Genomic DNA, 72089 nt, shown 5'->3' with positions numbered 1-72089 from the left:
CCTGACACACACACACACACAAAAAGAAAAAAAAGGAAATGTGGAAAGAATCAAAATGGCATATTACCAAAAATCAAGCAAACACTAAAGAAGGTGTAAGTAGAAGAATTAGAAATAAAAGAGGTGAAAGACATAGAGAGCAAATAGGAAAATATTAAAATGCAGAGCTTGACAGAATGGAATTTTAAAACCACTGAACTATATGCTAACTGAACTCTAGGTCTTACCCAAGGGATACAATTTTGATTCAAAGACATAGCCATGGTTGGACTGTGTCTTCCAAAAATAACGTATGTCAGAAAATTCATCCAAAGTGCAATAGTGTTAAGAGGTAGGATTTTTGAGAGGTAATTAGGCCATAATGCTTCTGCCCTCATGAATGGATCAATACCAATTACAAAAGAGCTTGAGGTTGAAAGTTGTTTCTTAATCTCTCTTGTACTCTCTTGCCATTCTATCTTCAGCCATGGGATGACAATGGCAAGAAGGTCCTTATTAGATATCAGTCCCCTGTCTGGGACTTCCAGCCTCCATAACTATAAGAAATGAATCATTACAAATTACCCAATCTTGGTATTGTGTTATAGCAGTGCAAAAGAGACTATGACAGGAAATTGATAGTTAGACATTTGGCTATTATAATAATAAATACTTGAAAATGTAGAAAATAGTTTTGGAACTGGGTGATGGATATAGGCCAGAAGCATGTGGAGGAGCTGAGTGGAAAAAGTCTAGATTGCTCTGAATGTAGCATGAAAAGTAATTTTCATGAGGGTTAAGAGGAATAAAAGGAATGTAGAAAAAATTTAGAATTTCATGAGATTATTTGAATGGTCATGATCAAAATGTTAGTAGAAATGTGGATGGTAAAAGCCATTCTGAGGAACTCTCACGTGCAACTGAGGAATAAGGTGATGGAAATTTGAGTAAAGACCGATCCTTTTATACATTTGCAAAGAACTTGGCAGAATTATGTCTGTGTCCTAGGACTTGTTGAAGGCAGGTTTAAGAGTGTCGCACTAAGACATCTAGCAGAAAAAAATATCTAAGCAGACAGTGTTCGAGGTGCCACATGACTTCTTTTGACTTCTTACACTAAAGAAGAGAAGAAAGAAATGATTGAAATATGGAATATATCATTAAAAGGGAAGCAGAATTAAAAGATTTGAAAAGCTGTGAGCATGGTCACTTAAATAATAAAAGAAAGCAAGTTCAGGAAAGAATACAAAGAGTGTGGCCAAGTGACTACTTCCTAAAGAGATTAATATGGATAGAAGGAAATGAAACTCATCCATTAAGACAATGGGAGAATGACCCTAAAAGCATTCAAGAGATCTTTGATGTAAGACGTGACCTTGAAGGCAAAGTTTCTAGAAAGGCGCAGAGGGAACCTCAGCATTCACTTCCAGGGCTGCCTCAAAACTCTCTCTGTGCCCTGAATTCCAGTGCAGTACTCCTCTGACACCCCACCCTTGGCTCACATCATGTCAGATGTGGCTTGCGCTGCATCCCTGGAAAACATAAGGGGTAAGTTTTGGACAAAATAAGCTAGACATACATATGTTGAAAGTGAAAGGATGGAAAAATATATTACATGCAAATGGCAACAAAATGGCAGCTAGAGTGACTATGTTAATATAAGATGAAATAGACTTTAAGTAAAGTACTATTCCAAGGCCCTACCAAGGACATTATGTATTTCAAAAAGGATCAATTTATCAAGAATCCATAGCAGTAACAAAATACACATGCTAAATAATGTAATTTAAGTATATGTGAAGTAGACATTGGCAAAACTGGAGGGAGAAGTAGATGGCTCTGTAATAGTTGCTGACTTCAAAATGCCACTTTTAAGAGTGGGTGGAATATCCAGACTGAAGACAAATAAAGATAGGACTATGCAACCATTCTATAAGTCAATTAAATGTGACAGATCCATATGAAAAATGCAACTCAACAAAAGCAGAATATACATTCTCAAGTGCATGTGAATATTTTCCATGATAGTCTATAGGTCATGCCACAAAACAAGTTTCAGTGAATTTAAAAATTTTGAAGTCTTAAAATGTACTTTACCTACAATAACAGAATGAAGTTGGAATTCAGCAATAAAAATAAAATGTAAAAAAAAAATCACAAACATGGAAATTAAATAGCATTCTTAGACAAGCAGTGGGTCAAGAAAGGAATCATAATGGAAATTAGAAAATACATAAAAATAACTGCAAATGGAAAACACGACATCAAAACTAAAGAAAGGTGGCACAGCCAGTCCTAATAGGAAATGATATGCTTGTGAAAAGCTACAGCATGGTCTGGGAGTCTATCTCAGTGATGGAGTGCTTGCCTACCACGTGTGAGATCCACATTCCATACTCTATACTTCAAAACAACAACAGCAACAAAAACACTGCATTTAAAATTATTTTCAAATAACAACCTAAATTTATAGATTGTATATTGTCGCTGGCTCTTTGCGGTACCAAATCCGCGGATATTGTCACCACCTGCAGCAACAATTTGCATGGGTATTTATCGGAGGTGGACTGGAAACTGAGCTACTTCTATCTCTGAGCTGCTTCCTTACTTGCTTGTTCATTGAGGATAGAGGAAATGAGGCTTACTTGTTTTGAAAGGAGAGAAAGAGAGAGGCTTTGCATAAGAGAAAAAGAGACACTTTGCTTAAGAGAGAGAGACTACACTTTCAGAGATCGATATCTTCTTAGTCCTGCTGCTTCTTCTTAAAGGTGCATCCTGCATCCTGTGAACTAAGGGTGCGACTACCTAAGGTGCTTTAGTGATGTGTCTGTCCCGTGTACTGCGATCTGCCTATCTGTCATCTGCAACCTAAAGGTGTGTTCTCAGTTCTCCGCTCTGCGATCTTCCTTCCGCTGCTGCCCCTACTCGCTGCTTCTCTTTCTGCTTGCCGTTTCTTTCTGCTAGCTGCCCTGCTTCCTTTCTGCTAGTGGCTTCTCTCCACCTCTTGCTGCTAGCTGCTGCTCTCCTGCTGTCGCCTACTTCTTCTTTTCTGCTAGTGGTTTCTCTCCACTTCTTTCTTCTAGCTGCTGCTCTTGCTTTTGCTCTCTGCCTACGGCCCGCTTATATCACCTCCAGGAGGTGGAGAGTAGGGCCACGCCTTTTATGCAAAGATTAGGCAAGACGCTAGATGTTCGAGCAGGCACAATTAGGAGTGCTCGAGAACACATGCGCGTGCATTGTGTGCATGGACGATAAATCACCTGAGTGTGCTTATGTCAGTTAACCTCCTCACTGCCGAAAACCTCTGGCTGACTGCCAGGCGCCATCCTGGCACCGTCTGCATGGCACAACCCACAACAATTGTAGAACTAGAAAAGGAATAGAAAGGTAAATTTAAAATTAGCAAGAGGGATAGCTGTGTCAAATGGTGGTTCCATTCCAAGCTTTCTGAGGAATCTCCATACTGCTTTCCAGAGTGGCTGCACTAATTCGCACTAATTTGCAACCCCCACCAGCAATATATGAGTGTACCTCTTTCCCCACATCCTCGCCAACACCTATTGTTGCTTGTGTTCTTGATAATCGCCATTCTAATTGGCGTGAGATGGAATCTTAGGGTAGTTTTGATTTGCATTTCTCTTATTACTAGAGATGTTGAACATTTTTTCATATCTGTTGATTGCTTGTAGATCTTCTTCTGTGAAGTATCTGTTCATTTCCTTAGCCCATTTGTTGATTGGATTATTTGTATTCTTGGTGTAGAGTTTTTTGGGTTCTTTATAGATTCTGGAAATTAGCGCTCTATCTGAAGTATGAGTGGCAAAGATATCCTCCCACTCTCTAGGCTCTCTCTTCACATTATTGATAGTTTCCTTTGCTGAGAGAAAACTTTTTAGTTTGAATCTATCCCAGTTACTGATTCTTGCTTTTATTTCTTGTGCTATGGGAGTCCTGTTGAGGAAGTCTGATCCTAAGCCAACAAGTTGAAGGTTTGGACCTACTTTTTCTTCTATAAGATGCAGGGTCTCTGGTCTGATTCCGAGGTCCTTGATCCATTTTGAGTTGAGTTTTGTGCAGGGTGAGAGATAGGGATTTAGTTTCATTCTGTTGCATATGGTTTTCCAGTTTTCCCAGCACCATTTGTTGAAGAGGCTATCTTTTCTCCATTGCATATTTTTGGCCCCTTTGTCTAGTATGAGAAAATTGTATTTATTTGGGTTTGTGTCCATGTCCTCTATTCTGTACCATTGATCTACCTTTCTATTTTGGTACCAATACCATGCCGTTTTTGTTACTATTGCTTTGTAGTAGAGTTGAAGATCTGGTATTGCAATACCCCCTGCTTTGCTCTTTCTGCTAAAGATTGCTTTAGCTATTCTGGGTTTCTTATTCTTCCAGATGAATTTCATAATTGCTTGCTCTATTTCTGTAAGGTACATCATTGGGATTTTAATTGGAATTGCATTGAATCCACTCAAAAACACCTGAACAACAACAACAGAAAAAACTTAAATAATTTGATTTAAAAATAGGCAAACAATCTGAAAACACATTTCTTCAAAGAAGATATATGTGATCAAAAAGTCTATGAAAAATTACTCAGCATCACAAATGACCAGGTACTGCAGATCAAAACTACATGGGATATCATCTCACTACAGTTATAGTTATTAAAACAAAAAGTTGCAGGCACTGGCAAGGTTGCAGAGAAAGAGACATTCATATACTGTTGGTGGAAATGTAAATTAGTTCCTCTGTATGGAAAATAATTTTGAGATTACCCCAAAAACTAAAAATAAGACTTACCATATGACTCAGCTACCAAGCATCTCAACTTATATATCCAAAGAATATGAAATCAGAACAACAAAGAGATACCTGTCCTCCTGTGTTTGTTGTGGCACTAGTCACATTAACCAAGACATGGAGTCAAGGTGTCTATAATCAGATCAATGGAAAAAGAAAATATGACATATTCACAATGAAATATTATTTGGCTTTAAGAAAAGCATTAAATCCTTTCATTTGCAGCAAAGTGGATAGAACTGGAAAACCTTATGTTAAGTGAAATAAGATAGGTGCAGAAAAAAAAACTACCTCATTTTCTCACTAACGTGGACTCTAAGAAGGTGGAATTTATAGAAGAAGAAAGTGAAATGGTCATCACTAGAGACTAGCAAGGGAGATTGGACAATGGGTATCAGAATACAATAGAAATAAATTTTACTCTTCTACAACATGGCAGGGTGACTGTAATTTATAAATTGTTATGTATGTACTTTATAAAAAATTGAAAGAGAGGAATCCATAGCTTTCAAGAAGAAATTAATGATAAGATAAATGTTTAAGTACTTAGAAATAGTAATTCTGAATTGGTGATTACATATTAAATACATGTATTAAATTACCACACTGTACCCCATACACATACATAATTATTAAAGGTCATTTAAAATAAAAATTTTAAAAGGAAAAATAAAATAAAATAAAATTAGCAAGAGGAAGAAAATAAAGATTAAAGGTTAGATGAATGAAATAGCAAAAACAGTATGAAGAATTATAGAAACTAAAAACTGAGTATTTGATAATATCATAAAACATAACAAATCTGTAGCTCTACTAACAAAGAAAAGCGTGCAAAAGATAAAATTCAGAAATTAGAGACATCACTACAGATCTTATAGGAATAAAAAGAACTATAAGAGATTAATCTATACTCTTGCAGCTAACAAATTAAGTAACCTAGATTAAATTAACAAATTTCTAGATTTATAACATTACTGAAACATTGCAAAACATTACTGAAACTCAATCAAGAAAAATATAAGATTTAGAAAAAAACAAACCTATAACAATGATTCATGTTGAATCAATAATTTAAAATCTTCCTTAAAATATTCAGAAATAGATGGCCTCACTGTTGAATTATATCAAATATTTAGAGAGAGCACAAATTCTTTTCAAATTATTCCCAAAATATAAAGAAAAAAAAATCCTAACTCATTCAATTAACATGTTATACTTTGAATTTGGAATCCAAACATTTCAAATCCCTTAAACATTCATGTGTTGAAGACTTAAAACATGCTCAAAGAAGATTATATGCAGTGAGATTGGGTCAGAGATATAGAATGGAGAGTAGTCCATTTCTCTTTGAGTCAAACAGTTAGAACAACCGATTGAAGGGGGTCAGGAAACTGAAAGTAAAGTGTGATTGTATGTGGGAACGGGGCCTCAGAGGGCCATAGCTACAGGTGGTGGTGTGTATTGAAGCTGAAATACCTTCTTTACCAACAAAGTTGGTTGTGCTGCCCTACAGTGTATTTACTGGGAAACCTGCAGAGATAGAGTACAACAGAGGTCATCAGTGCCCCAGGCCTGGTGATACATTGAACTAATCTGTCAGGATTAGACTCCAATAAAATGGCATTTCCTATTCCATGCTACCATGTACCAGTGCTCAAGAAATTTGAGAGCCATTTTTACCAGCTTTCATCCAGACCACTCCAGTTGGTAGCCTGCTGAGCAGCATCAAAGGAGAAAGGCTTAAATAACCCCAGCTCTTGCTTTCTCCAAGGCTCATAGCCCAAAAAGACACAGAAAAGACTGCAGATTGACATAGCAGTGAATATCCACCTTGTCTGCAGTTTCAATCACCTCAGTCAATATAATTCTTTCATTTTTCATTAAGGATTCTTTTGTATATGCTTACTGGCCTATGTATATACATTTTTTTCTTTTATTAGCAGTTTTTTCTTTTTATTATCCTTTTTTGTCCTGTGTGTGTGTGTGTGTGTGTGTGTGTGTGTGTGTGTGTTTTGGGGGGGCGTTCTTTTCCCTTTTTTTAAAATTTCTCTTTCTTTTCTAACAGTAAATTATTTTGTTCTCCTTGTCTTATTTTTATCTTACATAATTTCATTTTATTTTTTTCAGCTGCTCATGGAACTTTCCCCAAAACAGATAATAAATTATGTGGCGGATGAGACCCGGGGCCCAGGGTTACGCCACACGCATCTAAAGATGGCGACTGGCAGAGAGCAAACGGTGTCCTGATTATGCCTGGAGAGAGGCAGGAAGAGTTTACAATTGGCTGTATGATAATCAGTTCTGCTGCCTAGCGCGTGGACAGATATACTTTACATGTATGCTTGAGCGAGTGATCGCTTGACATTTAACAGGATTGGATGGACATATCTGGTTACAATTGCTTATGCATGAGACTGCTTATATATTGAAGGTATTATTTGAATAAAGGGGAAGCTGATTAATGAACTTCTAAAGAGTACGTGTTTTTTGTCGCACTGGTCCAGCCGAAAGAGCAAGAAGCGGCACAAGCCGCTTGGAGCAACCCGGACTGGAAGCAGCGATTTTCTGAAATATTAGGCCACAAAACCAATCTTAGCAAGTACAAAAAATTAAGATAATTACTTGCATCTAATAAGATTATAATATAATGTAATTAGAAATCAACAGAAAAAATAAGTGCAGAAATTCTACAAATGCATTGAGATTGAACAATACACTTTTGAATGATGAATGGGATCATCACAAAAAAAACAAGGAGGGGGCAATCCAAGATGGCGGACAAGAGGGTGACTGCATGTTCACTCGCTCCAGAACCCAGGATTCAAGAAGGGGAGGCACTGAGAGACTTGGACTAAAATAGATCCACAGGGTGAGTCTCCCCACTGGGTGAAGCTCGGCCTGGGCCGCAGGCCCGGATAGGAACGGCTTATCAGAGCAGGGCACGGCAGATAGAGTCTTCCCCAGGTAGCCCTGCTCACTCCCATGGTGGGCTCCTCCCACACAGCCAGCTTCTTGGAGCAGTCCCCCCAGTGAGAGTCTTTCTGCACAGAACCAGCTCCAAGTCCCATCAGCGGCAAGCTCCGGCCCGCAGGCAGCTTCAGGGACCAGGACAGGGCAGCCAGGGACTTCCCCAAGCAGCCCGGCTCCCTCCGGCAGCAGGCTCCTGTCACGGCCAGCTTCTCAGAGCAGACCTCCCAGTGAGAACCTTTCCACATAGAGCCAGCTCCATGTCCTGGAACCAGTAGCGGGCTAGGGACAGCTTTCTTTGGAAGCACTGCATTATCAAGTTCTTCCAAGACTTCAGGCTACTGAAGGCTGGGAGATGATACACTGTAAATCTACAGGGACAATATAAGCCAATAGAGGAAATCTGCAATATCTCAGAGTCCCACTGACATCTGACCAATATGAGAAAACAAGGGAAGAAAATGTCCCAAATAAACCTAGATACTATATCAATAAAACCCAATGACAGCACAGCAGAAGAAATGTCAGAAAGGGAGTTCAGAATGTACATAATTAAAACAATCAGGGAAGCAAACAAGGAGATGAAAGAGCAAATGCAGGCATTAAATGATCACACCAATCAAAGTTAAAAGACCAAATATGGGAAGTAAGAGATCATTTCAATAAAGAGTTAGAGATACTGAAAAAAAAAAAAACAAACAAACAAACAGAAATCCTTGAAATGAAGGAAACAATAAACCAAGTTAAAAACTCCATAGAAAGCATAACCAATAGGATAGAACACCTGGAAGACAGAACCTCAGACATTCAGGACAAAATGTTTAATCTTGAAACAAAGTTGATCAAACAGAGAAGATGGTAAGAAATCATGAACAGAATCTACAAGAAATATAGAATGTCATGAAAAGGTCAAATTTGAGAATTATTTGGATTGAGGAAGGCTTAGAGAAACAAACCAAAGGAATGAACAATCTATTCAATGATATAATATCAGAAAATTTCCCAAAACAGAAAAATGAAATGGAAACCCAAGTAAAAGAGGCTTATGGGACTCCAAATATACAAAATTACAACAGACTCACACGAAGGGACATTATTATGAAAATATATAACATACAAAATAAAGACAAAATTTTAAAGGCGGCGAGAGAAAAGAATCAAATTACATTCAGGGGGAAAACAATAAGAATATCAGAAGATTTTTCAATCCAGACCCTAAAAGCTAGAAGGGCCTGGAACAACATTTAACAAGCCCTGAAAGAAAACGGGTGCCAACCAAGAATCTTATACCCAGCAAAACTTACTTTCAGATTTGATGACGAAATAAGATCCTTCCATGATAAACAAAAGCTAAAGGAATTTACAAAAAGAAAGCCAGCATTACAGAACATTCTCAGCCAAATATTCCTGAGGAAGAAATGAAAAACAACGATTTAAACCAGCAACGGGAGGAACTAGCCAAAAGGAATAGCCAAATAAAGGAGAAACCAAATCATGGCAAAAAACAAAAATGAGTCAAATGACTGGGAATACAAATCATATCACAATAATAACCCTGAATGTTAATGGCCTGAACTCATCAATCAAGACATAGACTGGCAGATTGGATTTAAAAGAAAAATCCAACAATATGCTGCCTGCAAGGGACTCACCTCATAGAAAGAGATACCCATAGACTAAAGGTGAAAGGGTGGGAAAAAACATACCATGCACACAGACACAGGAAAAAAGCTGGAGTATCCATCCTCATTTCAGATAATGTGGACTTCAAGCCAAAACTAATCAGAAGGGATAAAGAAAGACATTACATACTGCTTAAGGGAAGCATAAATCATCGAGACATAACAATCATAAATATCTATGCACCGAACATTGGTTCATCCATGTATGTCCAACAAATCCTTCTCAATTCCAGAAATCAAATAGACCACAACACAATAATACTAGGTGATTTTAACACACCTCTCTCACCACTGGATAGATCGTCCAATCAAAAATTGAATAAAGAAACCATAGCTATCAATAACACAATCAACAATTTAGACTTAACCGACATATATAGAATATACCATCCAACAAAGAACAAATACACTTTCTTCTCAGCAGCACATGGATCCTTCTCTAAAATAGACCATGTTTTATGCCACAAAGCTACTGTTAGCAAATACAAGAAGATAAAGATACTACCTTGTACTCTATCAGATCATAATGGATTGAAATTAGAAATAAATGACAGAATAAAAAACAGAAACTTCTCCAATACCTGGAGATTAAATAATACACTATTATATGATGAATGGATAACAGAAGACATCAGGAGGGAAATAAAAAAATTCTTAGAAGTAAACGAGAATAAAGACACATCATATCAAAATCTCTGGGACACTATGAAAGCAGTACTTAGAGGAAGATTTATTTCATGGGGCGCATTCAACAAAAGAAGTAGAAATCAACAAATAAACGACTTAACACTACAGCTCAAAGCACTAGAAAAAGAAGAGCAGACCAACACCAAAAGTAGTAGAAGACAGGAAGTAGTTAAAATCAGAGCTAAAATCAACGAAATTGAAACAAAAGAAACAATCGGAAAAATTAACAAAAAAAATAGTTGGTTCTTGAAAAAATAAACAAAATTGATAAACCCTTAGCCACACTAACAAAGAGACAAAGGGAGAAAACTCAACTTACTAAAATTCGGAATGGACAAGGAAATGTCACAACAGACACCAGTGAAATACAAAACACAATTAGAAGCCATTTTGAAAATCTATACTCCAACAAAACAGAAAACCTCGAATTCATCAACAAGTTTCTAGAGACATATGAATTACCTAAACTGAACAAGGAGGACATACACAACTTAAATAAATCAATTTCAAGCAATGAAATAGAAGAGGTCATCAAAAGCCTACCAACAAGAAAAGTCCGGGACCAGATGGGTTCTCAGCCTAGTTCTAAAAAACCTTTAAAGAAAAGCTCATTCCAATACTCCTCAAAGTATTCCATGAAATAGAAGAGGAGGGAACCCTCCCAAACTCATTCTATGAAGCCAATATCACCCTGATACCTAAACCAGACAGACACATCAAGGAAAGAAAATTTCAGACCAATATCCTTAATGAACATCAACGCAAAAATTCTCAACAAAATTTTAGCAAATCACATACAAAAATATATTAAAAAGATAGTGCACCACGATCAAGTGAGTTTTATCCCAGGGATGCAAGGTTGGTTCAACATCTGGAAATCAATAAATGTCATTCACCATATCAACAGACTTAAAGTTAAGAATCACATGATTATTTCAATAGATGCAGAAAAAGCTTTTGATAAAATACAGCATCCCTTCATGCTCAAAACACTAGAAAAAATAGGGATAGTGGGAACATTCCTTAACATTGTAAAGGCCATCTACGCTAAGCCCATGGCCAATATCATTCTAAATGGTGAAAAACTGAAAGCATTCCCCCTAAAAACTGGAACAAGGCAGGGATGCCCTCTTTCACCACTTCTATTCAATATCGTTCTTGAGACTCTAGCAACAGCAATTAGACAAACCAAGGAAATTAAAGGAATACGAATGGGAAAAGAAGAACTCAAACTATCCCTGTTCGCTGATGACATGATTATATATTTAGAGGAACCTGGAAAGAAAGAAATTAAAGAAAACGTTAGAAGATGGAAAGATCTTCCATGTTCTTGGATAGGCAGAATTAATATTGTCAAAATGGCCATACTACCGAAAGTGCTCTAGAGATTCAATGCAATTCCAATTAAAATCCCAATGATGTACCTTACAGAAATAGAGTAAGCAATTATGAAATTCATCTGGAAGAATAAGAAACCCAGAATAGCTAAAGCAATCCTCAGTAGAAAGAGCGAAGCAGGGGGTATCGCAGTACCAGATCTTCAACGCTACTACAAAGCAATAGTAACAAAAACGGCATGGTATTGGTACCAAAATAGAAAGGTAGATCAATGGTACAGAATAGAGGACATGGACACAAACCCAAATAAATACAATTTTCTCATAGTAGACAAAGGGGCCAAAAATATGCAATGGAGAAAAGATAGCCTCTTCAACAAATGGTGCTGGGAAAACTGGAAAACCATATGCAACAGAATGAAACTAAACCCATATCTCTCACCCTGCACAAAACTCAACTCAAAATGGATTAAGGACCTTGGAATCAGACCAGAGACCCTGCATCTTATAGAAGAAAAAGTAGGTCCAAACCTTCAACTTGTTGGCTTAGGATCAGACTTCCTCAACAGGACTCCCATAGCACAAGAAATAAAAGCAAGAATCAGTAACTGGGATAGATTCAAACTAAAAAGTTTTCTCTCAGCAAAGGAAACTATCAGTAATGTGAAGAGAGAGCCTACAGAGTGGGAGGATATCTTTGCCACTCATACTTCAGATAGAGCGCTAATTTCCAGAATCTATAAAAAACTCAAGAGTTTGGGACAAGCCTGGCTTCACAGACCCGTCTGGGAGACCTGCCTCCAGGACCCTCCCAGAGCTGCTTTTTGGAGAAACCTTGTCGGTTGACCTGTTGTATATCCTGCATTCTGAAATTCCCTCCATGGTTGTTAATTTCCATCACTTCTCAAAGTTGTGGTTCTTTCCCAACAAAGACAATTAAACATCCAAGCTTGAACTTGTGCGAAGGAGGTCCAGTAACGGGATCAGGAGTGCCTGGGGTCTTCCCTTCCTCTTGGCAGCTGCTTCTGGAGCTGAAGAGAAAACAGACAGGTGTGTAGGACCATAATCTCTGGGGACTCTGGCTGACTTCAACAGAGAACGCTGAGGGGTTGCTGGCTTCTCACTTCAGAGTTCCTGGAGACCTACTGGAAAGGGTCTCCTCAGGCAGAGCCTTCATGCACAATGGCCTCTGAAGCCTCCCTGGAAGAGCTTCAAACAGAAGCCAGTTGCCCCATTTGCCTAGGCTACCTGACAGATGCAGTGACCACTGAATGCGGGCACAACCTGTGTCGTTCTTGCATCTACCAGCACTGGAAAGATCTACAAGATGTCTTCCCCTGTCCTGTCTGTCTCCACCACTGCCTTGACAAGAATCTCAAGGGCAACCTGCAGTTATGTAACATGGCTGATATTGTCATGCAGCTGCCCGACACGAGAAGTAAGAGGAGACCCCTGTGTGAGAAGCACAGTGAAGTTCTGGACTTGTTCTGCAAGGAGGACCTGGAGTTGTTGTGTCCCCAGTGCAGGGTCTCCTCCAACCACCAAGATCACTGCCTGAGGCCCATTGATGAAGCTGCAACTCGTCACAGGAGTAAGCTCAAGAACTACATTAAGCTCCTCAGGGAGCAAGTTGAAGATGCTGTAATGGGATGTGAAGTACAAGTTTCAAAATCCATTAAACTGAGATGGGAGATGGGAAATTGGAAGAGGGAATTATATCATGAATTTGAAGAACTTAAACACTTCTTAGGAAAGGAGCAAGGTATATTACAGGTCAGGTTACATACACAAGAGAAGATTGTGGCAGAAAAGTTAGTTAAAAACAAAAGCCAAATTTCAGCCCACATAGGCGCACTAAAAAGTTTCTTAAGTGAAATAAGAGAGACATGTACGCAAGCAGACCTGGATTTACTGAGAGGTATTAGAAGCATTAACAGCAGGTACACTGACATAAAACCCCCAGCAGTTTTTTCATATGAATTGAAGACAGAGAATTATCACCCACCTCCACATTATTTTGGTCTGCAAAAAATGATCACCATATTTCAGGTAGATTTGACTTTAGATTCTCAAACCTCCCACCCTAACCTTGTTATCTCAGCAGATGGGAAGAATGTGAAATGTGAAATGAAGAACTCAAGCCATTTACCTCTTCTGCCAGCCACTTTTTATGCAGTTGTCTGGAGTTATGAGCGATTTGGAAGTGGGAGACATTTTTGGCAAGTAGAAGTGAGGGGCACAGGTGAATGGTCCTTAGGCGTGTGTAGAGAATCCTTCACCACAAAAGGTTTTGTATCAGTTTGTCCCAGCAATGGTTGCTGGCAAATTGGGCAGTCCACAAATGAATGGCAGTCAGCACAAGTCAAGCGGGTTGGAGTTTTTCTGGATTACGAGTTGGGAGAGGTTTCGTTTTATAATTTGAATAGCAGATCATGTTTGTGTAATTTCACTGAAAACTTTAGAGAAACACTTGTGCCTATTTTCTCTATTGAAAGTTCCTCAAAGTCTCTGACAATCACTCTTGTTAGAGAAGAGTGAACTACCTGGAGGGCCATTTTCTGAGTTTATTTTCTTTCATGCTCTTGGAGGATACTAGAGTACTTGTAATAAAGATCCTGATTCCAAAAAAAAAAAAAAAAAAAAAAAAAAAAAGAACTCAAAAAACTCTACACCAAGAATACAAATAATCCAATCAACAAATGGGCTAAGGATATGAACAGACACTTCACAGAAGAAGATCTACAAGCAATCAACAGATATGAAAAAATGTTCAACATCTCTAGTAATAAGAGAAATGCAAATCAAAACTACCCTAAGATTCCATCTCACCCCAATTAGAATGGCGATTATCAAGAACACAAGCAACAATAGGTGTTGGCGAGGATGTGGGGAAAAGGTACACTCATACATTGCTGGTGGGGTTGCAAATTAGTGCAAATTAGTGCAGCCACTCTGGAAAGCAGTATGGAGATTCCTCAGAAAGCTTGGAATGGAACCACCATTTGACCCATCTATCCTACTCCTTGGCCTATACCCAAAAGACTTAAAATCAGCATACTACAGAGATACAGCTACATCAATGTTCATAGCTGCTCAATTCACCATAGCCAGATTGTGGAACCAACCTACATGCCCTTCAGTTGATGAATGGATAAAGAAACCGTGGCATATATATACAATGGAATATTACTCTGCCATGAAGAATGATAAAATTATGGCATTTGCAGGCAAATGGATGAAATTGGAGAATATCATGCTAAGTGAGATAAGCCAATCTCAAAAAACTAAAGGACCAATAATCTCACTGATAAGCAGATGAGGACATATAATGGGGGGTAGGAGGGGTTAGCGTTAGGGTTAGGGTTAGGTTTAGGGTTAAGGATAAGGAGGGTGGTAAGAATGGAGGAAGGAAGGAATGTATAGAGGGAAAAGAGGGGTGCAAGGGGTAGGGGGAAGGGAAAAAATAACAGAATGAATCAAACAACATTGCCCTATGTAAATTTATGATTACACAAATGGTATGCCTTGGCTCCATGTACAAACAGAGAAACAACATGTATCCCATTTGTTTACAATAAAAAATAAATAAATTGTATATGTTCAGTAGAAATTAGGTCATTTATTGATAAAAAAAAAACCAAGGATTTAAAATTTACAATTGAATGAAAATATTTGGGATACAATTAAGCAGTTCTAAGAAGGAACTTTATAGCTGTAAGTGCCTACAGAGAACAAAAAACCTCAAATAAATAACCTAATGATGCCTTTCGAGGTCTTATAAAAATAAGAACAAGCCAATCCCAAAACCGGTAGAAGTAATAATAAATATCAGAGTTAAAAAGAAATTGGCAAAAAAATACAATAAATAAATGAAGTAATAAGTTGGTTCTGTGACAAAATCAACAAGATTGACAAACCCTTAGCCTAACTAACCAAAGGAAAAAGAAAGAAGACCCAAATTAATATAATTACCAATGGAACTATGTGTATGATAAGAGACATCAGTATAATTCAGAGTATTATGAGGGACCTTTAAAAAATTTACATTCTTACAAATTGGAAAAATCTAAAAGAAATGGATAAATTTCTAGATACATGTGAACCAAGAAGATAGAGAAAATGTAAACAGACCAATAACAAGCAATGAGATTGAAGCAGTAATAAAAGTCCAAATAGATTGACAATTAAATTTTACCAAATATTTAAGAAAGAATTAACACTAATGTTCCTCAAACTGTTCCAGGATTTAGAAAGTGAGGGAAAGCTTCCAAACTTATTCTGTGAAGCAAGCATCACCTTGATACTAAAACTGGATAAGGATATATCAAAGAAAATTACAAGCTAATATTCATGCTTAACATAGATTTAAAAATCCTTATAAAATACTTGCAAACTATATTCAAGAACATATTAAAAAGATCATACATCATAATCAAGTTGCTTTAATTCTAGATATATTAGCCAGGGTTTTATAATGGAATAAAACCAACTGGATATTTATACATATGACTATAAAAGGGGATTTATCATATTGAATTATACAATCAGAAGCTGAATGTCCCCACAATGACCATGTGCAATCTGGAGAGCTAGAGTCACTGAGTAGCTGCTCAGTCCAGGAAGCTGAAGCCTCAGACAAAGAGAGAGACCAATGATGCAGTCCCAGTCCAAGACTGAAGACCTGGAAACTCCTTGAAGAGTTTCTGGTAAGAGTCCATGTTGGAAAACTTAGAGAAATAGAGTCCAGTGTCCACAGGGAATGGTGGCAGCAATAGGGGTATCCACTCAAAAGGAATGGAGCATGTATCTTCTTCCTTCTACCTTTTGCTCCATCCAGGACCCCAGCCTATTGGACGGTGCCACTTTCATTCAAGAATGGTTTCTCCCTTCAATTTTCTTTCCTAACCATCTCTGGAAACACCCTTATGGGCACCCCAATAAGTCTCTTAATCTTAGGCATCTCTCAATCCAATTAAGTTGAAAATCCAGATTAACCATGCCAAATCCACCCCTTGTCAATCTGATACCCCACCATATCTCTTAAAATACTTAATTTCTTTTCATACTTCATCTCCAAATTAACACAATATATGGCCAAAATTCCACACCATGAGAAATAACTATATTGTATATAACCAAAAGTGCACTAATTCCTTCCCCAAGATTGGGGACAGTTTTTGAGTGGTGCTTATTCTTCTTTCGGTATTTCACAACTTAAATACTACAGTGTAGATATAAAAACACTGAAATATTGACACTAAGTCAGTCCATATTATGTTATGTAATATAAAATATAAAAGAGAAAATAAAATAAAGGTGCTGCTTATATATATGTTTATATATGCCTGAATATCCTTAACAAAATAGGAAAATACTGATGACAATCTTCATTTCTATAACTGGTCATGTGGCTGTAGCTGGTACTTTTAACTACCTTCTTCTACTACCTATTCTCTATTTCCTCTGCCTTTGGCAAGTATCTTAGTGAGTCTTGATTCTCTATCTGGAGAGGTGACACACACCCACTTTCTGGAAAGATCTGGGCCATTTGTCATTCTGTCTGGATTGAATTGTTATAGTTTCTCATTGACCTTAATAAGAAGACATGTAACCCTAAAGGATGCCTTAAGAGATCTCCTGCATGCCAGTCATACTCTTCCTTACTTCCATTGTGGAGTAATAGTTCAAGTTCTCCTTCAAAATCTGGATCAATCACTCCAGCCAACATCATAACTCCCTTAGTAGCCTGTTGATTCAGAGGCATAAGGAGTTCAAAGTAACCAGGGGAAAGTTTGAACTTCCAGTTCAATAAACCCATTGTTGTGCTTCCTGATAGAAGCATTGACCCCTCTGTAACTAAGACTTCTAGACTAGCAGAGCATAAGCTTGTGGAGCAGGAAGCAAAAACTTTGCTAGTGGGTCACTAGGGGTAATGGTGAGTGGTACCATTTCCATTTATACCCTTAGATCCAATAAATCCTAGCCATGAGAGATAAAATACTATATATAAGATGCTGATTCAGAGGATATAAACCTTCTAGAGAAACTTGCCTCAGCTCTACAAGGCATTGCCACCTAACTGGCACTGCAACTGCATCTTTGAAAGACCCTTCCAACATTCTTTCAAACCAGCTGCTTCATGATTTTTGTGGACATGGTAATGCCAGTGAATCTCATGAACATGAGCCCATTGATATACTTATTTGGCTATGAAAAGAGTGACTCTGTCAAAGCAATGCTGTGTGGCATAATATGAAGGGGGAGAAAGCATTCTGTAAGTCCACAGATGATAGTTTCAGCAGAAGCATTACAGTCAGGGAAGGCAAATCTCTACCAAGAATAAGTTTCTATTCCAGTAAGGACAAAGTGCTGCCCCTTTCATGATGCAAGTGGTTGAATATAATCAATCTGAAAGCAGGTTGCTAGCTGACCATCTCAGGGAATGATACAACATCAGGGAATCAGTGTTGGTCTCTCCCAATGGCAGATTGGACATTTAGCAGTGTTCACAGCCAGGTCACATTGGTAAGTGACCTGAGACAAGCATAACCTCCATCCCTGCTGACATGACCACTTTCTTCTTAAGTCCATTGGACAATGGCAGGTGTGACAGGGAAAAGAGGTTGATTGATCAAGTTGGTTTAATATAAGGGATATAAGGATGGTTTAACATTTGCAAATCAATAAACATAACACATCACATAAATATAAGCAAGAACAAAATCATATAACCATCCCAATAGATGCAGAAAAATTATCTGACAAAATCCAAATGATAAGAACCCTGAAGAAGTTGGAGATAGAAGGAACTTACTTCACTGTAATAAAGATTATATATGATAAACCCAAGGCCAACAGCATACTGAATGGGGAAAAACTATAAGTATTTCCTCTAAAATCAGGAGCAAAACAAGATTATTTACTCTCACCATTTTTATTTAATATAGTACTCAAAATTTTAGCCAAAACAATTGGACAAGAAACAGAACTAGAAGTACAAGGGATACAAATATGAAAGGAAAAAGTCAAATTATTTCAATTTGCAGATGATAGGATACTGTACTTAGAAGGCCTTAAAGACTCCACCAGAAGACTTCTAGAGCTAATAATCAACATTTTAACAAATTAAACAAGAAAAAGAACATTATCTCCATAAATTTTTTTTAAAAAATTTTGTTATAAATGGATACAAAATTAATATACAAAAATCATTAACTGTGCAATACACCAATAGCAAATCCACTAAGAAAGAAATCAGGAAAACAATTCCATTCACAATAACTTTCAAACAATAAATAAATAAAATACCTAGCAATAAATCTAACCAAGGAGGTTGAAGATTTTTATAAGGAAAATTACAGTTGAAAAAAGAAATTGAAAGAATATACTAGAATATGGAAAGACCTCCCATGTTCAGGGATAAGCAGAATTGATGTGATTAATAACACCATACAACCAAAAGCAATCTACAGGTTCAATGCAATCCCCATAAAAATACCAATGACATTCTTCACAGAATGGGAACAAAAACCCTAAAATTTATATGAAAGAACAAAAGATCTAGACTCACTAAAGCAATCCTCAGAGCAATGCTGGAAGCATCACAATACCTAATTTCAGATTACACTATAGAGTCCTAGTAACAAAAACAGCATGGTACTGGCATGAAAACAGACAACAAACCAATGAACTGGACACAGAGACAAACCCACATAGTTACAGTAATTTGTTTCTTAAAAAAGGTGCCAAAAACATATATTGGAGAAAAGTCAGACTCTTTAATAATCAGTGCTGAGAAAACTAAATACCCACAAGTAGAAGAATGAAATTAGATCCTTTCTCTCAACCTGTAGCAAAGTCAATTCAAAATTGATTAAAGCCCCAGGTGTAAGACCAGAAATTTTGCAAATGCTGGAAGAAAACACAAAAGAAACACTGCAACATACCGTCAGAGAGAAAAACTTTCTCAATAGGACTTCAGGAAATAATACCAAGAATTACTAAATGGGCTGGCATCAAAAAAAAGCGTTTTTGCACAGCAAAGGAAACAATAAACAATGTAAAGAGAGAAACTTACAAAATGGAAAAATCATCTTTGTCAGATACTCTTCTGGCAGAGGATTAATATCCAGATATATAAAGACCTCCCAAAACTCAACACCAAACCAAAAATCAAATAACACATTCAAAAGATGGGGAAATGAATGGAACAGAAATCCAACATATGAAAAGCTATTTAAAATAGGTAAATTGAATGTTATCAATTAAAATTAGAATGTTATCAGTTAAAATTTTTGTGCATCAAATAACTTTATTCAGAAATTTACGAAGACAATTTGTAGCATGGAGAACAATATTGGTAAATCATGTGTCTGATAAGGGTTTTTTAAATCCCAATTAATGAATTTTTTATCCAACATTATAAAGACAACCCAATTTATGAAGGGTAAAAGCCATTTAAAAAATCATTTCTCCATAGATACACAAATACTCAAAATTCCATATAGTGTCGGTCAACATCATTATTCATTAGGGAACCATAGACCAAAATTACAAAGGTACCACTTCATACCCACTTAGTCTACAATTTAAAAAAAAAAATAGGGAATGTGGGCAAGGATGTAAAGATATTGGAATCATCATATATTGGTGGTACAAGTATAAAATAGTTCAACTGCTTTTGGAAATAGTTTGGCAGTTCCTTAATTCTACTCTTGGGTAGGTGACTAAAAGACTTAAAATCAAGGATGCAAACAAGTACATTTATTTGGGTATTAGTAGCAGCACTCAAAGTTGTAAATAGCCCACATGTTCTTCAGAAGATGAACTGATAAACAAATTGTGGTACATTCATAAATGGACTCTGATTTGACCATTAAGAAAATGAAATAAATACTGATGCTTGCTACGACACAGATGATCCTTGAAAATGCTGTGCTAAGTAAAGAAGCCAGACACAAAAGATCTGGAATAAGGTATGAATCCATTAATGTGAAACTTCCTTAATAGCTAAATCCACAGAGACAGAAAGCAGGTAGGTTGTTGTAGAGGCTGTGAAGAGAATGAGAAGAAACTGCTCATTGGGTAAGGAATTTAGTCTTGAAATGATGGAAATAGCTAGGCTGGGTGGTGCATGCCTGTAATCCAGCACCTCAGAAGACTGAGGCAGGAGGATCACAAGTTCAAGGACAGTCTCAGCAATTTAGCTATGCCCTGAGCAACTTAGACCCTGTCTCAAAATAAACATTAAAAATGTCTGGGGATGTGACTCAGTGGTTAAGCACCCCAGGGTTCGATCCCTGGTACCAAAACACAAAACAAAACAAGGAATAGATGAAGATATTTTGGAATTAGGTAGAGACAGGTTTCACAAAAATGGGAATGTACCAGACACTGCTGAATTGTTCACTTTAAAGTGGTAAATTTTAAGTTATGTGCATTTCAATTCATTAAAGTACAAAGGGAGAGAAGGACAGATGTTTATAGGAGACAAATATCTTGCTCCAAATTCCTAGTGATTTTGTGCTGCAGCTCTCCCATTGTGGTCTGTCAAGAGCTCCATACAGCATCCCCCAGGATCAAAGACACTTCCAAGTTATACTGGATTTGATTCATTGTAGAAATAAGTGGCAAAATAGAGCCAGCCCTGCTACAGAACTTCTTTGACTCTGTCTCTCTCAAAACCATGTGGATTATGGGTTTTTTTGTAAACAGTTCAAAACAGACACTCAAATGTGTCATATATGACCTCCAGAATCCAAAATCCCCTATACAAAATAACTGTATCTCTTTCTGTGGCCACAAGCAACATATTCCTTATTTGGAGAAAATAATACAACATGCCTTGAATCATTGTATCTGAAAATTTCAGCCATATACACTATATTTTCACTGGATTTGCCTCCCACTTTCTGGCCTTTATTTATATTCCACAATATGGACTGTAGTGATATTGTTGGTCATATAAAAACAAGAAGTCCAAAATCTGAATAAACTTCAGCAATCGCCTCAGAAAAACAGAATTGTTTTTAAATGATGTCTGTAGATGAATGAATTCATTGCAGAAGTTCCATTTACATGATGAAACAACTTTTCATTTAGATTAAATAACTACTTTTCTATAGTAATTTCATTACATTTTACTTCAAATTTTCTTACAAGTATACAATAAGTAAAGAAGAGTTGCTAGTAAGTTGCCTTCGAAAGAAATATTTCACTCTCATAGTTAATTGAGACTCTTACAAGTATTTATCACAGGCTTCAAACAGAAAAACATTAAAATTAATCCCAATAATGGGTCAAACTTTTGCCCACTGAGAATCTAGTGTTAGAAGTTCATTCTGTTGAAGACGAAACATTCATTGTCATTGTGAACGTAATTCTAAATTCAGCAAAAAATACAATATTGGTAATTATTTGTTGTGCAGTAAATATACAAATAAAAATTTTAGTGAATCATGGCTTTATATTCTTTTAAAGAACATTTTTACTAAACTAATGGACCTATGGAACAAAAACATACTAAATATTTTTAGTAGCAAAAACATAATTCCTGAATACTTTAAATAAGCATAATATTCTCATGATAGGGATAAAAACTAGTCAAAATATATTACTGTTTACATATACACAGAGTAACAGAATGACAGGATTGGTGTGACAAACATGTTGACTACAAAAATTCAGCTTGGCAGCATATGATTTCATTTGGTTGCTTGACACCAGTAAAATTTTTAAATTAAGCCTTTCAGGAAGTACCTTGCAAATTAACTTAAATGTCCTGTGAGAGTATCAAACATTGTATAAATGAGTCTTCCAAATTTGGCATGCATGTTGCTAAAAATCAACTAAAATCTTTAATCAGCATATTTAACAAATGGAGTATCCAAAAAAGATGAACTTTTGAGGTTTTAGCAAATTGAGAATTTTGAAAACGAAGCTTGCAAACAAGACGACATTTAAATTTAATCCTGCAAAGCAAAAGTGAAACTGAGCAAATTAAACAAAAAAGAATCCAATTAGTGTTTGAGATTTAATTTTTAAATTCTATAATTACTCTTTCAAATATCTCAACTTGTAGATGGATATTTTAATAAAGAGCCTATTTTTATTTCAGAAAAATGATATTCAGTAAGAGCAGAATAAAATTGAGTCAGCTTTTAACTTTGTGGTTTTGTAGCATCTACATTTGGTAAAACAGTCAAAATAATTATAAATACAGATAATTTATTTGATGAGATTTGGATTGTGAAAATATTTTTCAAGGAAAAGTACACTTGATTGAAGCAAAATAACAGTCAACTGAAAATATATGGTCTAAAATAGATATCAACTTTAATACAAAAAACAAAATTATGAATCATCTCCATTTAGCAGGATTTTCTCTGAAATTATCAATTATCTCAGCACTTGTAAAGAGTGTACTTTTTCATTTAGAAAAATTATGGTCTACAGAGAAAGATTAATTGAAAATGTCCACAAGTTGAAATGTATTACCCATAAAATACAACTTTGAAAAGTTTTCAGTCAATTCTATTTCAAATATAATTAATATGACCATATTAAAAACTAAAATGTTCAGAAATATGCCAGTGACACAGATAAGGGTACAAAATTGATGAAGATACATAAATGTGTGCTAGGAATAAATTACTTTGTTTCATTTTTTATTTCAGATAATATCAAGTTTATTTTGCTCTAATGTACACAGAAAAGACATTATTTCAGAAATATTTATAAAAATATTTTAAATGCCATTTTACATATCCACCAATAAAATAAATTCATCTTGCTAATCAATATATATGAATTTTTAAATGATATAATTTAAATTTAATATATATACAGATGTCTTAGCTTTACTCACCTCAATTTCTAACCTTGAGCTAACAGTTAGAGGGTGCCAAAGATGGGTCACCATGTTATCTCCAGGGGCAACTAAATAAATATAGATAAGCAGACAATGTGAGAAAGAATTGAACTTGGGAGTTTCATGAATAGATTCTGGTGCCATACCAGGTTTGTGGTAGCAAAATTTCCACTAACTGTTGCTACCTTGCTTCAACTTCCACATTTGTTAGATGAAAACAACTCTAGCTTTGCTATGACATTCAAATGAGTCAATGTATGTAAAGCACAGTGTTTGGGACATAGTAAGAATATAGTAAGTGTTGCCAGTCTTACTTTTGCAATCTGAGTACAGTTGGTTTTTGTATTCAAAAGCAGTAAGTTCCGGGATCCCTAAAGATACTGAACTCTGCAGATACTCAAGCCTCATATAAAATGGCTTAGTATTTTCATATAACCTATAGGAAATCCTTCAGTACACTTTAAGTCTTCTCTAGGATATGTATCATATCTAATACAAAGTAAAGAGTTGTCATATCATAGCAACAAGAAAAAAATTGTACATGTTCTGGAAGGGGTGCTTTATTTTCCAAATATTTTCAATCTATAATTGATCAAATCCCAGGATGCAGAACTTACGGATCCAGAGGGTCCATACTGCAACTGCAAGATTACATCTTCACTGATGTTTTCTGTTATCCACAATTGTCCTTCCATTCTCCTTGGTGTCCCTAAGTGCCTTGTTTTGAGCAATTGAGAATTGCCCCCATATTGCAACTTAAATTTCACTAACTTCCTTTCTTTCTCTGAATCCCTAATCTTCTTAAAAATTTTTTTAACCTACTCTGATTCCTTGCATATTTCAGTTTATCTTGGGGCAAACTAACCTCAGTTCCCAACTTCCTTTGGTTGACTTGCCAAATCTGTGGTCAAACAAAGCACATCAGTGGTAAGGACATTTCTGAACACAATCTGCCAACAGATTAGGAGGTGATGTAGATGAATCAAAATGTCCAGATGGAATTTTCAAAGACTCAAAGGGAAGCTATGATGGGTTTCTCCTGTCTCTGATCCCTCAGGTAGAAAACAACAGATTTATGAATAGTGTCATCTCCAACAAGTCCCCCAGGTTACAGTCCTGCAGTCCCCTTGTTTGGTTTAAATCCAGTAGCTATACTAATTAGTGAGATGGCTTCATGTGTGATTATGCCAAAGAGCATCTTTGTGTAAATTTAGGATTCTAGCAGAAAAGAAGCAAGAATGGCTTCCAGCCCAGGAATGCATTTACAAAGGAACAAAGCAGACAAAAAAAGAGCAGGAAAATAACTGGTCAGAAGTTTTAAGCAAATGCTTCCCTTTAATAATATTTGCTGGTAAAACAAACATGGAATAGAATGACTGTGCTTGGATCTCAAAGCAAGATGAGCTAAGTGTATTTTTTTTTTTATCCAAATGACTAAATTAGAGAGCTTAAGATTTCCTGGATGCCAAGAAATGAAATTGTATCCACAAGCCAAGTCCTATGGGCTTCCGGGTAAAGGTAATAGAATCACAAATGGCACCTGATATTTTCAAGGTAATGACCTAACCATAGAAGCAGGAACTTTTCCTCTAATTATAGAATTACGGGGAATCCAGGAACGAATTCTTTCTCCTCTCTTCCTACAGGTTCCTATGAACCTGTTCCTATGATGACTGTTTTATTTGTGTTTAAATCTGTTCACCTGATGACTAATAATTGGCATCATACTCCCTGCTGTACCTAATACCATGTCCTCAGTTTCTAGTGGTGGTGACCTCCCAACCTAATCCTCCTATTACATGGCTTGATGCTCAGACTCTGTGCTTTTCTCACAACCCCAGACCTGGGCCAAAATAATTCTCAGTTTTTAGTTGTGATGCTCCAGCTTTGTTGTCTCCTAAATTCATGCATCCACTAAACTCCTTCCATGATATCAAGATAGGGGAAAGCTCTTCTTTCATTCCCTGCAGTCCTCCTTGAGCAGAAGGCTCTTAGGCACAAGCAGGGCAACAACATACTCCATCTAACCTAACCTACTCTAATCTAATATGAATTATACTCATCAAACTAGACTAGAATTTACCCCTTTGCCCTAATAATTCATCCTTGTCCTAGTGCTAAGTTCACAGGTATCATCTCCCTCTTGCTTTAACCACTCATTCAACAGAAATTTCTTGATAATTAACTTTGTGCTATGCACTGAGTTAATTAACAAAATAGTACCAAAAATTGTGTACTATTGGCTCAAACCACAAAAATGTGTGTCTCACAGTCCTGGAGGTCAGGAATTCAAAACCAAGGCATTGTCAGTGTTTGTTCCTTCTGAAAGTTCTAAGGAAGGATCTGGTCCATGCCTCTCTCCTGGCTTCTGGTTGTTCTTATTAGTCCTTGTCTTCCCTTTATTTGCAAATGTATTACTCCAATCTTTTCCTCCCTCAGCATATGGCCTTCTTCCCCACGTGTCCCTGTGCCTTCAAGTGGCCTTCTTACAATGGCACCAATCACTGAATATAGGATCTATCCCAATACTGCATGATCTCATCTTATACTAAGACCCTCTCTCCAAATAAGGTCACTTTGTGCAGTCCTGTGTAGACTGGTTGACTCAGTATACTTTGATTTAAAAATTCATGGTCTACTTGTAGATAAATAACAGGAATTGACTACTACCCTTTCCAATGTGAACTTTGAGAAACATAAGCTGGGATGCTACAGAAACTTTGGGAAGAAACACCCAAGTAGCTTGGAATTAGAGACAACTTTCAATGAATTCTTATGTTATTAAATGAAGGTGAAATAATAAGTATAAATTATATAAGGCAGAAGCATATAGAAGGCTTATCAGAAAATGTTAGCACCACAATAGATACTTCTAACCAGAATCTGAATAAGCACCAATTCTTAGGTTTGTTTGATATGATCCAGGTATACCAAGCAATCCCAATGCATGGGAAAATGAAAGCAGATATTTGTATTCATGAAGGGGAAGAGAGAGAAGATGAAGTATTGCCATGAATAGTTTATAGAACAAGAAATGAACCTGAGAATAGAGTAGTAGAGAACATAGCAAAATGATGATCTGATGTCTAAAAACATTGAAGGATTAGATGAGGCATTTAGATGACCAAAGGCATAGAACTTGATGTTTAGAGAGTAGTAAGATCAAGAAGTTGGAAGATCCTAGGTGTCACATGGTTGGATGTGAATTTCTGCATATGACCCGTTGGGAAATAAGGACTTTGGGCAAAACAGAAGACCAAAGATTCTCAAGTTCACTTGATCATGACGAGTAACCAAATAAGTAAAAAGGGTTTTATGTTTGGGCACCATGAGCCCCAATAACCACCATAATTGCTAACTTTTTAAAAGTGTTTTCTGTGAGTCAGGTATTGATACATATGTTTACTTGATCTTCAAAATATCTATATAGGAATCTCCTGTTATTTCCCCCAATTGACAGATAAGCACTCTAGAGACAGGGCAAATAGTTGTTCAGTAAGTGGTAGAACAGCATTTTCATCTAAACCATTTAACTTCTGATATTGCATACTCAACCTCTGCCTCAAATGAGACTTGCTTTATTTGAGTGCAAACTTGAAAGAACAGAGGATTAAAAGAATGATAAAGTCGCTTTCCCATCTTGAGATTAGCATTTGCAGAAGACAGCCAGAAATCAGCACTAACACAGCACATGGAAACTTAGTTTAATCAAGTTGAGAACTTTGATGATGAACATGTGCCAATATTTCACATTTAATAACACCTTAAAGTGTCATAAGAAGTTCAATATGGTGAAAGAGGATCTTGGAAACAGCAGAACTCTAAAAGAACATGGGATTAAGAGGTGTGTGATCAATGATATAATAAAAAATTGCAAGGAAGTTTGGGCTAGTGTTACATTTTCACAAAGGATCTGGATAGAGCTGTTCATCACCAGCATGGACAATAGACCAGTAAGACATCAGATGCTTAGTGAACAGATGCTTATACATCATGTTAAGTATTTCCCCCTAAGTTAGAAAGTTTATCTTGCAGCTTCACTATTATATATTTATATTCACATTAAATTTAACCTTGAATTCTCTTGGAGCTATAGGTAAAATTTTTAAAAAGGTAAAACTATACTCCATTTCAAGGATATTTGTTGCTGGTCTGGTCACTCTTTGTTTTTGTCATTGGCCGATAAGTTAAGGTTGGCCATGGAAACCATGTAACAGGTTGGTAGGTAGCTGAGGCTTGATGGAGTTGAGCATCATCCTCCACCCTTCCATTCAGAGCTGTGGTTACTCAGACTTTATCCATTAAACAGGTACAAGGGGCCATGTCTGATATGAATTCAAATGAAAGAGGATGCAAACAAGAGCTATGCCTGACCCTGAGGATTTCTGGTATTGATCATAAGTGGAGATTGGTTTTTCAACATCAGATACCAGTGAATGAATTTATAATAATTTCATAAAATCAAAACTCCCAAAACAGACATTCAAGGTCACCCAAGACTCAGACAAAAGCACTGTTTTAGTCAGCTTTTTCAATGGTGTGACCAAATAACTGACAAGAACAATTTTAGAGGAGGGAAAGTTTATCTGGAGGCTCAGAGTTTCTGAGGTCTTAGTCTGTAGATGGCCTGCTCCATTCCTTGGGTCTGAGGTGAGGAAGAACATCAGGGCAGGAGTGTATAGTGGAGGAACGCAGCTGAGAAGACAGCAGCAGGAAGCAGAGAGAGAGAGCTCTTCTCAATAAGGCCAAACTATAAACCCCAAATGCACGAGTCAATGACCAACCTCCTCTAGCCACAGTCACCACCCAGTTAATCCCTATCCAGGGAATAATGCACTGACTGGCTTTCATAACCCAGTATTTCACTTCTGAACTTTCTTGCATTGTCTTATACGTGAACTTTTGGGGAACACCTCATATCTAAACCATAAAAAGCACCATCTGCTCAGTATGCAGGCTACTATTTTTTTTTTTTATTGTAAACAAATGGGATACATGTTGTTTCTCTGTTTGCACATGGAGTAAAGGCATACCATTTGTGTAATCATAAATTTACATAGGATAATATTGTTTGATTCATTGTTATTTTTTCCCTTTCCCCCACCTCTCCCACCCCTCTTTTCCCTCTATACAGTCCTTCCTTCCTGCATTCTTGCCCCCCTCCCTAACCCTAACTCTAACCCTAACACTAACCCCTCCCACCCCCCATTATGTGTCATCATCCACTTATCAGCGAGATCATTTGTCCTTTGGTTTTTTGAGATTGGCTTATCTCACTTAGCATGATATTCTCCAATTCCATCCATTTGTGCAGGCTACTATTTTGACAAGTATGGATGTGTACATAGATGTGTACACACACACACAAGGAAAGTGATATATCTGGTATTTTATCTATAGTTGTCATTTCCAATATGGTGGACACTAGCCACAGGTGGAGATATATACAAATGTGTTTGTGTGTGTGTGTACTTTTTTTGGGGACCAAGGGTTAAACCCAGGGGGTGCTTAACCACTGAGCCATATCCCCAGTCTTTTTTGTTCCACATCCCAATTCCTTTTTTTTTTTTTTTTTTTTTCTGAGATAGTTATTGCTAAGTTGTTTACACCCTCACTAAGATGCTAAGGCTGGCCTTGAACTTGTGATCCTCCTGTCTCAGCCTGCCAACTCACTGGGATACAGGTGTGTGCCACCACATCTGGCTGCCACATATGAATATTGAACACTTGAAATACTGCTAGTTTGACTAAGAAACTGAATTTTTAAGACAACAGTTCTTATGAGGCCAGAAACATGGTAGAAAGGGAAGAAGTCATCAAGCAACATTGTAAGTTTGTTAATTTAACTAAATTAGAGAGTATAAATTTGGTTTACCAGCTTTTTGTAGAAGAATTTACATCTATATTTGTAAGATATTATTTGGCTTTTTGTTGATGTCTTTGTTTTGTTCATCAGGGGAATAGTACTCTCATAGATTGAGATTAGAAGTGTTCCTATTATATTTTTTGGAAGAGTTTGAAAAGAATTGGTGTTGATTCATCTTTAAATGTTTGGTAGAATTTATCAGGGAAGTCATATGTTCCTGGGCTTCTTGTGGGAAGTTTTAAAAATGACTAACTCTCCTGTTATAGATCTAGTCTAATTTCCCATTTTGTTTTAAGTCTATTTGTGGGTAGTTTGTGTCTTTCCAGGGATTTCATCTAGGTTACTGAATTTGTTTGCATGTCATTTTCATAGTATTCTGTATAATACTTTCTGTTTCTGTTACATTGTGGCCCCTTTATCATAGTAATATTCCCTCTATCATGGAAAATATTAAAAAGTCACAAAAGTCAGCTTGAAGATATTCACATTAGCCAATTCTGGGATATGTATATGTCTATGTATATATTTACACACATACATGCATGTATACATACACATAGATATGGATTATAGTTGACTAAATGGATTCATTTTTATTCAACTTCACTGAATAAAGTATTTAGAAATTCATGGTAAAATAAAATAATTTAAAAATGGAATTAATGGAGGAGAAGGAAAACTCTTCCTTACAAGAGCATGTTAACTAAACATAGTCATGAGCCACATAATAACATTTCAATCAACAAAGAAGAACATATGCAAGGTTGGTCCTTTAAGATTATTCTGAAGCTGAAAACTTCCTGTTGCTTAGTAATATCATAGTGGTCATGTGCAGCATCATACATTGGTCTTGCCTTAGAGGTGATGCTGGTATGAACAGACCTACTGTACCACCAGACTTGGAAGCGGAGCACATGCAGTTATATGTAGCACACACTACATGATAACAATGAATTACTATGTTACTTTTTATGTACTTATTATACTATAATTTCATTTTTTTTTTGTTTGTTTGGAATGTACTCCCTCTGCTTATGTATACAAAGTTTACTGAAAGACTAAGTTGTGTTATTCTGGCAACAGCTTCATACATATTTTGTTAACACATTGATTGAATCAAAAAGTCATATCAAAGGATTGACCTATATCATTTAGGTTTGTGTAAATACACTCTACAATGTTTGCACAAAGATGAAATCATCCAACAATATATTTCTCAGAACATATAATCATCTTTAAGTGACATATCTATTTAGAAAGAATAATAAAATTTAAAACTCTGTACAGATACTAAAAGTTGTAAATGACTACTTCATGAGAAAAATGGGTGTTTGTATAATCTCAAAATGCTTTCATATAATTTTTTTACAAAAGGGGAATAGTTATTTCATAATTGAGAAACCTGATGAATACCACATGAACTAAGTGACCAAAGATTTTACATCTAATGTATATCTAAAAAGAAAAAATTTTAAAAGTGATTATGTCTTAGTCATTTTCTATTGCTATAAGAAAATACATGAGGCTGGATGAATTATGAAGAAAAAAGGTTTATTTTGGCTTATAGTTCTGGAGGCAGGAAAGTCCAACATCAGATGACTGCAGCTAACGATGGCCTTTTACTGTTCTATGCATGGCAGAAAAGATAGAAAGAGGAACAGGTACATTTGAAAGAGAGAAAAGGGGGCTTAACTTCCATGAGAAAGATATTAATCTGTTCATAAGGGATCTTTCCCCATGACTCACATCCCTCCCACTGTGCACCAACTGCCAACTTTTCCATATTGAGGAATTAAGATTCCAAAATGTGAAGCTTTGGAGGACACACACAATCCATAGCAATCACTATATTGGGAATTCTGGAATCATCTAATATTTGATATGATGCATTGAGAAAGATATCATTCCTGTTCCATTCTTGACAAATAATAACAACACAAATGTAATGATTAGGAGACATCAATTATGTACAGTGTCCAGGTACAATGCAGAGTGTACTTCTACTCTTCAAACATATCAAGATCAAAAAACACAAGACAGCCTCAGTAACTATTCCAGATTAATGAAGACTGAATATTCATGATGGAGTGTGCAGTCTCAGACTGGCCACTGAACTTGGAAAATAATGACATAAAAGGCATTGTGGGGCAACTGAGCAAGTCCTTAACTATTTTGTGGCTAATTTTTGTGAACTGCTGAATAGGGGTACACCTATTCATCTCCAAAATAAAATGAAATATCTTTGTAAAGGATATAGCACAGTTCTCAGAATAAGTACCTAATACATGCTAAATATTTATAGTCTTCTTTATTCAATCTTTGGCTTATTCTTATTTTGTGGTTGGGTTCGTTCTGCTCGTTGATTTATGCTTACCACATGATTGCCTCCTTTAGGGTTATTTTTGCAACTGTCCTGTCCCATATCAGGTTGTGAAAACTTTGTTTCTGGTCTTTACTTACTCCTCCTGCCTACCTACACACAGTGTGTGTCTCTCTGTTATAGTGTCTCGATCTTCTTTTCTGAGATTATTCAAAGTTCTTCTCCAGGGTCACTTTCTCAGTGATATTTGAACTACATTTAAAATGACAATCTACTATCATGAGATCAGTTCATTGTAGGTATGGATTTCTTTCTGGGCTCTCTATTCTGTTCCTTGTTTTTGAAGCCTGCCTTTGGTCCAGCACCACACTGTTTTGATCACTGTAGCTTTGTAATACATTTGAAAAGCCAGGACATGTGATGACATGTTTTGTTCTCCCTCAAGTCTGATTCATCTATTTGTTGTCTTTGAGAGTTCCATAAGATTATATGATTGTTTTTCTTTTTTTTATTGTAAACAAATGGGATACATGTTGTTTCTCTGTTTGTACATGGAGTAACAGCATACCAATTGTGTAATCATAAATTTACATAGAGTAATGTTGTTTGATACATTCTGTTATTTTTTCCCTTCCCCCCACCCCTCCCACCCCTCTTTACCCTCTATATAGTACTTCCTTCCTCCATACTTGCCCCCCTCCCTAACCCTAACTCTAACCCTAACACTAACACTTCCCTCCCCCCCATTATGTGTCATCCTCCACTTATTAGCGATATCATTCGACCTTTGGCTTTTGAGATTGGCTTATCTCACTTGGCATGATATTCTCCAACTTCATCCATTTGCCTGCAAATGCCATAATTTTATCATTCTTTATGGCTGAGTAATATTCCATTGTATATATATATACCACAGTTTCTTTATCCACTCATCAATTGAAGGGCATCTAGGTTGGTTCCACAATCTGGCTATTGTGAATTGAGTAGCTATGAACATTGATGTGGCTGTATCTCTGTAGTATGCTGATTTTAAGTCCTTTGGGTATAGGCCAAGGAGTGGGATAACTGGGTCAAATGGAGGGTCCATTCCAAGTTTTCTAAGGAATCTCCACACTGCTTTCCAGAGTGGCTGCACTAATTTGCAGCCCCAACAGCAATGTATGAGTGTACCTTTTTCCCCACATCCTCGCCAACACCTGTTGTTGCTCGTATTCTTGATAATCGCCATTCTAATTGGGGTGAGATGGAATCTTAGGGTGGTTTTGATTTGCATTTCTCTTATTACTAGAGATGTTGAACATTTTTCCATATGTTTGTTGATTGCTTGTAGATCTTCTTCTGTGAAGTGTCTATTCATTTCCTTAGCCCATTTGTCGACTGGATTATTTGAATTCTTGGAGTAGAGTTTTTTGAGTTCTTTATAGATTCTGGAGATTAGTGCTCTATCTGAAGTATGATTGGCAAAGATATTCTCCCACTCTGTAGGCTCTTTCTTTGTATTGCGGATAGTTTCCTTTGCTGAGAGAAAGCGTTTTAGTTTGAATCTATCCCAGTGGTTGATTCTAGCTTTTATTTCTTGTGCTATGGGAATCCTGTTAAGGAAGTCTGATCCTAGACCAACAAGATCAAGATTTGGACCTACTTTTTCTTCTATAATCTGCAGGGTCTCTGGTCTGATTCCAAGGTCCTTAATCCATTTTGAGTTTATTTTCGTGCATGGTGAGAGATATGGGTTTAGTTTCATTCTGTTGCATATGGTTTTCCAGTTTTCCCAGCACCATTTGTTGAAGAGGCTATCTTTTCTCCATTGCATATTTTTGGCCCCTTTGTCTACTATGAGAAAATTGTATTTATTTGGGTTTGTGTCCATGTCCTCTATTCTGTACCATTGATCTACCTTTCTATTTTGGTACCAATACCATGCCGTTTTTGTTACTATTGCTTTGTAGTAGCGTTGAAGATCTGCTACTGCGATACCCCCTGCTTCGCTCTTTCTACTGAGGATTGCTTTAGCTATTCTGGGTTTCTTATTCTTCCAGATGAATTTCATAATTGCTTGCTCTATTTCTGTAAGGTACGTCATTGGGATTTTAATTGGAATTGCATTGAATTTGTATAGCACTTTCGGTAGTATGGCCATTTTGACAATATTAATTCTTCCTATCCAAGAACATGGAAGATCTTTCCATCTTCTAAGGTGTTCTTTAATTTCTTTCTTTAGTGTTGTATAGTTCTCATTGTAGAGGTCTTTCACCTCTTTTGTGAGATTGATTCCCAAGTATTTTATTTTTTTCGAGGCTATTGTGAATGGGGTAGTTTTCCTAATTTCTCTTTCTGAAGATTCATCACTTATGTATAAAAATGCGTTGGATTTATGGGCATTGATCTTGTAACCTGCTACTTTATTGAATTCACTTATGAGTTCTAAGAGTTTTCTGGTGGAATTTCCAGGTTGCTCTAAATACATAATCATGTCATCAGCGAACAGGGATAGTTTGAGTTCTTCTTTTCCAATTCGTATCCCTTTAATTTCTTTGGTTTGTCTAATTGCTGTTGCTAGAGTCTCAAGAACGATGTTGAATAGAAGTGGTGAAGGAGGGCATCCCTGCCTTGTTCCAGTTTTTAGGGGGAATGCTTTCAGTTTTTCACCATTTAGAATGATATTAGCCGTGGGCTTAGCATAAATGGCCTTTACAATGTTAAGGAATGTTCCCACTATCCCTATTTTTTCTAGTGTTTTGAGCATGAAGGGGTGCTGTATTTTATCAAATGCTTTTTCTGCATCTATTGAAATAATCATGTGATTCTTGACTTTAAGTCTATTAATATGGTGAATTATGTTTATTGATTTCCTGATGTTGAACCAACATTGCATCCCTGGGATGAAACCCACTTGATCATGGTGCACTATATTTTTAATATGTTTTTGTATGCGATTTGCTAAAATTTTGTTGAGAATTTTTGCGTTGATGTTCATTAAGGATATTGGTCTGAAATTTTCTTTCCTTGATGAGTCTCTGTCTGGTTTAGGTATCAGTGTGATATTGGCTTCACAGAATGAGTTTGGGAGGGTTCCCTCCTCTTCTATTTTATGGAATACTTTGAGAAGTATTGGAATGAGCTCTTCTTTAAAGGTTTTGTAGAACTCAGCTGAGAACCCATCTGGTCCCGGACTTTTCTTTGTTGGTAGGCTTTTGATGACTTCTTCTATTTCATTACTTGAAATTGGTCTATTTAAATTGTGTATGTCCTCCTCCTTCAGTTTAGGCAATTCATATGTCTCTAGAAACCTGTTGATGTCTTCAAAATTTTCTATTTTTTTGGAGTATAGATTTTCAAAATAGCTTCTAATTATGTTTTGTATTTCAATCCTGTCTGTTGTGATATTTCCTTGTTCATTCCGAATTTTAGTGATTTGGGTTTTCTCTTGTCTTCTCTTTGTTAGTGTGGCTAAAGGTTTATCAATTTTGTTTATTTTTTCGAAGAACCAACTATTTATTTTGTCAATTTTTTGTATTGTTTCTTTTGTTTCAATTTCATTGATTTCAGCTCTGAGTTTAACTATTTCCTGTCTTCTACTACTTTTGGTGCTGTTCTGTTCTTCTTTTTCTAGGGCTTTGAGCTGTAGTGTTAGGTCGTTTATTTGTTGAGTTTTACTTCTTTTATTAAATGGGCTCCATGAAATAAATTTCCCTCTAAGTACTGCTTTCATAGTGTCCCAGAGATTTTGATATGATGATTCTTTGTTCTCATTTACCTCTAAGAATTTTTTAATTTCCTTCCTAATATCTTCTGTTATCCACTCATCATATAATAGCATATTGTTTAATCTCCAGATGTTGGAATAGTTTGTGTTTTACTCTTTCATTTATTTCTAACTCCAATCCATTATGATCTGACAGAATACATGGTAGTGTCTCTATCTTCTTGTATTTGCTTACATTAGCTTTGTGGCATAATATATGGTCTATTTTAGAGAAGGATCCATGTGCTGCTGAGAAGAAAGTGTATTCGCTCTTGGTTGGATGGTATATTCTATAAATGTCCGTTAAGTCTAAATTATTGATTGTGTTATTGAGATCTATGGTTTCTTTGTTCAATTTTTGTCTGGAAGATCTGTCCAGTAGTGAGAGAGGCGTGTTAAAATCACCTAGTATTATTGTGTTATGGTCTATTTGGTTTCTGAAATTGAGAAGGATTTGTTTGACATACATGGATGAGCCACTGTTTGGGGCATAGATGTTTATGATTGTTATATCTTGCTGATTTATGCTTCCCTTAAGCAGTATGAAATGACCTTCTTTATCCCTTCTGACTAACTTTGGCTTGAAGTCCACATTATCAGAAATGAGGATGGATACTCCAGCTTTTTTGCTGAGTCCATGTGCATTGTATGTTTTTCCCCATCCTTTCACCTTTAGTCTATGGGTATCTTTTTCTATGAGGTGAGTCTCTTGCAGGCAACATATTGTTGGATCTTTCTTTTTAATCCAATCTGCCGGTCTATGTCTTTTGATTGATGAATTCAGGCCATTAACATTCAGGATTATTATAGAGATATGATTTGGTTTCCCGGTCATTTGGTTCATTTTTTAAATTTTATTTATTTATTTGTTTGACACAACTTGTTTCCTCCTTTATTTGACAATTCCTTTAGGATAATTCCTCCCTTTGCTGATTTGCTTCTTTGTTTTTCATCTCTTCCTCATGGAATATTTTGCTGAGAATGTTCTGTAATGCTGGCTTTCTTTTTGTAAATTCTTTTAGCTTTTGTTTATCATGGAAGGATTTTATTTCATCGTCAAATTTGAAGGTACGTTTTGCTGGGTATAAGATTCTTGGTTGGCATCCGTTTTCTTTCAGGGCTTGAAAAATGTTGTTCCAGGTCCTTCTAGCTTTTAGGGTCTGGATTGAAAAGTCTGCTGATATCCGTATTGGTTTCCCCCTGAATGTAATTTGGTTCTTTTCTCTCACAGCCTTTAAAATTCTGTCTTTATTTTGTATGTTAGGTATTTTCATTATAATGTGCCTTGGTGTGGGTCTGTTGTAATTTTGTGTATTTGGAGTCCTATAAGCCTCTTGAACTTGATTTTCCATTTCATTCTTCAGATTTGGGAAATTTTCTGATAGTATTTCATTGAATAATTTGTTCATTCCTTTGGCTTGTTTCTCTAGGCCTTCCTCAATCCCAATAATTCTTAAATTTGGCCTTTTCATGATATCCCATAGTTCTTGTAGATTCTGTTCATGATTTCTTACCATCTTCTCTGTTTGTTCAACTTTGTTTTCAAGGTTAAAAATTTTGTCTTCAATGTCTGAGGTTCTGTCTTCCAGGTCTTCTATCCTACTGGATATGCTTTCTATGGAGGTCTTAATTTGGTTTATTGTTTCCTTCATGTCAAGGATTTCTGTTTGATTTTTTTTCAATATCTCTAACTGTTTATTGAAATGATCTTTTGCTTCCTGTATTTGCTCTTTTAATTGTCGATTGGTGCGATCATTCAATGCCTGCATTTGCTCTTTCATCTCATCATTCAGTGCGTGCATTTGCTCTTTCATCTCATCGTTTGCTTCTCTGATCATTTTAATTACATTCTGAACTCCTTTTGTGTCATTTCTTCTGCCATGCTGTCATTGGGTTTTATTGATGTAACATCTAGATTTGTTTGCAGCATTTTCTTTCCTTGTTTTCTCATATTGTTCAGGTATCAGAGGACCGCTGAGATATTGCAGATTTCCTCTATTGACTTACAATGTCCCTGAAGATTTCTATATATATCCCCCCTTAGCCTTCAGTAGGCTGAAGTCTTGGAAGAAGTTGATAATGCAGTGTTCCACAAGGAAGCTGCCTCTCTAGGAGTGGTGGCCTTCAGGTGGGGTATAATCCCTGCTAGTGGGCAGAGGTGCCTCCACTTGTTGACCAGTGGTCATCCAAAGGAGACCTAGGCTGCGGGCTGAGGCAAAGCCTGTTTGGGCCTGAGTCTCTGGTTTTACCCTCCTTGTGGGAAAACCTCACCAGGCAGGGAAGACTCACCCAGTGGGGAGGTCTGGCTGGTCAGTTCCCTCCTAGAGGTTCCCCTCGATTACAGCTACCGCCTGGGCTGGGCTGCCTTCCTCTGCAAAGTTCCCAGGGGCCCGGCCCTACCTCCTGGGCCTGGGAGCCTCACCCTTCACAGATGAATCTCCTTAGGCTGCCCCTCCTCAGAGAATATGCCCGCAGGTCTGGAACCTTCGCTCCGCCCTAAGCGTGTCTCTGTGAGGCTCTTCCACCAAGAAGCCTCCTAGATCCTGGGACCCTGCTCTGCACCTAATCGCCTGGCTATGCGGCCCCTCCTCTGAGCAGCCACCTGGGGCGCCGTACAATCGCTCTGAGTCCCAGAGACCTGCCACACGCCTCTTCCTCCAGACAGCCGCCCAGTATTCTGGTGGGGTCACTAGGAGTCGAAGAAACTCACTGCGTGCCTCCTCCTCCCACCAACCACCTGTAGCCCTGGGCAATCAATCACTCCGAGTCGAAGTGACCCTCCCCGTTCCTCCTCCTTCTCCAGATAACCCCCCAGGTGTTCAGGAGCGGTCGCTCTGAGTGGCTCTGAATCCACGTGACCTGCTGCATGCGTCCTCTGGGCAACGGCCTGGATCTCTGGTGTGGCCACTCGAGACCAAGCGACCCACTGCGCTTCCCCTCCAGGCAGTCCCCCTGTGTTCAGGAGCTGTCACTTTAAGTCCAAACAACTCACCACTCGCCTTCTCCTCTGAGCAGCCGCCTGGAGCGCTAATGCAGTCACTGCGAGTCCAAACGACCTGCAGCGCTCCTCCTCCTCCTACCACTACTCCTCAGGGCAGGCCCTGGTGTTCAGAAGTGGTCTGAGTCCAAACAGCTCGCCACGCAGCCCCTCCTCTGGCAACCGCCTGTAGCTCTGGTATAGTCACTCCGAATCCAAGCAGCCGCGCTCCTCTTCCTCCTCCTCGTCCTCAGGGCAGGCCCTGGTGTTCAGAAGTGGTCTGAGTCCAAACAGCTCGCTGCGCAGCTTCTCCTCTGGCAACTGCCTGTAGCTCTGGTGCAGTCACTCCGAATCCAAGCGGCCACGCTCCTCCTCCTCCTCCTCAGGGCAGGCCCCGGTGTCCTGAGTCCACACAGCTCTCCTCGCCACTCCTCCCCTGGGCAGCCGCTGGAGCCCCAGTGGTTGCTCCGAGTCCCAGTGCTGTGCTGAGCGGCCTCCTTTACGGCGCTCCCAGTTGTCCAAGTTCACTGCTCCAGCGGGGGGAGGGGCGTCTCACCGGCAGCTCTACTTCACAAAGTTCCCTGCGTTCCGGGACTATTGTCCCATCCGGGACGCCTCCCCGACGGGAGAGAGTCACCCAGCTGCTTTGAGTTGGTCCCAACTGTCTCAATATCTCCTCTTTAGAATCCTGAGTCCTGGAGCAACATGAAGTGCAGCCACCCTCTAGGCCGCCATCTTGAAAACCATGATTGTTTTTCTGTTTGTAAAAAAAGACCATTGGAATTCTGATAGTGATTTTATTAACTCTGTAGATGACTTAGAGAAGTATGGATATTGGTAACAATATTGTCTTTCAATTTACAAATATGGTATATCTCTCAATTTGAGTCTTTTTTATTTCATCAGCTTTTAATATTTTTTAGTGTCATGTCTTTTCCTCTTTAGTTACATTTATTTATCACACACACACACACACACTCACACACACACATCAAAATAGGAGATTTCAAAACTCCATTTTGAAAAATGGGAAAAACCTCATTGAAACATGATCCACAAAGAACAATAAGAAAGCAAGACTTGAAAGACCTTATAGACCAAATGAACCTAACACATATTTCCAGAGCACCCTACCCAATTGACTCAACTGCAGCACAGTACACATTCTTCTCAGAAATGTAGGTGGTTATTTCTCCAGGACAGATCACATGTTATATTACAAAAAATTTTTAACAAAATTGAGTAGATTAAAATTATACCTAGTATCTTTTCCAACCACAATGAAATAATATTAGAAGTCATTAGCAAAAGGAAAAAGGTAAAGTTTACCAAAATGTGGAAATTAAAACACCCTCTTGTTTGGCCATGGGGTCAAATAATAAATCAAAAAGTAAGTTACAAATCCATTCAAACAAATGAAAATGGAAGAGAATATACTAAAATTTATGGGATGCAGAAAAATCAGTATCAAGAGGGAAGATCAGAGCAACATTTACATTAAAAGAATAGAAAGATTTCAATAACAACCTAACCTAACACTTCAGGAAGGTAGAAAAGAGCCAAGCACAGTGGCACATGCTAGTAATTCCAGCGACTCAGGAGGCTGAGGCAACAGGATCTCAAATTTGAGACCAACCTCAGCAACTTACTGAAAACCTGTCTCTAAATAAAAAGAAAAAAGGGCTGGGAATGTAGCTCAGTGGCAGAGTGCCCCAGGTCCTATCCATCCATCCATCCATACATACATACCTAAAATAAGCTCTCACTGAGAGATTTCTTCCTCTGTAGTGAAATTTATAAATTATACTCCACAAACTTTTGGAATAGACTAGACAAATTAATACTTGTGTAATACTAACGCCAAGAATATCCGATGATATTTTTCAATGTTCTGCCCTACCTACAAGCTTGCAAATAGCATGAAGTTTCCACTGTGATCTTTGGTTGACAAAAGCAATGTGAGTCTAGATTCTATTCTGTACTATATTCCAGAATCAAAACTATATTTAAAAAATTAGACTTTTCTTTAGGTTTTCTAAGCTTAGTTGTTATGCAGACCTGGTGGTTCTTATGTGATCCCGTGGAATCTCCTCGGTGAGGGACAATGAGAGTATAAAGATGGATACCGTGTTCAGAGATGCTCCTGCCATGCTTTGCTTTCCTCATATCCTCTGTTAAACATATGGGTAGACTTGACATGAGATCAAAAAACAGAATTGTGGGTAAACTAATTTTAAGGGAAAAAGTTTATCTTAAAACTTAATTTAATTAACTTGAAACGTTTCAGTTTCCTGAGGATAAGAGGTTTGTATCTGAGGTCCCCATCTCTTTATGAGTAGCTTCATGAAAATAAAAATAAGATTGCTCCACAAATTCATAGCCCTTAAAAATGATTAATGAAAGGACTGGGGATGTAGTTCAGGAGAAGGGGGAGAACATCACCGCCCTGTTTGACCTAAAGTCCCAAATTCAGTCTAATAAAGTTTGAATATTTTGAATGTCAGGGAAGATCTAATGTTTCCCCATGTTCTCTTGGTCCATAGAAGAGGACATTTATTTCACTCCCCTAAGAGAGAAAATATTGAAGTGACTGTTATGGAGCTGGGACCTTTGGAGAAACTGAGGCAGCACAAAGATCCTCTCTTCAAACTTGGATTCTTATGATCAAGGCTGAAAGATTTTGGACATGTCATTCAGAGTAACAGGAATGAGTTTGTTGAAGGGATAGGAAAAAGGGAAAGGGGACACTCAATGGGGAGAATGGGTCCTCTCAGAGAAGAGAGGGACAATGTGCCTCTACTGCACTCCAGTTTTATTGGGGATCCCAGAGAAGTTTCCGGAGAGTCCTGCCCAGGTCCACCTCTTGACTGTTTAACATCAGGTGACAGCACACTTTCAAGTCCCTACTGCCATGGCAATTCTAGGTCCCCTTGGCCCACATTGACCAATTCTCATTGGATTTTTAATCATACACTTGTACAGATTTTATGGTTAGGAGGAACTATGCTTATCTCCCAGAGTTTCAGGATCTAATCACAAAAATTTCCTGGGGTCCTCCCATCAATGTCATCTTGAGCCAATATTTCTCCTGCAGTTAACAGGGAGTTTGCTAAAGAATGTTCACTTAGCTGGGCAGGGCTGCAGATAAATTGCTTCTTGGAAAAGAAAGCCTATGTGTGTTAGTACCCTGGGCCCATTTTATAGAATCATTCTCTTAACCTCGTGTGCCCACCATTCACATCTGTCTGTCCCATAACATGACTACTTTTAGATCCTCTCTGCACTCCTGCATCTTCTATTTCCATGACCCAAGACCCTCACTGAGTTTGAGGGAACATTCAATTTGCTTCAGAATCAGTTCCTGGTATCATTTCCTGCTCTCACACTACCTAGTATCTGATTCTCTTATGATGAAATTGGACTCTCTACATTCTCATCTCATGCACTAAATCTAGGGCAAGTCTCCCCTCACCCCCTCCTACATAAGACAGAGTACTAGTGACCCTATTTTGGTTGAGGTTAACTGAAACTTCTACATTGAAGGATTATAGGTGCCTCCTGGCAATACATTAGTCATATAGATAACCTTTCTTTTTGCTTTTACCCTGCTAGAACCCAAGAGACAAGGAAGGGGGCATTTTAGTCATTCCCTCCCAACTTCAATAAAAGCAATTTCCACAATTCAAAATTTCAAAGATTTGCAAATAAAAATTATGCTTGCAACAGTATTTTAATATAAAAACATATTCTCACAGATCCACTTTGTCTTCTATGAAGTCATGTAGGGAGCATGAGGGAAGACCTAAGAAAAAGCTGATAGAAGGGGAGAGGGTAAGTCAGTAAGCCTCATTTTTAGACCTAGCCAATAGTGCTGCCTAGTCCTGGCTGGGCTGACCCTGGAGGGAGGTATGTGGGCTGACTGTAGAATTAATTGAATTTCACAACCTGCCTCACATTCCTGCTGGCACAAAGTGCCCTGTAAGGAGGGAGGCATCCTAGGAGGCCAATACAATGGCAAGACCAAGGCTGGCCACTGCTGTGAGCCTTTCTTTATACAACTTCTGGCTCAAAATAGCTTGCCTGTTAGCGCCCCAGCTGAGAGCCCCACAGGCAAGGAAGGAAGAAGTATGCTGTCTCTAAGATACGAGCTGGCCCTGCACTCTGAGATGAAGCCCAGACCTGCAACAGTCCTTCTTCCTCAGAGCCCCAAGGTCCTCACCTATAAAAAAAGGTATTCACACTATATGAATTTTAGGTCCCTTCTTATTGTGACACTGTATTCATAGAAGGACCTAAGAATCAAATCAAGACCTTTAGCATGGATCCCCAGACTCATTAATGTGCAGCACATATGTGGGGCCCAAGCTTCCTGCCTCACTTTCCAACTTAGATATTAACCAAAGGCAGAGCACAGTTCTGCACTGGGTACTTAGCAGGTCTTTAAATAGGTTGCCATATGCAATCTTCAGAAAAATACTGTAAGCAATGAATGATGAGTCTCATTTTACTAATAAGGAGATAACAGCTCAAAGAATTTAGGAGACTTAACAAATGCCAAGAAATTTGTAAGAAAATGAGCTGGAATTCAAATTTAAATTATACAACTCCAAAGTAAGAGGCTGTCTGCACAGAACCATTCTACTCACACAAAACCTGAATTGCCTCTACGACCATTTCCTCTCCCATACACTGCCTTTCTCAGTACCTGGCATGATATCATTACTAAATACATGTTTATTAATGAATGGCTGTCTAAATGAATGTATGATTTATTGGGTTAAATACATTAGAGCATTTGATCAGTGAGCAGGAGCATATTAGAAATCTAATAGCATTTCTTGCAAACGAATTCTGACTTGTTCAAATAATATTTCTAAGAATACTTCAGTACAACCTTCATTTATTTATGTATTCAAGCATTATAGGTACCAAAAAAATGGTACCTATAAGACAGTAGGCATTTAGGCAGGAATTGGTCCAAAGAAGAAATACACCCTGAATTCTTAGCACACACTGTCTTGTGGGTGGACAGCCTAAAAGAAATGAATGCACAATTACAGCAGAGACATGTGCTATGGGGGAAAGTTGTCCTGGAAGCTAAGAATAGGAAGTTAGGGCATTCTTCCGTGTGTGTGTGTGTGTGTGTGTGTGTGTGTGTGTGTGTGTGTGTGTGTGTTTCCTGGGAGGTTTTCAGGATGTTCAGATGTTACTAAATGAGGGAGGTTGAGGGTTTAATCACTCTGGAAAGCAGACAATACATGCAAAGGTGCTTTGGAAAGAGAATGCAATATCCGCTTTAGGAACAGAAAGAAGTCTGTGGAAGTTGAAATGAGCCCAAAAGGATGCCCATGTCCCTACCTCACTGAGGAAAGAACCTTCTAATATTATACCTGCAAACGTTTTACACTTACACTTGGGCCTCCTTCAAACATCCTTTCTCCAGAGAGCTCCTTTGAAAGACCAATCACTCCACTCGTGGTGCATGGATCACACCCACCATCTTTGAGGATTTCACATTTTTGTACCTTTGTCTGATTTCAACCTCATTAATGACCCTTTCTCTTTTGCAGAATTGCCTCTCTATATAAACATGTCTTACATCTCCTATCTGAAAAGGGGAAGAGAAAATTTCATCAATATTCACACTCATTTAACATCTGCATGGCACTTTTTCTTTTTATAGGTAACATTCCTTAAATGTTGTCTTTATAGGTAATTCTCACCTCCCATTCTCTCTCTCATATCTATTTCTCTCTTTCTTTTCCCATGTGTGTGTGTATCTTTCTCTCTCTCTCACAAACACACACACCACACAAACACATGCACATTCATATACACTTTTAAAAATCAGGATATATGGCACACAATTAATTGCCACCCAGGACCAAAAAAAAAAAAAATCAATAATATAATGCTTGCACTTCAGAAACCCTCCATCAGCCCTTTCCAATTCTTCTCTTTCCACTCCAAAGTTAACCACTATTCTTAATTTTACTTCTATAATTTCTTACTTTGTTTTATAGTTTTCCCACCTATGAATGCATCTTTATATGCTAAGGTGTAGCTTGCCTGGTATTGCCTGAAGTTTTAAATTTACATAAACATAAGAATACAAGATGAAATTGTTTGTACCTAGCTTCTTTCTATCGAAATCATATTTGTGAGATTTATTCATGTTGTTCAAAGCTGTAATTTATACATTTTGTGGATGCAAGTTTTCATTAGATGAGCATGCTTCTTTAATCATTCTATTGTCGATGAACATTGGATTATTTCTAGTTTAGGGTTCTTAGAAATAATGCTGCTCTGAATATCCTTGCAGTCTGTTGGTACCTACTGTAGACATTTGTTTTGGATAAAGCTGGGTGTAAAAATGAGGGGTTATTGTTATTTATATCTTCAACATATAAAGAATGTTTTCCAAAATATTTACACCAACTCACTCTCCCATTAGTAATGTGTAGAGAAGTGTCTGCTACTCCACATTGTATTTGCCAAAATAGTTAACATACGCGACAACTATCATGAAGCTGACCACTTTTTAAACACCTTTATTGATCAACTGGACAAACACTTTGGTAAAGTGCTTATTTGGATCTCTGGCTTATTTTTCTATTGGGTAATTTATTTTTCTTATGGATTCATTAAAACTAGTTATATATTCATATATGAGTTCTGTATTGGTTATATGGGAGGCGAATATTTTCTCCTAATTTGTAGCTTACTTTTTTTGGGGGGAGTGCAGATGGGGGATTAACTCAGGGACACTCAGCCACTGAGCCATATCCCCAGGCTTATTTTGTATTTTATTTAGAGACAAGGTCTCACTGAGTTGCTTAGTGCTTTGCTTTTGCTGAGGCTGGCTTTGAACTCTCAATCCTCCTGCCTCAGCCTCCTTAGCCACTGGAGTTACAGGTATGCACCATCTCACCCTGCTGCTTTTTTGATTTCTTAACAATGTCTTTTGTAAACAAAAGTTTAATTTTAATGTAATAACATTTTTCAATATTTTCCTTTTTTCTTACATTTATGTCTTATTTTTAAAAGTTTTTTTTCTACACCTAATGTCATGAGCATATTTTTATATATTATCTTTGAGAAGCTTTATTGTCTTGAAATTCACAGAGGAATTTGCAAACCCTCTGAAATTTATTTTTGTAGTTGGTGCAAGATAGGGGTCAAGTTTCATTTTTGTCTATTTTGATATCCAATTGTCCCAGGATCCTTTATTGAAAAATCTTTTCTTTCCTACTGCTCAGTATTTCCTCCTTTATTTAAATCAAGGAACCAGTTATGAGTAGGTATAAAGCTGGACAGTTTATTCTGTTTTTGATCTACTTGTTTGTCTTTATTATTATGCATTGTAATTACTATGAACATACTGCCTTATGTATAGTTATAACATTATTGTTTATTATATACATACTGCATTTATGTATGATATTTAGAACAAGATACTTTTTAGAAATCTTTATCAGATCAAAGCAATTCCCTTTCCCTTCTAGTTTTCAAAGACATCAAAGATGCATGGAAATTAAATTTTATCAACACCTTTGTATCTTTTTTGTATAATTTTTCTTTCTTATTTTTCTGATATGATAAATCACACTACTTGATTGTCTCATGTTCAAACCAATAATACCATTTGAAATTAAGTTTTATACTTTTCAGATACATTATAACTATGTTGGCAAAAAGTGTTTGACCCACTGAATCTTTCTTCCAGGGTGAGATTATTCTTTGTTTTTCCTTTACACAGGTATCTGTCATATTGTCATGTTGATCTGGTTATTCTGGACACATAAAATAACTAGAGTAGCATCCCTTATGTTCCTCTTTTGATGACAAATTTTGCTTTATTATAAATCTCAGAAAGAAAGCTTTATTTCCCCCTAAATATAAGTAGAATTTTCCAAGGACATTCTTTCTGTGAATGAACTTTCCATTTTTGGAAGGTATTACATTATAGATTCACCTTCTTTAACATTTAGAGGACTTTTCTAGTTTGCCCCTTTCTTCAATTTTGGTATTTTATTTTTCTAGGGATTTCTTTATTTGGTCTACATTTTCAAATGTATTGTCATAATGAGTTTTCATATATTCTCATTATCTCTTCAGTATATTTCACATCTATATGGCTGCTTCCTTTTACTCCTAAAAGTGAATATTTGATCAGTTTTATTTTCTTCTTGTAAGGGTCTTAGCAATTTTATTAACCTTTTAAAGGAATAATCTTTAATTTTTAATCCCTTCCTCATGTTTTTGTTTCCATTTCACTTATTTTCAGTCTTATCTTTACAGTTTTCTAAGTTTTATTTGAGTTGAACTTATTTTACTTTTTTTAACTTCTTAAAATAAATGCTTAGGTCACTAATTTTTCAGCTTCTATTCTTTTATAATATTCACTTTTAAGATTCTTTCTTTCTAATTATGTGTTAATTATGTATATTCTTCCAAAAATTTTGATATAGTGCAGTTTTACTACTCTTCTAAGTATATTTGTTATCTACTATATACATATTGTATATACACACACATATAAATATACAAATGTATATATATATGTATATATATATAATATATGTATATACACACATATCATAATAGTACATCTTATTTTTAGGCAAATGGGAATTTCCTAGTTATATTTTTTGGTTTTGAGTTCTAGCTTAATGTCACTGTGGCCAACAAACCACTCTACAGAATTTCAATCCTCTGAAATTTGTTGAGTTTCCTTCATGGCCTAGCATGTGGTCAGTGTCTTATATGTACTTGAAATTATGTTTATTTTGAATTTGTTGAAGGCAGTGTTGTAATACAATACCTAGTTAGTCAAATTTGCTAATCATCTCATTCAAATCTTTGCTCAACTTCCTTGCTATTTTGTCTGCTTCTTTTATCAGTTCCTGAGAAAGGAGTATTAAAACTTCCAAATATGATTTCATCATGTCTACTTCTCTACTTCATCAGTCTTTGCATTAAAATCAACGTTCTGACAACAGGAGCACATTAGAATGAATAGCTGAGCATTTGACCTTCTGAATATCCCCTGACCTGACCATTTCCTTAAGCTCTTTCCTGTAAGATTCTTACATTGACTGGTTCAATGGATCCACTTGACAGTCTAACAGGCTTGTCAAATATTACATATCCAAAACTCATTTTCCCTTTTAAAGTTACTGTTCCTTCTGATTTCCTCTTTCAATAAATAACAGCACAATTTCTTCACCTACTTGAATCATAAACTGAGAAATACTTCATTTCCATTTTCCCCTCTCACACCTGTACCACAACCTGCAAAGCAATACGTGATTGAAACTTCCTGTCTCCTATCTTATTTCGCATAGTTCTCCTCATAGACTTTTTTACTACCTTACTTCTTCCAACTTCTCATGGTCTTTTCCAATATGGGATGTTTGCACATGCCCTTCTTTGTACTTGAACTTCTCTTCCTTATGTGCTTCAAGTGTGTTATTCCTTTTCCGTAAAGGGAAGGCCCTAGAATGGGCTTTTTAAACACTTGATTCCTAAATATTCCAATCTCTTGCTTATTCTCATTATTGTCATTATGCCTTGTAATTGCTTTTATCTTTTTTTGTTATTGTTGTCCCCCCCCCCCCCCTTAAAAATATCTCAAGCCACTCTAGAGGCTTGAACAGTGCTTAGGACAGGGCAAGCAGGCAACAGTTATCTATTAAATGAATTAACCAACAACTGGTTTGGAGTCCTTTAAAAGTTTTGATCTTTATTCTTATGGTAAGAGAGATTTTAAAGGGGGTAAAATTGAGTAGGGTTGGACTTGATGATCTTACATTTTGAAAACATTATTCTGGCTGATGTATGTGGAATGGTTCAAAGGAAGCAAACACGGATGCATGAAGGCCAATCCATGTAAGAACTGATGCCGACTTGACCCAGGTATAAGACAGTAAAGATGGAGAGAAACTATGGTACCACGAAGAAAGGCCGGTAAAGAGTAGCAATTACATTTTTCTTTATGCAATTGAATGTTTACAAGTTTTACTGAGGTAGGGAAGAGACTGCTTATTGGCAGAGAAGGCTGTGAGTTCAAAGTTGGAGTTACTAAGTCTGATATATCTGAGACACAGCCAAGTAGAGAAATCAAATGAGATTGGTTATATCTTCCATGACCTCAAGCTCATATTTGCTTCAGACATTCAAGTTTATGACAGTTAGTTCAGTGCTATAATTCATAGTGCCTTCTTTCACTCTCAAAATTGTTTACTTTAGACATATGTCATCAGAGCGTGGTCAGGGTTGGAGGCACATTTGGCATCTTCTACATCTAAATTTAATTCAAGCACTTGGAGAGGATATTGTTGCCTAAGAAGAAAGCACAGAGTGAGAAAGAAAAGGAACAGGACCAATGATAACACTGAGAATACTGAGTCTGCAAAGAACATAAAAAATATCTGGTTCTATGGAAGGCAAAGAAGAGAAACAATAATTTCTACATGTTTTGAAATTTCTTTAATTTTTTTGTTCTAAATAGTTATAAATGACAGTAGTATGCACATACACGTTTTGATAGATCTTAAGTAAATATAGTGTAATCTCTCATTTTTCTGATTGTACATATTGTAGGATCACATCGGTCATGCATTCATACATGTATATGAGGTAATAATGTCTGTTTCACTCTACTATAATTCCTTTCCCCATACTCCTTCCCCTTCCTTCACTCTTCTCTACCTAATATAAAGTAACTACATTTGGGGGGGGGGTTAAAATTTTCTTATTTTTACAGACTGCATTTTGATTCATTGTACAAAATGAGGTACATCTTTTCATTTTTAAGATCATGCACCATGTAGACTCATACTGTTCATGTAATCATACATGTACATAGGGTAATGATGTCTGTCTCATTCCACTATCTTTCATACCCCCGCCTCCTCCGCCTTCTCATTTCCCTATACAAAATCTAAAGTTCTTCCATTCTTCTTTCACCCCCATCCCCTACCCCCATTATATATCATCATTCACTTATCAGGGAAAACGTTCAGCCTTTGGTTTTTTGGAATTGGCTTATTTCACTTAGCATGATATTCTCCAATTCCATTCATTTATCTGCAAATGCCATAATATTATTCTTCTTTATGGCTGGATAATATTCCATTGTGCATATACCACAGTTTATCCATTCATCTGTTGAAGGGCATCAAAGATATACAGGTGATTAATAAATATATTAGAAGTGTTCAACATCTCTAGTAATTAGAGAAATGCAAATTAAAATAACTCTAAGATTTCATCTTACTCCAATTAGAATGGCTGTTATTAAGAACACAAACAATAGATGTTGGCATGGATGTGGGGGAAAATGCACACTTTTACATTGCTGGTGGAGTTGCAAATTGGTGCAGCTACTCTGGAAAGCAGTATGGAGATTCCTCAGAAAACTTGGAATGGACTCACCTTTTGACCTAGTTATTACACTCCTGGACTAGTTATTACAGTCCTTTATATCCAAAGGACTTAAAATTAGTGTACTACAGTAACACAGTCACATCAATGTTTATAGCAACTCAATTCATAATAGCTAGATTGTGGATCTCTACATTTTTTATGTAAAATGATATCAAATGGTTTCAAGTTAACAGAACCTTGATTAAATGCAGTGTCAATGAATAATATTAACATGTTTGATTCTTCTACCTCTTCCAAAATATCACTCTTCAAGGCAGCACTAACATGTCATTAGTAGAGAAGGATCAGAAAATGGGGAAAAGGAAAGAAAAGACAAAGAAAGAGCAAGGTTAATCAAGACTTGAGCCAGGAAGAAGAACTGGTCATTCTATTTAGTAAAACACATTGTGGAAAATTTGGACAGGTGTGAATTTCAGGCCATAAAGATTTCCAGCACATTCCAGAGACACTGGACATTGATAACACATAAAATAGTGTCAAGCATATACATAGCAGAGACTTTATAGATATTAGTTCACAGAAAAAATTCATTTGCTTGGTTTTTAATTAAGTCTGAATTTTAACACCCACTGTGGTGGGTAGAGTTATGGACCCTCAAAGATGCCCATGTACTAATTTCCAAATGTAGAAACACCTAATATGGCAACGTGATTAAGTAAAGGTTCTTGAAATGGGAAGCTTATTCTGGATTATCTGGCTGGCCATTATGCTCATAAGAACATAAGAATATTCACAAGAGAGAGACAGGAATGTCAGAGTAGGAGGTAAATTTGGACATGCTAGTCAGCTGAATATTTTTTTAGGGAGTGCACGTACAAGGGATTAAACATGGGAGAGCGCAATCAATGAACCACGTCCCCAGACTTTTAAAAATTTTTCTTGTGAGACAAGATCTTGCTAAATTGCTTAAGGCCTCACTAAGTTGCTGAGGCTGGCTTTGAATTTGCAATCTTTCTGCCTCAATTTCCTGAGCTGCTGGGATTACAAGCATGTACCACCAGTCCCAGGTAATCAGCAAGATATGAAGACAGAGAAAAGGACCATGAGCCAAGGGATACAAGTGCATCAAAAAGCCAGAAAAGATTCTAGGAGATTCTAGTGCATCTCTAAAAGGAACACAACCTGGTTTGACTCTGGTTTTGTCCCAGACTCATTTAGGATTTCTTATCTCCAGAAATGTAAGAAAATAAATTTGTGCTATTTCAAGTCACTAAGTTTATGGTAATTTATTACAACAGCAGTAGGAAACCAATATATCCACACACCCAGGAATGTGAACCCATGTGTATTTTTCATGCTCTGAAATCACAAGCAATGACTCATTTGGGGGAGGACACTTTCAAATCATCCAAGTTTCTGGATGCTGTACCCAGATGACCACATACACAAATATATTTAGATGTTTAAGCCAAGAAGACTGGAACATCTGATTTCACAAAAAGAGTTGCTTACCTTGAATCACTCAGCCAGGCATTGCTAAATTAGCAATAGAACCCAAGTTCTCAGCACTCATTTGTTCCTAATAGCTTGTATTTACTAAACCTCTATATATTATTCTACATCTGCTAAGCACAGTTCACTTTGATGAAGAATATTTCATTTCTTTATAAAACTATTGATATATAATTTATACTATATGGTAAAGCTTAATAGCTAAGAAGTATAGTTCATGCAATGGAGAAATTTCTACTCATTTGTTCAATCATCCATATAATCCATAACTCATTTATTTTCTCACTCAACAAGTAATTATTAGGTGGCTAGGATGTGCCAGCTACTATCATAGAAATTTTAAAATGCTGAATAGAGTAGCAAACAGTCCTGTTTCCAAAGAATTCTCATTCTTGAAAGAAAAAGCACATAATCAACTGTCTATTAATGGTAATGGTCATAACATAATAGAAAGTAGTAGAAGTTTGGAGTGATCACAAGAGGGAGATATTTAAGTTCATGACTGAATGAAAAGGAGCAACAAGGAAGAACATTTCAGATAAAGGGAACAGCAAGCATTATGGGGAGTGTGTGACCACATGGATTTAATTTGCATAATGGAATGCAATGCACTAAGACAGACATGGATATAAGTTGTAATGTTATTGCAAATTAGATATGTCATGCTAAGCAAGTAACTTATCCAAAATGCAATTACTTTATCTCTAAAATGGTGTAGCCAAACAAGCTCCATTGACTTGAGGTAAAGACTAAGTTAGATAATATTAGTAGAGGAGATCAGCACTTGAAGAGCTCTGCACAATTTACATTGCTTTCCTTTGAAAAAGAAGGCACAGAACATTTACAATTCTTTATTTCAAAGGTGGCCTTCTAAAAGACTCCAGGGGACTTAGGGATATGGAGTCAGAGGAGAAGACCAAGGGGAATCACAATCTCTTTGCACCTGAGAGAAGAGATTGAATGGCAAAATTAGGTGGTAGTCAGTCATGGCCAAGATAACATCTCTACTCAAGGAGAGAGAAGGAGAACTTTGAGATGAAAAATGGTGAACAGGGAATAGTGGGTTGTGCCCACAAAACAGAGAAAAAACATATAATTTGGACATCATCCATCTCATCAGTTTAAGAAAGATGTCCTGTCCTTCCTTTGGTTATTTTCCCAAACCAACTAATTAAAAATGTCTTCACCCAGTGAGAGATCATGATTGACAACAACCATCTCTTAAGCCTAGAGCTGTTAAACAGTGTGTTTCCTTTATTTTAACATTCGTACTTATAATGGATGAATTGTCATCACTTTGAAATTATCTGAGCACAACCTTGCATGACTGCAATGCCCTCCTGAGCTCCTCTGGGATAGTAAGCATCAGCCCTCACTGGTGAGCAGGCTGGGGTCAGTCACAGCTGAGTGGGGGCTAATGGCTTAATTCCAAGAGCTCACAATGTTGCATGTCAAGCACCATCAGAAGGCATAGTCACAAGGCTGGCTGCAGGAAACCTAACAGCCCATTCCTGGGAGGACTGCCCAGAGCAGTTCCCTGGAGGAGCCAGAGAAACCCAGACTCCAAGGAGGAAAATGGGAGCATTGTTAAACATCTGTCATGTGCCAGATTCTCCATGAGGGACTATCAGGAATGTGAAATATAGCAAGAAATCCTATCTTACTTTAAAGTTTGTATTTGTTCATTTTGGGATCCATGTTCAACCCATACAACCTGTCTTCCATTCCCACCACTCACTGAAACTGACCTATCAAATGCCAAATGTGTACATCTCAGGCTCCTATAAGAGTGAGTCCTAGACTTCTCACCATTGTTTTCTCCCTTGGGTAATGTGATAAACAAAATACCACTTTCTTTCTACTGCTTCTCATTCTGTATTAGTCTCCATTTCTAGGTCTTTGCCTCAGCCTTACCCTTAGCCATGTTGGTCTCCTTATTTTGATTCTCTTGAATTCCCTCTTTAAATGCTTCTCCTGACAATCCAACCATGACTATGAAACCGGCTACCAAACTGATGCTGAACACACTTTCTAGTAGAAACATTTTCTGCCACCTCAAAATTCACAGACATGCATGGGTTGTGAATAGACAGATAAGTATGGGTTTTATTCTCTTGACAGTTCAGCATACCAAGGGACACTGCAACAGCTGGCCACTTTGCAACCTACACACAGACTTCATTATGATAATTATAATGAATCTAAAGCCAGTTTATCTAAATCTCCAGCCTATTTTCAAATACCTAGCAATATTACAATTTGAATCAGCACAAGTTGATCCCCTGATAAGAAAAAGCACACATAAGTCACATTCACTGGCATCTCCTGGCTTTTGGTACCTTGTTAAGATTACCAAAAATCTCCATTTCACATTTTGTGAATTTTTAACTTTCTTAGATATTGTTTTTATATACCTAAAAGAATGAGATACTCATGAAGCTGTTTTAGCTACTACTGATAATACATAATTTCTGGATTGCTTCCTTTTTTTTTTTTTTTATTTTCAGTACTAGGAATGGAACCCAGAGGCTCTTACCACTGAGTGACATTCTCAGAATTTTTTATATTTTATTTTGAGACAGGTTCTCACTTAGTTGCTGAAGGTCTTGCTAAGTTGCCCAGGGTGACCTCAAAATTGTAATTCTCCTGCCTCAGTCTCCTGAGTGACTGGGATCATAGGCATGCACCACCACTCCAGGCTGGACTCTTTCCTCCTACTATAAATGTTGTCTCTGGTTCCACAGCACATTGATATGATAACTATCCCTTAGATTTTAGATCCCCTGTGTCTGTCTTTCTCTTTCTCTTTCTTTCTCTCCCCCCCCCCGTCACACACACATACACACACACACATGTGTACAAGGAGATACTCCTTTATTCATAGGTGTGGACTTCACTGACTATTGCATTTGTTTGTGTCAAGAACTTTATGAATGTCAGTAATAAACAGGAATGGGGAAATTTAAAAAGGTTTAAACCTAGTGACAGTGCAAAACAATACACATCTTTATTCTCAAATTTTCTTCTGTTAGGAATTTCTTATCCAGATGAGATGTCACATGCCAGTGTCTCCCTGATTCTCCCTACTAAAGACAATTATAATTCTTGGAAATAATGCAAGAGACAAGTCAACAAGAACTCTGAAAAGTGGAAAGAGAAAGTCATGCTTGTTAGGAAACCTATAATTGGAAGAGCAACATAATGACCAAGTATCTTAGGCCCCAGCCCACAAAGGAGAGCAGTCCAGTCCCAGTATTTTCAAACCTCTGCTGGATTGAATGGCAGCCCTCTGATAACACCAGGAATGCTCAAGGCACTGGCTGCCATGCTCGGCTTACTACTGGGCCTTGATGAAGACTGAGCTCCTAATGGTATTCAGTGACTATGTGAATTTCAAGAACTAGGTGCTATGTAAACTGCCAACTATGCCAATTATAGTTACTCATAGGAATAGAACTGAAAAACAATTTTTCAGTGGTCAGAGTTTCAAGCAATACATCTCTTTACCTACATTTACTGAAAGAAGTATTTCTAAATGTATAGATTGGTACTAATTCAAGGGCAGTGGCTAATTATTTGGCCAATTAACTGGTACGTTTTTTGATACCAGTTCACTAAATGCAAGGTATCCATCGCCAAAAAGCTTTCAACTGATGGAATAAGCAAGACAGTCCATTGCATGAATAACATGACTCTTTCCCTAATAATTCTTTGATTTGATCAATGGACCCATGAGCAAGATAACTATGTTCCATTGTAAAAGTAACAGCACTTACATTGATGGAAGCTAACTACATGTTTAACAACATAAATTTCCCCTCACCAAGGTTGATCTGGCTCTTGTTTGTGTGGAGTACTCACCCTGATTGCAGCATTGCCCAATGCTGAACCTCTAATCCAGCACCTTTCACTAATTGGTAGTAGTATAAGTTAGTTGGATCCCTTCCATTATAGAGAGAACATATTTATCTTCTCAACAATAAACATTCATTCTATATATGTAAACATATATACATATAGAATAAACATATAAACATATATATATATATAGAATAAACATCAATAAACATTCTAGATATATATGTGCCCTCTCCATTCAAAATGATTCTTCCAATACTTTCTTCCACAGGATCTTATGATCCCTTCACCACACTATTTCTGACTCAATGTTTTGTTTTTATAGCAAATAAGTTTACCAGTGGACTTTTGCCAATGGAATTCTCTGATAATACCACATACTCCACCACCCAGAAGCAGCTGGCCTGATAGAGTGCCTGACTGAAGGTCTAGTTGAGAGGCCAATGCCCTGTGAGCTAGGTCTGCTTGTTGTAGGATGTGCATACTTTGAACCAGCAGCTGGTATACATAGCTGTTTCTCCCACTGCCACATTACATGGGCCCTGTCCTCAAAAATACTAACAAATTCTTGACTTTCAATTTTCATGACCTATGGACATCTGAGTTTAGAGGTCTTGATTCCCAAGGGAAGAATGTTTTCACAGAGTGAAGATGAACAACTCTACTGACTTGGAAAATGCAGTCACGTCGGGTCTGGTCTTCAGGCTACTGAACTACTTGGCAGAGAAAGAAATAGTGTTCTAATTGGAGTTGTTTATACCAATTAACAAATCAAAATTAGGATCCTTCTCCCACATGGAAGGGAAACTACATCTAAAATAGTCGGGAGATGCATCTGGATCTAGGGAGCTGATTGGATCACCCATACCTAAGAATAAAGCTACTAGAGGGCAACGACAATCCAAGAGAGGCAGGACTAACAAAAACTTTCATAATAAAGATTCTTTCATAATAAAGGTTGACCTTACCCCACCAGATCAAGAATCCCAACCAGATCAGGGGTTGACTAAGGCAAAGAGAACTTGAAATGTGTTGTACAAGAAAAAAGCATATCCCATGACTAAGTACAAAAATTAGGGTTGTAGCAGTTATGCATGCTTATGTTAACTGCATCCATATCTATCATTTCTCCCCTTTTTCCCTTTCTGTATTATTTTTGATGCAGTGTGCAACCAGTTTATATTGCACTTCATAGGCCAAAAGTGCATACAAAGCCACCTCCAGAACTAATGAGGAAGAAAGCATATTACTTGTAGATGCTAGATTCTGAGATGGGGACAGTTAGTGATGGGACATTTTGTTTCCCCTTTGGCTTCCTGAAGTTGCTATTGTGTCCAAGTTAAATAAATACAGAAATACAAGGAGAGTTGCACTAATGTGTGCTGTACAAGCTTTATATCTGTGTGCTTTCAGACCCATTTCCTGACCAGAGTCCAGACAGGAGGCAGTGTGAGGAGATGGAAGCAGGACTAGGCAGAAGATGAGCTTTACTCACTCATGAGGGAAAATATTCCAAAACAAGGGATAGATCAAAGAAAAAGAGCCAGGATTGTAATTTCAGAAAAATTGTCAGGACTGGATAGATCACTGACAACTGAGAAATGAGGGAGTATGTCAACCTAGGCAGGAGATTTAGATCCCTCTTTCAAAACAACTATGATTGACATTCTAAACAAGACAGATTGGACACCAGAAAGAAGCACAGTGCATGGCTTGGTGAGGTGGAGAAGACTTAGCATGGCATGTGGTGGTCACAGAGAGGATGTCACCATGGTAAATGGAGAGAGAATGGAGTCGGGAGTCAGGCAGGTCTAGACCGTAGTTAAAATCAATTGATTTGTAATTGCTTACTTTACTTGCCTGCATTTTGACTCACATGAATTCAGTGTTGTGAGTTCAAAGCAAGGATTGGATATACTGTGCAACTACTAGCTCATGAAATTAAAATACAGGTAAGAGTTGACTTGATGAGTGGTGGCAGTGAGAAAACTGCCTGAGTGAGACAAAGGACGCTTCCTCTTCAAACCCAGGCACTTAAGAACAAAGGGAGAGTGATGGGGTGTTAGAGGTGAACCAAAGAAACGGAAGAACAGGCAGGAGCTAAGAGACCAGGATCAAAATAGCAAGGAAAATGGAGAGAATTTCAGAGGCAAAGTTAGTTTCATTTAAAGATAAACTGTAGCCCCAGGGTATGCACTGAGAGTGCTACCAAATGCTATCAAAAGCACAGAGAAGAAGAAGGAAAAAAGAGAACAAATCAAATGCTTGGAAGAAAAAAAAAAAAAAAAGAAAGGAAATTATCTTACTCTTATGAAGACGACGGGCTTCTTCATACTATAGAGCACACAGCTGCCAGCCCAGGCAAGTGAAATAAGTTGGGGTGGAGCGAGGGGCTACAACAAGACAGAGGGGAGAATAACACTCTGTATCACTGGCCAGAAAGATGAAACGTGCTTGATGAGTCTTGAGCACCGGGCAGCTGCTTGTCCTGGGACCTTCCCTGCTCTGTGGTGGAGGCTGCATCCAGGGCCAGAAGGATTCCTGGGCACTGAGGTTGTGTTTGTAGAGAATGTTATTAGCTCTAAGAAATAGGGAAAGCTCCCCAGAGCAACTAGCCCGTTTTTAGAAATGGTGGAGTGGAAAGAAAATATTTCCAGCTCCCTCTCTCACAGACAAGGATCAGGCCCACTGTGCTCTTTGCAAAGATTCCACTACAAGTCACAGCATTGGGTGTATACAGATTTCCCCCCAAAGCAAACAGTCCCTGAGCTCCTACTGTTTGTCTGGGCCCAGATTTCTGCAGGGAGGAGGGAGGATTTAGAGAAAATCACTGAACTCAACAAACACACTGTCTGCAAAGAAAATGTGACAAGTATTTAAATATGTATAAGAAAAAAGTAGAAAGGGATAGGACCGCTGTAGAGAGGAAGAGATGGTATTATTATTTCGTGAGCTCCTGATACATCTCAGGCTGCCTGGAATTGCCCTTGGCAGACTCAGCTTGAGAGGCTTTTTTCTTTATTTTGTGGTGTATTTGCCTTCTTTCTGTACTTAACACTTAGCAATCTAGTGGCTTCTTCATATTGGTGTCTGGGTGTCCATCCAGGAATGATACCACAAATAGCACCCAGAAAACCCAGCACTGGGTTAACAAGGGATTAAATCCATTCCTTAGTGAACTTGTGATATTTTTCTTCAGTCACAGCATGTGCAGCTTTAAATCACGCACAAGTCCAGGACAGGGTCCACAGCATCTTTTTGCAGCCTTCTTATTCAGATGTAAGAAATCTGTCTTTCCCTTTGCTTCATGAACTGTGCTGGCTCAGGACCCACATCCCAGGCTTGCAGAGCATGTTTGGTTCACATATCTCCACAGAGAGTTCATTCTCTAAGTTACCTCTGCCCATTACTAGCTCAGCCTGCTTCTAGTTCTGCCTGCTTCCAGACAGAGCTCAGCAAGATGGTGACTTCGACTCTGCTCTCCGCAGAGGGCTTCATTTATGCTCTGAGCTCCTGAGAGGTTCCTTTTGTTTGTGAACACAGTTCATCCATCATCACTGTTTAGTGCAAAGGGAGGTTCATGGTGTGAAGTCCAGTGCCATTCTGATCAGTGGTCTATGTCATCTCTTTTAATCTCTACAATACTCTGGGGAGGTCAGGAGCACCATAAATCATAGACCAGATTTCACTTAAAATTATTAGAATAAAAAAATTCACAGGCAGTTGGTCAGGTTGAAAGAAGTAGGAGTTAATATCTGTATTTTAACATAAATACATTGACTGGAAAATTATAACCTGACCAAACCATGCCTCTTAGTAAAGTAAGAACAGAAACTTGACTCCATATCTTTGGGGCTTCAGAGCCTACAGATGATTGTGCTTTATGGAGTTGGAATTCATGCCAGTCGTGTGCACAAAGATTTTATCAGTCCTGGAAAAATGAGTGAAGGATGGCAACATTTTAGACAGTGTGAGCCTATGATGGGCAAAGAATTGGACATCAGAAATATTGCATGTATTTCCAAAAAGGCCAGTCCCTGAACTGAAGCATCCTTCTCTTCAATTATTGGTCAGTTAATTCATCTATTCCATCAATTCCAATAAATTCATGGAGTACTTTTACATGTCAAATCCTAGGCATTGAGAATGCAAAAGAAGAATCTCATAGACTGATAGGAGAAAAAGATATTTTTAGAAAAATGTTTGTTAGTCTATATATTAAAATATATGATAAGTAAATGGCCAGGGTATCTTATAAACACAGAGAAGGATGATATCAACATTGGTTAGGGAAGAGGAAAGTTTTTATAGAGGAGTTTACATTTGAGTTTGTTCCTGAAAGATGTAGAATTGCAAGAGATGCAAAGAAAAAGTGTGGGCCTTCCAGGTTGAGGGGATGGCTGTGCAAACACAGAGAATGTGAGACGGATTGCAGCATGTTCAGGAATGGCCAATGGATCCATTGATCAGATCCCTTCTCTTCCACCCATCTTGCCCAGATGCAAAGACTGGGCAGAGATGGGAGAGGAAAGGGAATAGGTGTAGTCTAGAGAAAGTGTTTAGGACTGGTCTTCGCTTAGACCAACCCTGCGCTGAATCTATAGCTCCAGATGTGCTAGGAATCCTCAGGTCAGAATTTGGCCAAATTTGAGATGCCACTGCTGCAGGTGCTGCTGCCATTGCCCGGAGGTCTTTTCTCTAGGTGGCTGCGGCTACACTGCTACCCTCAACACTGCTGCTGCTGCCACCAACACCACTGCTGCCAACACTGCTGCTGACCCCCAGAGGTCACCTGGAGGTCTTCTCTCTGAGTGCCACTGTAGCTACAGCTACAGCCCAGGACACCACCATGCCACTGAACCCCTACCTGCTGCCAACACCACTGACTCGCTGCCTGCTGTCACCTACTCCCACCACTACCGCTTCCACCACCACCCAGAGGTCCACTGCCAGGGAGACTCCAGGATTGGTTGCATGCAGCTATATCCATCTTGAGATGCCAGCCTGGGGGTTTGGGGTGCCAGTGGGTTTGCTGCCACTGCCATCTTGGGGTGAAACCACCCCTGTCTGGGGACACTGACACTGGAGGTTCAGTGTCGGGGTGCTTAGAGGTTTGGCTGTGCATGCGGTCTTCCTCCTGGGAGTGCTGGTGGCCGCCACCTAGTTGCTCTTTCTGAGGATTGCTATCCCTGGTGGTCTGTCTCCAAATTCCAGTGGCATTGAGATCTTGGGATTGCAACATGGCCAAATCCAGGATATCTGAAAGCCAGATCGGTGGGATAGTGACTGGGTCTGCCAGAGCCCGTCTAGGCCAGGCAATCTTTTGAGAAGTAAGAGACAGGGCTGAGAAACTTTCAAACACTGACAGAGATAGTTGTTCAATTTGCCATCAAGATTTATTTTATTTTTGTATTTTCCTTCTCTAACATCTCTATCCACCATATTTGGAGCAAGGTATTTTTCATGCATGAGTTTGTTGAGGATGGTGATATATGCATAGTGTTTTGTAGTTCTGTTGTATATTCATATATTTTTAATTTTTTTTTATCTTTATATTGTATTCTTCCTCTCACTCATCTGTTTTTCTGGATTCCCTTTATACCTTTTCTCCACTTAACAGCCAATCTCTATTGGTTCCTCTTCCACTCTTCCTATGGATTTTTACTTCAGCTTCTCTCTTTCTCCCTCATAAACATCACATCCTACACTATTTCTGTTCTTTCTTTGTCCTCCATTTGAAATTGTAAGCCCTTTTAGCAAATTTTTTGTTTACAGTGTAGACAGTGATTGAATTCATCATTTCTGTTTATAGTGAGAAAGCAGTAGACACCTTTGTGGAAGTTATTAGAGTTAAGGGTATATATTGTTCACACTGAGTGCTGTTGATATTAGTGTCCCTTTAAAGGTGGGGTACTGGAAATCTTCAGGGACGATAAAAGTCTGCAGGGTAGAATCCGTACTGCCACAAATCCACACAACTAGATAGGAAAACACACAAGCAATATGAAAAAACAGGAAACAAAATGCCCCCAAAAAACCAAGATGCCCCAATGAGAGAAGTTACTGACAATACAATAAAAGAAACATCAGAGAAGGAGTTTAGAATGTACATAGTTAAGCTGGTCTGCAAAGTAAGGATGGTATAAAGAGTGAAATCAAAGAGAACATACAGGAAGTGAAAGATCACTTCAATAAAGAGAGATTCTGAACCAAAAAAAAGGAAGCAGAAATCCTCAAAATAAAGGAATCAATGAACCAAATTATAAATTCAATGGAAAGCATCACCAACAGACTAGACCATTTGGAAGACAGAATCTCAGACAATGAAGACAAAATAGTTAATATTGAAAATAAAGTTGATCATGCAGACAAGATGGTAAGAATCCATGAACAGAACTTCCAAGAATTATGGAATAACAAGAAAAGACAAAATTTAAGAGTTATCGGGACAGATGAAGGAGCAGAGATACAAACCAAAGGAATGCACAATCTGTTCGATGACAAAATGTCAGATAATTTCCAAAACCTGAAGAATGAAATGGAAAATCAAATACAAGAGGCTTACAGGACCCCAAGTGTACAAAATTATAGTGAACCATACCAACACACATTATAATGAGAATGACTAAATTATAGAATAAGGATAAAATCTTAAAGGCTGTGAGAGAACAGAAGGAAATTATGTGTAGGGGGAAATCAACTGGGATCTTGAACTGATTTCTCAACCCAGACCCTCAAAGTTAGGAGGTGATGGAACAACATAGTTCAAACTCTGAAAGAAAATGGATACCAACAAAGAATTTTATATCCAGCAAAATTAAGTTTCAGATTTGAAGATGAAATAAAAACCTTCCATGATAAACAAAATTTAAAAGAATTCACAACTAGAAAGCCTGCATGACAGAACATTCTCAACAAAATATTCCATGAGAATAAAGTGAATAAAAAAAGTGAAAACCAGCAAAGGGAGGAACTACACTAAAGAAATAGTTAATTAAAGGAGAAACTAAATCACATTAAAAACCAGAAATAAGCCAAAATGACCGGGAATACAAAGTCATATCTCAAAAATAACCTTGAATGTTAATGGCCTTAACTTATCAATCAAAAGACATAGACTGGCAGATTGAATTAAAAAACAAGATTCAACAATACACTGTCTCTAAGAGACTCACCTGATAGACAAAGACATCCACAGACTACAGGTGAAACAATGGGAAAAACATATCACTCATATGGATTATGTAAACAAGCAGAGGTTTCTGTCCTCATATCAGATAAAGTGGACTTAAAGCTGAAGTTAATCAGAAGGGACAAAGAAGAACATTTCATTCTACTGAAGGGAATTATACATCAGCAAGACATAATGAGTGTAAATATCTATGCCCCAAACAATGCAGCATATATGTATATCAAACAAACCCTTCTAAATTTCAAGAATCAAATAGACCACAACCCAATAATACTGGGTGACTTCAACAAACCTCTCTCACTACTGGACAGATCTTCTAAACAAAAACTAAATAAAGAAACTAAAGAACTAAATAATACAATGAATAATTTAGACTTAACAGACATATATGGAATATTTCATCCATCAATGAGTGAATATACTTTTTCTTGGCAGCAATGGATCCTTCTTATGCCACAAGGCAACTCTTAGTAAATACCAAAAAATGGAGATAATACCCTGCATTCTATCAGATCATAATGAAATGAAATTCAAAATCAATGATAAAATTAAAAATAGAATTTACTCTAACACATGGAGACTAAATAATACACTAATGAGTGATGAGTAGATTGTAGAAGAAATCAAGGATGAAATGATAAAATACTTAGAGGTAAATGAGAATACTGATACAATATACCAAAATCTCTAGGACACTATGAAGGTAGTACTAAGAGGAAACTTTATTTCATTGAGCTCATTTATTAAAATAATAAAAAGTCAACAAATAAATGACCTAATATTACATCTTGAAGCCTTAGAAAAAGAAGAACAAATCAACACCAAAAATAATAGAAGACAGAAAATAACTAAAATCTGAACTGAAATCAATGAAACAAAAGAAACAATTGAAAAAATTGACAAAACCAAAAGTTGGTTCTTTGAAGAAAAATCAACAAAATAGATAAACCCTTAGCCACACTAATGAACAGAAAAGGAGAGGAAACCCAAATTACTAAAATACATGATGAGAAAAGAAATATCACAATGGACACAACTAAAATACAGAAGATAATTAGAAACTATTTTGAAAATTTATACTCCAATAAAATAGAAAATATTAAAGATATCAATAAATTCTAGAGATATATGACCTGCTCAAACTGAATCAGGAGGTCATACATGATTTAAACAGAACAATTTCAAGTAATGAAATAGAAAATACAATCAAATTCTACTATCACATACAACTAATTAGAACAAATTAAAAAATTAAAAAGATATAAAAGCCTGCCAATTAAGAAAAACCCAGGACCAGATGGATTCTCAGCCAAGTTCCACAAGAACTTCAAAGAAGAATTAACCTGATACTCCTCAAATTATTCTATGAAATAGAAAAGGAGGGAATGCTTCCAAACTCATTTTATGAGGCCAGTTGATACCAAAGCCAGACAAAGACACATCAAGAAAAGAAAACTTCAGACCAATATTCCTGATGAACATAGATGCAAAATTCTCAATAAAATTTTGGCAAATCACATACAAAAACATATTTAAAAGGTAGTGCACCATGATCAAGTTGGCTTTATCCCAGGGATGCAGGATTGGTTCAACATACAGAAATCAGTAAAGATAATTCTTCATATCAATAGACTTTAAAAAACAAGAATCATATGATCAGATTAATAGATGCACAAAAAGCATTTCACAAAATACACTACCCTTCATGTTCAAAACACTAGAAAAACTAGTGCTAGTAGAAACATATCTCAACATCATAAAAGCCATATAGGCTAAACCCAAGGCCAACATAATTCTAAATGGAGAAAAATTAAAAGCATTCCTTCTAAAAACTGGAACAAGACAAGGATTCCCTCTTTCACCACTTCAATTCAACATTGTCCTTGAAACTCTAGCCAGAGCAATTAGAAGAAAGAAATTAAATGTATATAAACAGGTAAAAAAGAACTCAAACTACCACTATTTGCTGATGACATGGTTCTATATTTAGGAGATACAAAAAATTCCATCAAAAAATTTCTAGAATAAATGAATTCAGCAAAGTAGCAGGATATAAAATCAATACCCATAAATCAAATACATCCCTATATATCAGTAATAAATTCACTGAAAGAAAAATAAACTACCCTATTCACAGTCGCCTCAAAAAAAAAATACATGGGAATCAATCTAACAAGAGATGAAAGACCTTTACAATGGAAACTACAGAACAGTACAGAAAGAAATTGAAGAAAAACTTAGAAGATGGAAAGACCTCCCATGCTCCTGCAGAGGCAGAATTAATATTGTCAAAATGGCCAAAAAAATGGCCATATACCAAAAGTATTATATAAATATAATGCAATTCCTATTAAAATCCCAATGGAATTCTTCATATAGCTAGAAAAAGTAATCATAAAATTCATTTGGAAAAATAAGAGACCCAGAATAGCCAAAGCAATTCTTAGCAAGAAAAGTAAAGCAGGAGGTATTATAATACCAGACCTCAAACTATGCTACAGAGCTATAGTAATAAAAACAGCATAGTCCTGGCACCAAAACAGACACATATACCAATGGTACAGAATAGAAGACACAGAGACAAATCCAAATAAATACAGTTATCTCATACTAGACAAAAGCAACAAGAACATTCACTGGAGAAATGATAGCCTATTCAACAGATGGTGCTGAGAAAAAATGGAAATCCATATGTAGCAAAATGAAATTAAACCCCTATCTCTCATCCTGCACAAAACTCAATTCAAAGTGGATCAAAGGCTTTGGCACTAGCTCAGAGATCCTGTGACTACTAGAAGAAAAAGTAGACTCAAATCTTCACCATGTTGGCTTAGGATCTGACTTCCTTAATATGAACCCTAAAGCACAAGAAGTAAAATCGAGAATCAATAAATGGGATGAATTCAAACTAAAAACCTTCTTCTCAGCAAAAGAAACAATCAATAATATGAAGAGAGACCATACAGACTGGGAGAAAATCTTTACCTCATGCACCTCAGGTAAAGCATTAATCTCTAGGATATATATATATATATATATATATATATATATAAACTCAGAAAACTTAACACACACACACACACACACAAAATAACCCAATCAATAAATGGGCTAGGGAACTGTACAGACACTTCACAGAAGAAGATAAACAATTGATCAACAAATACATGAAAAATGTTCAATATCCTTAGCAATTAAAGAAATGCAAATCAAAGTACTCTAAGATTTCATCTCACTCCAATCAGAATGCCTACTATCAAGAATACAAGCAACAATAGGTGTTGGCAAGGATGTTGGGAAAAAGGTACACTCATACATTGTTGGTGGAAATGCAAATTGGTGCAGTCACTCTGGAAGGCAGTATGGAGATTCCTCAGAAAACTTGGATTGGACCCACCATTTGACCCAGCTATCCCATTCCTTGGCTTATTCCCAAAGGACTTAAAATCGGCATATTACAGTGATGCAGCCACATCAATGTTTATAATAGCTCAACTCACAATAGCTAAACTGTGGAACCAACCTCGGTGCCCTTCAACAGATGAATGGATAAAGAAAATGTGATATATATATACACATACACACAATGGAATATTTACTCAGCTTTAAAGAGTGAAATTATGGCATTTGCTAGTAAATGGATGGAGTTGGAGAATATCATGCTAGGCAAAATAAGTTAAACCCAAAAGACCAAAGGCTGAGTGTTTTCTCTGATATGCAGGTACTAATTCAAAATGAGATGTTGGGGCACTAGGGAAGAACAGAGTTACTTTAGATTAGGTAGTGGGGAGTGAAGAGAGGAGAAGGATTATGGGTATAGGAATGATGATAGAGTAAAATAGACATTATTACCTCATGTACATTTATGACTGCATGACCAATGTGATCCTACAATATGTACAATCAGAAAAATGAGAAATTATACTCCATTTATATATGATTTATCAAAATGCATAAATGACTTCTGTCATGTATAACTAATAACTAATCGGAACAAATAAAAATTATATATATGTATATATAATATACATGTATAATATATATATAATATGGAATTATATATAATATAATATATAATATATTATGATATAATATATAATATATATATATATGAAGGATTTGGCCAAATGCTGTGACTTGAGGGTATCGCTGTGCTGGTCAGTACTGGAATTGTTACCAGCCTCATTCAAGAGCACTCACATGTACATGGTGTCTGATACAGAATCAAGAACATCCATATCTCCAACCACACATCCCTCCCTCCACAGCATTCCTAGTTGCTGTCTTGTTTTCCTTTTCCCAAGTAATGCCCAGAAAGAGGTGATGGGTAAGCGTTGGCTTGATGGCACAGAGCTGTCAAAACACAGAATCTTATCCTGGAAACTTGCCATACAAACAGCTGTGATTCTATTTCATTCTAGGGCAAAAGATAAGGCGAAGATGTGTAGGAAGGGGAGTAGGGAGTTGACGTACTAGGAAAGAAGACCAGCTGGGAGAAAGATTTAGAAAGGAGCCTGGGGTGGGGTGGAGCAGGATGGTGAGAGACAAAGATGCACCTTCCATTTACTTTCTTTTTGTTTTTAAATTCCTCCCATTGTCTGACTCCATAGCCGGCACATTCTCCAAGGTCTGCCCTGAGTATTTCTAAATAAATATTATTTTTTGTTATTTTCTTTGCAAATCCAGTCTGAGTCCAAGAACTGTATGCTGAGAGTTGGAATCCAAAGGAAAGTAAGGCATGAATTCCATCTTCATGGAACCCACAACCTAATGAAGAAGAACATGCCCCAATAAAACATCAATAAATGGATGGCCTGAAACTAAAAAGCTTTTTCTCAGCAAAGGATACAATCAAGACTGTGAAGAGAGAGACTACAGAGTGGGAGAAAATCTTTTCCACACGCACTTCAGATAGAGTGCTTATCTCCAAAAGAACTTACAAAACTTTACACCCAAAATACAAACACCAATCAATAAATGGGCCAAGGAACTGGACAGACACTTTACAGAAGAAGACATACAGGCAATTAATGAATATATGAAAAAGTGTTCAACATCTCTAGTAATTAGAGAAATGCAAATTAAAACAAATCTAAGATTTCATCTTACTCCAATTAGAATGCCTATTATTAAGAACACAAACAATAATAGATGTTGGTGTGGATGTGGGAAAAAGGCACTTTTACATTGCTGGTGGAGTTGCAAATAGGTGCAGCCACTCTGGAAAGCAGTATGGAGAATCCTCAGAAAATTTGGAATGGACCCACCTTTTGATCCAGTTAACCCAGTTATCCCACTCCTCAGTTTATACCCAAAGGACTTAAAATCAGCAAACTACAGTAACACAGCCACATCAATGTTTATAGTAGCTCAGTTGATAATAGCTAGATTGTGGAACCAACCTAGATACCCTTCAACAGATGAATGGATAAACAAACTCTGGTACATATACACAATGGAATACTATTCAGCCATAAAGAAGAATAATATTATGGCATTTGCAAATAAATGGATGGAATTGGAGAATATCATGCTAAGTGAAATAAGCCAAGCCCAAAAAACCAAAGGGACAAATATTTTCCCTGATAAGTGGAGAATGATATATAATGGGGGTGGGGATATGGGAAGTGAGAGAATGGGGGAACTTTAGAATATGTAGAAGGAAATGAGAAGGAGGAGGGTATGAAAAATGGTGGAATGAGACAGACATCATTACCCTATGTACATGTGTGATTACATGAATGGTATGAATCCACATTGTGTTTGACCATAGAAACGAAATGATGTACCCCATTTGTGTACAATGAATAAAAATGCAGTCTGTAAAAAATTAAAAGCTAAATAAAAAATAATAAAAAGAAAAAAAAGGAAAAAAATACTATAAATGCAACAAAAGAATTAAGCACAGAGAACTGAGAGGATACAAAAAGAACACCTTAGGGATCAAAGCAAGGATTTTTAAGGGATACAGATTCCTAAACTGGATATTTAAAGATAAGTCACAATATTTTCAGTATTAATGACATTATTGATAATGATAATGACTCTCAATAGACATGACATGAAGTAATTATGTTGACTAATCCTGAATACATGTAAATTTAACAACTGCTATGATATGAAAGGAAAGTAATGGAACCTTGATCAAGTTAGGAAACTAAGTTAATTTTCTAAATCTTTAACAGATCAAATAGAAAACAATAAATGCATTTTGGAGACACTTAATTGTATAATAATAAAGTTAATTTGATAGATGTACAGATTTTGTACTTCACAATGTTTTCAATTGATATAGCATATTAAAAAACTTTAAGAATACATTCTAAACACACACAGACCTTTAATCCAATCTAAAAGATGGAATTATATTAAAATAAAACATGAATTAGAATTAGTACTATTATGAATCTTTTAAAATATCAATAAAACAAGCAAAATTCTGATAAATTTTACTGAGGGGTAGAAAGAAGTAATTTGTCAACCTTGGGAATAAGGAAATGGATCTGACTATATGCATAATTGGCTAATATTTTAAGAAATTTCCTGTATAAATTCATGAGGGATATTGGTCTATTGACTTCTTTTTCAATAATCTGTTTCTGATTTTAGAATCAGGTTGATGGTTCATGTATAAAATAACATGGAAGCATTATTTCCCTTCTGTTTTCTGAAAACGTTGTAAAATAGTGGAATTATTTTTTCCTTGAATGTTTGATAGAATTTATTGAAGCTCCATATGCCTGGAATTCCTTTGTATCTTTTATAAGGAGCACAGTTGGATTCCACCCGCCATCCACCCTGCCTTTTTTTCAATCCCAGTCTAAGAGGTTCTAGCTTTCCATTGGGGTGTTGAGTTCATTTACATTTGTGGTAGCTTTCTGTTACTACATTAAAGGTACCTGAAGTAGTCCACGTATAAAGAGAAAAGGCTTATTATCTTGGTTCACAGTTTTAGAGGTTTTAATTCACGATTGGTTGGCCCTGTTGCTTTGGGCCTGTGGTGGCACATCATGATGGGAGTGTATGGTGAAGTAAAAACCACTTGTCTCAAGGCTGGGAAACAAAATAATTTGAGGAAGACACCAGGTCCCACAATCCTTTTAGAGGGACCCCCACTAACCTGAGGACATCCCACTAGGTGCTACCTCTTAAGGTTTCTACCACCTCCCCAACAGCGCCACCATGAGGATCAAGTCTTCACCACAAGGGCTTTCCAGGGCTATTTAACCCCGAAACCATGACGATATTCCATTTGATTACTCCTGTGATTGAATTAAAGCCCACAATCTTGCTGTTTTCCATATCTGTCTTCTGTTTTTGTTTTTCTGTGTGTATAGAGGGTTGCTAATAAAATACAATAATCTCTTTCATTCCCTCTATTAATTTCTCAACAATATTTATTTGGGGTTTTTTTTGTTTGTTTTTAGTGATCTCTCTAGGACTAACAATCAGTATTTTTAACTTCCACGATCTCGTTAGATTAATGCTGTGCCACTTCACACCTGACATTTTCCACTTCTGAGATTACAATGCTCCACTTCACTCTTCACACCTCCCACTTAACACTTTTCAAATGTAAGAAAGAATAGTATAATTTTATGTACACAACTCCTTCCTTTAGTGCTATTGTGCCTTTTAAATTTTTCTCATACATAATAGAATCTACCTGAGGATGCTATTTTTGTTTTAAACACTCAGTTATTGTTTATAGAAATAAGAAGAAAAAATGCATAGTTTCATGTGCAACTGCTTATTTTTAGTTTCTATTGCCTTTCTTTACTTCCTATTCTAAGTACCGGAATGGTATCATTTTGGCTTTAAGGACATCATTGTGAATTTCTTCTATTGCAGGTCTGTCACCAACAAATTCTCTTGGTTTTGTTCATCAGAAAATGTTTTTATTAAACCCTCCCTTTTGAATGATGCTTGTTTTTGTTTGTAAACAATTCTGAGTTTACAGGCCTTGCTATAACCCCAGCCCCTTAAGGAGATCATTCCATTGTATTCTGGGCCTTCTCTCTTCTAGCTGAGAAGTTAGTGGTCATTTCCATCTTTGTTCACATATAAAAATTGTGGCTTTTTTTCCCCCACAGAATACTTGCAAGATTTTAATTGTGTGTGTGTGTGTGTGTGTGTGTGTGTGTGTGTTTTAATCAGTTTGACTGTGATATGTCTGTTGGTGGTTTTTCTTGTATTTTTGTTTCTGCTTGGAGTTCAGTGAGCTTCTGTCTGTAAATCAGTGTTTTTCTTCAGATTTTATAACTGAAGCATTTTACAATTAAAGCATTTTTTCTTTATTGGTTTATTCTTTTGGAAATCTTAGCTGAGTCCCTATTGAAATTTTTACTATCTTTCCTTCAAGATTAGATGAATTATTTGGACGTGTATTGAAGTTAAATATCTCTTTTTCTCCCTACTTCCAGTCTGATAATATGACCATTCAATGAATTTTTTACTTCAATAGTAGTTTTCAAAACTTTTTGACTACTTTCTTACAGTTTCCATTTCTTTGTGGTGATTTCTGGTCTTTTCACTTGTTACAATAATGTTTTATTTAATTTTTAAACACATTTCTATAAGTTCTTGGAACACTTTTTATAGTAACTGCCTTAAAGTTTTGTGGGGTTCTAATTTTTTTCTTCTTAATCCATATTAAGGGCCATCTTGTGGTCAGTCTCTATTAATGCACCCCCCCAATGTGTATGGATCATATTTTCTGAGGTCTCAATTTTCAGTAATTTTTTACTATATTAAGCATAGTTGTGTTAAGTTGCTTGAATTTTGAATTCTGTTATCTTCTTGTGAAGAGTATTGGGTTTGTTCAAGTAGGTAATTTGACTACTGCCTGTTCCTCTTGAAATTGAGTAGGTTTTCTTTACTTATTATTATAGAAGATCCATTGAAAGCCAGATCTGTTTCTCTTACCTAACTTGACAAGACTCAATCTCCAAACTCTGCCCCTCTTCAGGTTCATGTTGAAGTTTCCTTCTGGCCTTTGTTGGAGAGGTCTAAATTAGGTCTTATTTTAGAGTTTCATTCTCCCCATGTGAGGGAAGGATTAAGGATATCTCAAGAAAGTGCCTCTGAATCTTCCAAGTCTCTCTTTGACTTTGCACAACCTACCTCTTCATCAAAGACTGGTGGGGACTCAGGAGGAAATCTCTTCTCAGCTTTCTGCACTCAAGTGCCTGCCTTTTAAACTCCAGAAACTTCCTTTCCTCGAACCCTAATATCTGCCTTCTTTGATCCATGATTATTGCTGTTCACTGCTTGGAGTCTAGTTCATTGTACTTCCATCATGAAAATGTACCCCAGACAGAAACGTCAGGCCAAGTTGGGGTTCACCTAATGGCTTACTCTTTTTTAAAAAATCTTTTAAAATTTTTTGTTCTAATAGTTATACATGGCAGTAGAATGCATTTATGCATTTTGATAAATCGTATATAAATGGAGTATAATTTCTCATTTTTCTGATTGTACATATTATAGGATCACAGTACTCTTCTTCTCCAATGACTACTATACTCTTTTCATTTCATTTCACCCACTATCAGTGAACAAATCTTCCAATTTTTGCACATTACTTGCCAATACATATTTTCTGTTTTTGTAATGATAACCACCCTAGTGGATATGAAGTGGTCTGTTACTGTGTGTGTTTTTAAAATAATTCACTTCCTTGGATTGATTATTGATGTTGAGTGCCTTTTCATGTCTTTATTGGCCATGTGTGTATTTTATTTGATTAAATGTCTATTCAAGTCCTTTGTCCATTTATAAAATTGGTCTTTTGTTGTTGTTGAGTTGTTGAAGTTCTTTATATTTTTTAGTTGTTAATTCTGATTGTACATAGTAACCAAGTGAGCATTTTAAGTATGTAAATTATATCCTCTCCATTCAT

At 37.0% G+C, this 72089-nt stretch overlaps 1 protein-coding gene across 1 annotated transcript; it reads left to right on the top strand.

The window, feature by feature from the left end:
- Positions 1–12640: 12640 nt before the first annotated feature.
- Positions 12641–59991, top strand: LOC306660211 (tripartite motif-containing protein 75-like; the record flags this gene model as incomplete). Its single annotated transcript, XM_079138386.1, has 2 exons — positions 12641–13892; positions 59699–59991. 2 exons carry the CDS (start codon positions 12641–12643, stop codon positions 59989–59991), a joined length of 1545 nt encoding a protein of 514 aa, XP_078994512.1.
- Between the last annotated feature and the right edge of the window lie 12098 nt (positions 59992–72089).

Source organism: Sciurus vulgaris (assembly GCF_902686455.1).
Source record: "Sciurus vulgaris genome assembly, chromosome: 4".
Lineage (NCBI taxonomy): Eukaryota > Metazoa > Chordata > Mammalia > Rodentia > Sciuridae > Sciurus > Sciurus vulgaris.
This window is presented reverse-complemented; position numbering and strand designations above follow the sequence as displayed.